The following is a 72089-nucleotide window of genomic DNA, read 5'->3' on the forward strand; positions in this document are numbered from 1 at the left end:
TGCCTCTACACTGCCTCTCACACTGGCTCTCTCTACTCTACACTGCCTCTCAACACTGGCTCTACACTGGCTCTCTACACTGCCTCTCAACACTCTCTCACTGCCTCTACACTGCTCTCTCTCCCTACCTAAATCCCCAGAGCCTCTAAGATCAAAACAACCTTCTTTAATTATATGATTGGGTTTCCCTTCTTCCTTCCTTCAACTTACTATATCCAATCCTTCCCTCCTCCTCCTCCTGCTCCTTCCTCCTCCTCCTATCTGAACTTATTATTTTCACTTTATTCTTTGGTCTCTATCTTAAGCAAACCTCTTTCTTCCATTTTCCTCCTCCTCCTTCCTTCTCCTTTCTCTCTCTGCTCTCTCTCCACCTCTCTTCTCATCTCACTTTCTCCCATCCACCCATCCTCCTGCACTTATTTCTACACCTTTCTTTGGCTCTCTCTCTCTCTTGTTTTCTGTTGACGATCTTTCACACTCTCCAACACACTCTAGCATGTCGTCTTAACCCCCCCTCCTCCCTCGAAGAAAAGAACTGTATCTCGTCGAACTTTGATTCTATCACATCGAAATTGTAGCAGAAAATAGCAGTAAGAGTGGAAGACACAGCAGTAAGAGCAGCAGCAGTAGTAGCAGTAGCAGCAGCAGGAGGAGGAGGGAACCTTCAGGAGATGACATCCTCCATCCCACCTTTGGAGCAGCTGGTCACCTGGGCTGTCATTAGCTACCTGAGACTCGCTGGACTATTTCCACTGGATGTCCTGGAGGAAGGTGTAGAAGCCTCTCAACCCGCTAGTTCTATTTCCTTCGTCTGTTTCGTCTTTCGTGTTCGTCTCTTGAAACGTTTCTTGTCCTGAATTTTTATTTATTTTTTTTGTCTGTGTATTTGTTGTTTTTTGTCTGTATTTGTTGTTATTGTTGCATTATTTTTTATATATACCAGCTCAGATTTTATTAATAATATTCGAGTGTGTGTGAACAGTTTTGTGTCACTGTAGATTAGCCCCTTATGTTTTACCTTAACATTACCGGTATCTAACCTAACCTAACCTAATCCAACTCAGCCCATAAGGATAAAACAAGAAAAACTATTCCTTAAGTGTCGGAATGGCGGGGTACGATGAAATAAGCTGGGGTGCCTAATCTTCAGGTGACCCTCTTAAATAGTAGGTCTGAAAAATGAAAGAATTCATTCCAATATACAATACAGTGGCTCTGAAAAATTGAAAAACTTTTGTCTACCGTCTCGACAATAGACTCTCAGCGTAATTATTCTTCTCTGCCGCCAAATAGTGAGAGGAGTGTTTTGTTTTTTCATCACCAGAAATTACGACCCAAATGAAAATTGTAATGTAAGAAGAGGATGAGCTCATTATAAAGTAATATTATACCTGATGAGAGTACAATGCCTACAATGTTACTTAGAATTATTGTTTAGTAAAGGTTTTATAACGTGGGATAAAAGTGTTTGTCTTCGTCTTTCAGATATTTCAAAGATCATTTTATGTTTTATTTCACATTTGCAGTAAAAATCTATTAAATATTTTCATAAAGCTGTTAAGGTTTAATGATATATAACTGCTAGGGTGCTATAGGCTATTAAGGTGTGACTATACAGATGAGTGTATGTCAGACTCACTTCTTGACCTGTCTCCCGTGTCTCATTAATACAAAACTCTCATTATACATTCAACCCTATAAATTGTAGTGAGATTCCATAGACATTTTAAGAAACTCAGAACCTTTGATACTGCAATTTAAGGGGAAGGAGGTCCCAAAGGCCTGACAGCTGACGGCTCACTATACTGAACCTCGAGGCTGACATAACACTCCACTGTCTTCATTTGTTCTGTGATGATATTAACATAATTTAAGTATATTTTCTGGTATTATACACACACACAGGTATCCTGATTCACAGTAAACACGCGACTATTAATTGTGAGAAAATTTCCGAGAAACAGAGTCTGGAGATGTTCTGAAGTAATTATGAAAGCTTAACTCTGTGATTTGTCCCTTGTGGCTTTACACACACACACACACACACACACACACACACACACACACACACACACACACCCACCCACCCACTCCTGTTCATATGGAGGTGTCATGATATCAAGGTGTTCCTTCTTATAATTTATCTCACCGTTAGTTTAATACTGTACACGGTAACTGTAAGACAATACAGTAAGCAACATAAGACTTACAGTTCGCACATTACTGGACGTCTGTGTCACTCCTCCTGAGATTCATGTAAACAAAATTGTCAACTTTTTGGTGCACGAGGGACAGAGGTGCGCGTGACGTGGACAAGCGGGGTAAACGTGTCGGGTGGGCCCTGGGGACGACAAGGTGATATATATTCCAGGTAATACCTGAGGCGGCCGTCAAGCAAACACCCTTCCCTCCTCCCTGCAGACATGACCCCGCCATGTTGCTCATGATAAAAACTTTGTACTCATAATAACAATAGGTGTATGTGCGTCCTGCCTCTAATGCACCTGACTCGTTTGTTGCCTATAGGGAGGAATCATGTTGTGTAATGGGGGCGCTATTGATTTAGGGTCTCTTCCCTGTAAGAGTTAAAGAAATCTCTCTCTCTCTCTCTCTCTCTCTCTCTCTCTCTGCCCGTCCTTGATTGGGTCTTTTGCCTCATCAAAGGGACAGTCGGAGTGTGGTCTGTGAGTGTTATCTCGTCAGGACATCAAGGAATAGCTTTCTCTCGGTAGATATGATCACAACACTTCAATTAGGTTAGGTTAGGTTTGATTAGGTTAGGTTACATTAGGTTAGGTTAGATTAGATTAGGTTAGGTTTGGTTAGATTAGGTTAGGTTTGGTTAGGTTAGATTAGGTTAGGTTAGGTTAGATTAGGTTTGGTTTGGTTAGGTTAGGTTAGGTTAGATTAGGTTTGGTTAGGTTATGTTAGGTTAAGTTAGCGTTAGGGTGTTTAGTCTTCAGGTGAGATAAGCTATAAGGCTTTGTTTATTTATAGAGGGACCAGCGAGAGGTGATTGGCAAGACGAGAGAGAGTGAAGAGTGACTAAATTTGGTAATAGAGAGGAAGGAAAGAAGGGGGAGGAGAAGACGGAGAAGAAAGAAAAGGGAAGAGAAACAGAAAATTAAGAAAAAGAAATACATCCAGTCACTCATTCTCGTCTTGGAAACAGCTGCTTCGTGGGTCCTTTTTCAATCCTCCTTGGCCTAGGCGGGGTGGGTGGGGTGTTTGGGAGAGTGTGGATGGTGTTGGGTGGGGGTGTGAGGGGGGTGGGTGGGAGGGTGTTTGGGGAGAGGTGTGAGGAGTGGGTGGTGTTGGAGTGGGGGTGTGAGGGGTAGGGTGGGGGGGGTAAGGGGTAGGAGGGTGTAACCAACTCTGTAGCAAAAACTGAATTCTTATCATTTGAAGACGTCGAGAGCAGAGTCATTGCAGATCAGGGCGAGTCTGTTGAGCTTCATGTTAAATGTGGAGAGTTAATGTCTTGGTTCACCTGATGATTAGACATCCAAGCTTATTTTACCTGATGATTACACACTCAAGCTTATTTTACCTGATTATTAGACACCCAAACTTACTAAGCCTGATGATTACACACTCAAGCTTATTTCACCTGATGATTAATACCCTAATGGTACCTGGAGGGGTTAGTAAGCTTAGGTTAGGTTACCGTTAGGGTGTTTAATCATCAGGTGAAGTAAGCTGGGGTGCCTAATCTTGATATGACCGATTCCTTTTAATATTTTAACAATTATTCTACGTTTTCCTAAATCCCACAATTTTTCGCGACTTTATTGAAGGGTGAAATTATCGATTTTTAAAAGATTTCTCTTAAGAATTTGCTGATTTTTGAGGTCATTAAAATATTGACAGTTCCCCTTGTTGATAATGACAGGATCCATGACGCAGGTGGGTGTGTGTGTGTGTGTGTGTGTGTGTGTGTGTGTGTGTGTGTAATGGGTAGGGTTAGAGTCTGACTAGATGAGCTCCCAGTCGAAATAGGGCCCTCCTTCCTTCCTTCCTTCCTTCCTTCCTTCCTTCCTTCCTCCCTCCCTCCCTTCCCTCCCCTCCCTTTAGCTGCTAGGAGGACTAGGGCCTTCCTAAGCATCCTTGTGTTATTTTCATCCTTGGGGTTCAACAGCAGAACCACAACAGGCTTCGGTGCTTTGCTCGGGGATAAGTGTAAACATAAGCTGGAAATTCCCCTGTCGACGTTTTTATTGCGAGTTAGAGATGTGTGTGTGTGTGTGTGTGTGTTTGTGTGTGTGTGTTTGTGTGTGTGTTTGTGTGTGTTGATGATACAGGCTAGGTGAATTGTTATATTCCTGCCGTTCTCTCCTAACACTGACTGATTCCACTCCTCATCTATACAGACACGAGAGCTGAAAACACACACACATACACGTGCAGATTAATAGATGATTCACACGGTAGAGACGAACACTGTGGTAAGGTAAGGGAGGCAGTGTGGCGAGGTACGATATCTTATTGTTGCAGAATATCTTGGTCCTCGTTCAGACAACATATTGCAATCACATTCACATAAAGCTTTTACTCTTACGCTCACTGGATCGGCGAATCTTTGCACTCAAACATGAGCACACACAAACACTCATACACACACACACACACACACACACACACACACACACACACACACACACACTGTCATACGCACGTACCCACACTCAGGAATATGTTACAAAATCGTACGTTCACAGTCGCTCATTTTGAATAGGTGGATTGTACTCTCTCTCTCTCTCTCTCTCTCTCTCTCTCTCTCAACTTTTAGCCTAGTTTGTGTCAACTGTTGACTCCCCTAATATATACATTTACAAAAACTGACTCTGAAACAAACTGCAAACATTTGTTCATTTGCAATAAGCAACACCAATAACAACAACAAACAACATATCTCCAATTAAAATTTAAATCCCCAAATGAAAACTGCAGGAAAATTGAGCAGATAAGACACACTCGGTGGTTTCCTTCCTGAATATTCAAATTTTCATTAATAAATAGCACAGCTAAACTAGATTACGAGAGAGTGTATGTAAACAATTCCCTTCTGTGGCGGCAAACTTTACTGAGATATTGGCCTCACTGAAACCAGCTTTATCTTCACTGCAAAAAACTATTCCAATTTAATTTACCTATTTTAGCTGTAAAACCTATTATATCGTAGGCTGTCTATTTTCAGTGTAAATCAACTATTCCACGTTATTTTTTGTTTTCCACTGTAAAAATTACTACTTTTCTAATATATTTACTATTGTCACTAAAAAAAACTCGTATACCTGCCGTTTTCACTGTAAAAGACACTTCTATCCTGCTCTACCTCAGCCTAAACATCCTTAGATAAGGCAGTTGACTATTAACCTGTTGACTCCTTTAGAGCATTGTTATATACGTAGTTTTTATTCTCTCTCTCTCTCTCTCTCTCTCTCTCTCTCTCTCTCTCTCTCTCTCTCTCTCTCTCTCTCTCTTCTCAACCATTTCCAGTTTTCGTGTGTTTTTCATAGCCGCGGCCACCTGTGTACGTCGCCCACTGGCTGCCCATACAGGCGGTGCAGCAGACAGTAAACTAAGTTAGCCAGGCGGAGCATCCTTCACAAAGGTGCAAATTTTAATCGAAATGTTGGGTATTTTTATGGCCTCGCCGCCACCAAAAAGTGCATACACTTTTCAACGTCAGTCACAGCCAAACACTATGTGAATTTGCATATATACGGCACGAGAAAATCAATGTTTCTTTTTTATTTTTAAAACTGAATTGTTATGTATTTTTTGCGTTTTATGATTTTGCAAAATATTTGTTCAAGGTTTTTGGAAAGATACACATACACACCAAAAAAATGTTTTTACTTGTCATTCTTATATCAATGTATAATATATATTTCATCTTAATACTCTCCAAACCGGCTTGTCTGTTTCTCTTTTCCATTAACATAATTGAAAAGTTGATTTTATCAGTGTCTTTTTATATTAAAATATTGCAGAAAAGTTTGAGTGATTCAGATTGATCTAAATTACACAAAAGGTATTATACAATGAAATTATTATTATTATTATTATTATTATTATTATTATTGTTATTATTATTATTATTATTATTATTATTATTGAACGTCGGGGTATATAAAGCAGGCGTTAAGTTCTGTAAGCGCCTCTGCAGTTTATGTCGTCTAATCCTCTACATAAAACGGCAAGAGTTATAAACAGGCGCCCGACTGCCCCAACCCTGAGATCTTACGTGTTTGTGGTTTGTTATTACTTATAGCGATGTGTTATTGAATATTGCGGTTTGGTGTTGTAGAATGTAGTTGTTTTAGGTGATTACAGTTTGGTATTGAGTATGACTAGTGAGGGTAAACGAACCTAAAGGAATGTAATAAAGCACGACCTCTCACTTTACCCCCTCCTTCCAGCGTCCTTTCTCTCCCTTATTCACATATTTGACCTTTGACTAATTGCAACCTGCAAGAGAAAAACTGAACTGACGGTGCCCAATAAATAGCCCCCCCTTGAGCTGTGAGGTAAATCAGTGAATCTAACAGTAAGAGAAAGGTAGGCATAAAGAGGGGGAGGAGGAAGAGGAGGTTTAGATAGAGGTAGAAGAAATGACTGAGGAAAAACAGGAGGAGCAAATGAGGAATTAGAAGCTAAAGAAGAAATAATGGAAAACGTGACAATTCAAATGAAAATAAGTGAATAAGACAAAAAAAATACAATGTGTCAGTTTACTAAAAAAGAAAAGAAAACGAAGCTGTAGAAGAAAAAACAGTCAAGAGAAATGGAAGGATAACAATAAACTGATATGACAACAAAGCCGAAGGAATCTCTGGAAGGCAGGAGGTTGGACTGGGGGGTGATGAGTAATAGGAGGGAGAGAAGGTCTGGCTATGAAAACTCGAGGCTGGGGAAGAGAAAGGAGAGAAAGAATGTGAGATAGTTCATTCATATAGTGGAAGTCTTGAGTCAACAAGCGGCAGTCCGGGAGATTTCTTGTAAGATGACTAAAACTTAAGGAATTTTTCTTGGGGCATAAGTGTAGGTCCTGTCGTATCTCCAAGCCTGTCGTATCTCCAAGCCTTAAGAGTAACGTGTTCGGGGGGGGGGGGGATTTTAGTTGTCTCTGTTTCTTCTCTTCTCTTCAGTAACTCAAAGCACACCCACCCAACAGCCGTCACCTACACACACCCACCGTCACTTACACCCACAGCGTCACACACTCACCCAAGCACCGTCACACACCACCTACCGCCGTACTGACGAGGAAGATGAAGGCAACATCTGCATCACGCCGGAGACATTTCTCATCCCGGGCTGGTCTTGCTCTCATTTTATAACCTCGAGGCCAAAAACATTTCCCAAAATCAAATGTATTTTATGCATGGAACTTCAGGCCATGTGATGGAGTTGTGAAATTCATTTACAGCGAGCGTTTAGCGATGCGCAAAATTATGCCTACAGAAACTTATTTGGATCACCTGAGGATTAGGCACCCCAGCTTATTACACCTGATGGATCTAACGCTAACGATACCTGAAGGAGGTTAGGTTAGGTTTGGTTAGGTTAGATTAGTTTGTTAAGTTAACGATAGCGTGCTTATTGATCTGGTGAAATTAGCTGGGGTGCCTTATCTTCAGGTGATTCACTTGTTACCCTGATGTTAGTAAACTGTGGAGGAATACTGAGGTAGAAGATGGTTGACTGGAGAGTTGATGGGTAAAGTTTATGTTGAAGATGGTGTCTTTATCTATGAGCAATCACTGTGACGCGTAAATTAAGGTGTACTGTGAGTAAAAGTGATGAGGAGACACCTTCACTACCTGTTGCTTCATGAGTCAAGTTGAAGTTAAACACTGACTCTCACTAACTTCATTTGAATACGAGAATGTTACTCTTTCTGTTCTCACTCACCTTTCTTCCTCTGCACACCTTTCACAATCCTTACACACACACACACACACACACACACACACACACACACACACACACACACACACACACACCTATACCATTGTCCACATCCTCCCCCTTGACCCAACACACGATAGGGCGTCATTCACATTGACTAAATCTAACAATTTCGATCTTTTGGTAATCTTGAGTTTAACTTTCCCTCCACAGTCTCCCTCGTTCTCCTCCCGCTTTGTCCATTCGTAAGATCGGTAAGTAATCACGCTGGTTATTATCCATACGGTCATTATCCATACAGTCATTATCCATACGGTTATTATCCATACGGTCATTATACACAGTCATTGTACACACCGTCATTATCGACACGGTCATTATTCATACGGTCATTATCCACACGGGCATTATCCACACGGTCATTATCCACACAATCATTATCCACACGGTCATTATTCACACGGTCATTATCCACACAGTCACTATTCACACGGTCATTATTCACACGGGCATTATCCACACAGTCACTATCCACACGGTCATTATCCACACGGTCATTATCCACACAGTCACTATTCACACGGTCATTATCCACACGGTCATTATTCACACAGTCATTATCCACACGGTCATAATCCACATAGTCATTCTCCACATCTCGGGTAGTTTCACCTTTATTGTCTTATCATTTCTTATCGTAAGTTGTTCTGAGGGTGTTGTGTATAGTTCCTTTATACAATAAGTGTTATGTGATGTATTTAACAGTTTTAAGCTGATTTACACAAGTATTTAATGAGTTAAAATGCGCACCTGAGGCCACAGAGTCAGGTACATACATACATACACAATTCACGAGGCCACAGAGTCAGGTACATACATACATACACAATTCACGAGGCCACAGAGTCAGGTACATACATAATGTCCTAGTCCCTCGGGAGTACATTTTTACCATGTACTCCATAACGCAGGGTCCAGATGATCCGAGATTCCAAAGATACTTACTCTTCACCCTCAACGCATCTAGTTACGATTATGTCCTACGAACCTTCCTACGTGTAACAACCATACCTGTCCTGACACCTGTAAAGAAAACAGAACGAGGTAGATTATGATTTAAACAGGTAGAGTAAAATAAAACATAATATAGCATACGGTAATTAAGGAGTCTTAGCTCAGGTGTACACGTTACCGACACTTGCAGTACCGTCTCGTAAGGTCACCTCCTGTTTTTATCGGCAATTAGTATGTGTCTGATCTCACCCACGTCCTCCCTCGATCGTCTTTTGCTAATGGTCGCCTCTGGCAACTTGGTACACAACACCTGCACTTGTGAACCCTCGGTCAGTCGCTTGCAGGTGATATGGACCCCAGGTTAATGGACTCTATTTCTAATAGGTTCAAATCTAATAGACCTCAGTCCTATCAGGATCCAACCTAATCTAGATTAACATAACCATTAAGATTTGGGGTCAATTAGGATTAGGTTAATATGGATGAAGAGTGTAATTAGGGTGTACGGATAATAGGGTGATAAGGGTACATGGAAATGAGGATGATGCAATTGGAATTTCTATTTGAGTACATGCAAACCCACTTGATTAGGAATGCAAGCAAAATGATGCCCACACATACATACATACATACATACATACATACATACATACATACATACACACACACATACATACATACATACATACATACATACACACATACATACATACATACATACATACATACATACATACATACATACAGTACATACATACATACATACATACATACAGTACATTCCCACATAACACACACACACACGCACACACACACAAAAGAGCGTTAATTCACAAATCCAATAAATGTGATGCAAAAAGCGATGAATTACAACAGTATAGGCTGTGCTCGTCGGGGCTCGCAACAATAAAAGCCACATTTTTTTTCTGATCGTTGCATTAAACAATCACAACATCATATGACAACTAAGTGAATTTCACTCAACTATGAAAAAAAAATAGTATTTGATTGTACACATTGGCCGCATTGTGTCCACAGCTGGGTTGGTAGGGGTTGTGTGACTGTTATGTTGTGGTGTGTGTACGGCTGTGTGACTGTGTTGTGTGTGTTCTGTATATGGCTGTGTGGGTGTGCCTTTACGAGTATACCCTTGAGTCAGTTCACATAATTCATCTGGTGAAACAAAGTTAAACTGAGACACATTTTACATGTCTCTCACAATATACTGTATGTGGACACGAATACAAAGAGGACATAGGATTGATTTAATTAATATACAGGTAAACACAGAGGCACCAGGTGATTTATGTAATATACAGGTAGCCACTAGGGAACATAAACACGGGAGTGATAGTCACCTGTTGTGTACTGGAGCCATTGTTGACCCCCTCTCTGGTGTGAAGCTGTGGCCTGAGCTGGTGACATACTGTATGTCTTGTCCTTCACGCTGAGTGGCGTCTCTCAATAATATTGGGACCAGGTGTGGAGTCGTCGGGTCATCAGGTATAACAGGTAACAGAGCCAAACACCTGTAATTAGTGAATCAGAAGCCTACACACACTCTCACAACAACATTATTTCCAACACTTATTTACCTTACACTGGAAATATATTAGTCTCATATAACATCATTATAACCCGTGTGTGGTAGACCAGAACAAAATAAATATTCACTGCTTCATTATTATTACAATCATTATAGGTAATATTCTTTCAACTTTTTTTTCTAAATTTTTAATAATACACTTTAACCTAATTGGATTTTAATAGGTAAAAAAAAAAAACCCTAAAAAAATATCGAATTAGTGTTATTTTTATTATTGGAAGGTATGTTAGTCTTTTGTCCAGGGTCTATTGTTATATTGATGTGTTGTAAAGATAATGTTGTTTAAGTATCTCTCTGGCAACAACTTCCGTAGTGCTGGGGTAGGAAAGGAAATGGTCGGGTGGGGGGTTATTTTACAGTGTGGATATTTTTGTTTATGTGTGGATATTTAGATAGGTGTGGATATTTGCTGGGATATTTGTGTATATTTTGAGCATGAAAATTTTTGAGTGTGGATAGTTTATTATATGTGGATATCATATGTCTGGATGTTTGGGTGTGAATGTGATTACTAAAGGTTTAATTAATGTATCGGTAGTGAACCTTGTGTGAGAGAATACCAAGATTACACGGAGACAATGATACAGAATACTCCCTGATAAGAAACGTGATGAATGGCAGGAAGTGGTAGAAAGATGTAGAAGAGAACATGCCAAGTAGAGAGAGACAATGAATTAAGATCTTCAATTGGATCACAAGAAAATAAAAACAAATAAAGATGTATTATCTTATTGGTAGATGACATCAGGAAATGTCAAGGAGTAGGCTCAAGACATAGACCTTCTTTTATGTGTTCAGTAATTGACCTTTCAACTGTACTGTACATGTAAGTTAGTGTAGCCCGTACCTCCAGTTGACCTTTAATTAAGGTACTGCGGAATGACTTAACGAGGAGGTCATCTCGTGGAGGTAGAGGTCGCTACAAGGGGTCAGGAGGCCATTTTTTTTCCCTCCCGAAGGTGTGAACTCCGTCAGGTAATTACCTACACCTGTACTGTATGTTTCTCACCATCCTGACGACGATTCACACCAACATAGTTATGGTTGGGAATCAGGTGTAATCAACCAATCTCTCACAGTGATTAGATACAAGATTTGACTTGTGGATGTTTCGACTGGGTATAATTAGCTAATCACCACTTAGTAACTGATTGATAACTAGAAGTGATTATTTGGCGATTGTATGGTTGATTAGGTCCACGAAGCAATTTTTAATATAAGCGTAAATGACAATCAGTAGCTGCCTATCATTGGCCTAATCCACTCGAGGGAGGGATTAATAACACAATCCCCAGGTCACGACAACATAAACACTGAGACGTGAGGAATGGGTTTAACGCAACATTTGACTGGCGAATCACACTTCACTGACTCGACGATTGGCAACGTTGTATTTAGTATCACCGAGTGGGGTGTGATTAGCTAATTTAATGCGGTTGTTGATTCGTAAAGTACTCCCGATGAGCTACTGATCACACAAGAAAGCCTGAGGGTGTCTTACCTGATCAAACAAATCTAATTTTAACACAGGTGGAAAATAATTACCCTTTCAAAACGTAATAAGGCGTCATTATCCTTGCGTAGTGATTAGAGAGAATTCTGATGCTATGGTTCTCAGAGTCGACTACTCATATACCTGGAATATAGATTACACAGGTGTAATTCTCTGACTGTGATTGTAAGTGGTTTTAGAGTTAACAGTCATAAGATTTTGGTGTCAACAGTCAGATGGTGGTTGTCATTTAATCAAGTAGTGTCGGATGAGTCAGAGATTGTCACTGAGTGTTTAATTAATACTGACAAAAGATTACACTGTGTAGTAACTGTAGGTCGGGGAATTACGTGCAGTCATTCGTGATTGGTTTTGGGCAAGAGTTAAACTTTGCGCTAATTTGTTGGTGTGGAGGTTAGTGACACACACACACACACACACACACACACACACACACACACACACACACACACACACACACACACACACACACACACACAGCCACACACACACACACACACACACGCACGCATACATACATAAGAGTCCCATGATTTGCACACACACACATATATATATACGCCAGTACACATACATACACCCAGCACACACACACACACACACACACACACACACACACGAGAAATGCTGAGCTCACATGGGAAACGAACTCAAATTTTTCCGACTCCAGGTTGAATTAGGAGCCAGATTCCTCACCACTCAGCTTGGAATTCGATTTAGTCCGGAGTGTAACTTAAAATCTGGCAAATTATGGGCTTTCAAGTGTATCGTTTTAGTGCAATATACCTCGGAAAATAGCTTAGAGCAGGAGTTTTACAACACGCCATTGAAATAGTCCTCTTCGAAATACTGTGTTGTTGTTAAGCTTCATTACCTAACTCTCTCGTGGATGGTGAGAGAGAGAGAGAGAGAGAGAGAGAGAGAGAGAGAGAGAGAGAGAGAGAGAGAGAGAGAGAGAGAGAGAGAGTCTTCACCTGTGCGTGTGTGCGTGTGGGCGTGATCATTAATCTGCCCATTTGTACGTGTGTGGGCGTGAACACTAACCCCCGGAGCGTAGCCCACGGCCCTCTCCCTCACTCCTTCTCCTTCCCTCACGCCCCACCTCCCCCCACCCCTACTCTCCCTCATTCCACCTTCCGCTGCCCTACATCTTATCCAATGTCTCCTCTTCCTCGCCTCCTTCTTCCTTATCTTCCTCCCCTCTTCCCAGTCCTATGTTTCTCTCCTCCCTTCACCCCCCCTTCATATCCCTCCGTTCTCCCTACTCCACATCCCTGACTTACTCCCACTCCCTCTTTCCCCTTGCCCTCTCATTCCACTTTCTCTCCCTTTTCCCCTCCTGTTCCTCCTACTCCATCACTTAACCCCTTCTTCTCTCTCCTTCACACTCTCCCTCCCTCATTCCCTCTTCTCTCTTTTACCCTCATATATCCCTCATCTCTCTCCCCCTTCTCTCTCTCCCTCCCTCCTACACAAACATACATTCCTCCTCTTTCTCCCCTACCCCTGCAGACAGGAGGCCCCTCCTTCCCATCCACCCTCCTCCCTCCTTCCCATCCTCCTCCCCCCATCCTCCCTCCCTCCTCCTCCCTCCCTCCTCCTCCCTCCCTCCCTCAGGCCACTTGCGGTTTCCTTCCCTAGTTATCTTGCACCACCAAGCTCCTCTTCCTCCTTCATTTATTCCTGTTACGCCATTATAAATTGTCCCCTTTTCACTAGACGTCTTTGTTTTACTCCTTCATTTATTCCTGTTACGCCATTATAAATTGTCCCCTTTTCACTAGACGTCTTTGTTTTACCTCCTTCCCCTCGTTCTGACCAAAAGAAGGAGAAGGAAAAGGGGAGGAGGAGGAGATGTAACTAAGAGAGAGAGAGAGAGAGACAGAGAGAGAGAGAGAGAGAGAGAGGGAGAGAATGACAAACATAATAATAATAAGCTATGATTTCTTGAGTTGTCCTTGACTCACTCGCCTCACTGTTCACTCTTGTCTGTGTACCTGCTCGCCTTATACACCTGTTGAGCCATTGTGACCCCGTACCATTATATTACTGCACCAATGTCTAGTTACATCCATCTATCTATCTATCTATCTATCTATCTATCTATCTAATCTATCTATCTATTAGAATGTTGTCCCCAAGTGTCAGACGGGGTTGCCTGGGGGCCCTTGTGGTCAGGGTTTCCTTGGAGGGGGGGGTGGTTCTTCAGGGTGGTCGCTTAAAGATTCCGTTAAGTCCCTGGAGGTTAATAAGGGGTAGGGGTGAGGGAAGGTGGGTTTGGTATGGGGGAGGGCGAGGTGCAAACCATGGGTGGTAAGTATGGGTGGGAGGGGCCATGGGTGGTAAGGATGGGGTGGGAGGGGTGAAGTGGGATGGGGTGGGAGGGCCATGGGTGGTAAGGATGGGGTGGGAGGGGCCATGGGTGGTAAGGATGGGGGTGGGAGGGGCCATGGGTGGATAAGGGAGTAAAAACAATGAGTAAAAAATAAATAAAAAATAAAAAATTAATATATATGAACCTAGATAATAAGGAGAGAGAGAGGCGAACTAACTAGACATGGAAAGAGGAAAATCGAAAAAATAATAATGAAAAATAGATGAGATAGAGAGAGGCATAATGGTAATTAAAGAAACAACCAAGAAGGTGTGATGATGATGAGGAGGAAGAGGAGGTGGAGAAGGAGGAAGAATGTATGTATGTATGTATGTATGTATGTATGAATGTATGTATATGTATGTATGAATGTATGTTTGTATGTATGTATGTATGTATGTATGTATGTACAGTACGTACGTATGTATGTACTTTTCCTCGTAAGGTTCATCTGTCATTTTTTCTGCCATACTTCTTCCTCCCCATTCCTCTAACCTCTCCCTTATTCCCTCCTATTCTTCCTTCCACCTCCTCCTTCCCACTACTCCTTTTTCTCATCTTCCCCTTACTCCTCCTCCCCCTTCCTGCTTATTCCTTCTTCTCCTTCGTCTTCATCCTTATTGCTTCTCCCTTCCTCCTTACTCTTCCTCCTTCCTCATTACTCCTCCTCCTCCCTACTCCTTCTCCTCCTTAATCCTCCTTCCTCCTCACTCCTTCTCCTCCACCGCCTTACTCCCACACTTCCATCAGTCGGGCCAGGATATACGCGGGTTACATCACTCTGGGTCATAGCGCGACAAAATTATCCAGAAAATCCGTGAACTGCCTCCCATTAAGCAAACTCACCCAAAAATGTCAGACTCCCCGCCGTTTACTTATGAGATACGGCCGCCCTCGTCTTGCCGGGTCCTCTGCCTTCAACTTCTCTAAACACTGGAGAGAATCCTTGGAGAGTATGCAGATTTGTGTGTGTGTGTGTGTGTGTGTGTGTGTGTGTGTGTGTGTGTGTGTGTGTGTGTGTGTGTGTGTGTGTGTGTGTGTGTGTGTGTGTGTGTGTGTGTGTGTGTGTGTGTGTGTGTGTGTGTGTGTGTGTGTGTGTGTGTGTGTGTGTGTGTGTGTGTGTGTGTGTGTGTGTTGTTTTATGACGGGAGGAGACGAGGGGGAGGGGAGAGGGAGGTCTGTCTGCGCATTGGACAGAGGACAGGGGACAGTTGTACCGTCATTCTGTTGTGTTAGGTAAGAAGTACTTGATCTTTGATATATGATACTTTTCATTTGATTGTAGTGTCATTGAGATAAACAAATAAAACCTTGTTGCATCCTGTTTGCTGTAGTGTGTGGACATAAGTCATGCTCTTCATGTGGGCCAAACCTGAGTCACGACGAGATGTGCCGGTGTATGAAGAAAATGGTATTTATATGTGTTGTTATATGTTACCACAATGTACTATACCATGTTAATAGTGTATAAATATGTGTGTAATAATCAGAGGTGATGCTTTTCCCGCCACGTGAGGGATATTTGGTAAACAGGGAGTAAATTCGGTGATTGGTTAGAAATGCGGCTGGCCAGACTATTAACTTTGTCTTAGAAACAGAGACACCACACCACACCACACCACACTCCACTCCATAAAGCCCAGCACTATACTATACTCTTACACTTTGTTGAGGATAAATAAAGTGGTAGATATATATTGTGTAACCAACTGCTTCAGCCTTACATTGTCCACTGCAGGACAGGTATTATTCACTCCTCGTTAAAGGCGTCCATAACTATCTGTGTAAACGTTGCCGGACCAGGTACAGTAATGAGTCACATTACATCATTGTGGTCCCCGGCTACTGTGTGCACCTCACGTCTCACCCAGTAACTCAGAGGCTTCGATACTCTCGGGGTTCACACCTCGCGGAGACGACACCCAGTGAGGGTACTAGTCGGGAATGTCGCCAAGTGTACATGATACCCCGAGCCTTACTATGGTTTCGTGTACCATGTTTGAGAGAGGCCTATTCTCCCCACCCCCGCCCCCCCTCCAATCCCCCGACTCCCCCTTTCCTCCGCCCCCCCCTCCAATCCCCCTTTCCCCCGACCCCCCCAGTCCCCCCCACCACCATTCCTTGGGTTACATGGTCTAGTTTATACGACCTATGCAAATATAGAAGCGTGTTGTTGTATGAATAGGAATGTTGCTCTTGTTGTGATAATGTGCTGAGGAGGATTCAACTACCGGTGTTATTTGTTTTTTTATTCTAGTCAACAACTTATAAGACTTAAGGGAGATATTCTCACGTGTGATGGTGATGTTGTATCTTGTTGTTTATCCGTGTAAATATGTCATGATTCGACGGACTTACCTTGATGTCTTACTACTCCAGAGACCACATCACGTTAAGTACATGCTGTTCTCATGACAAACTTCACCTGCAGCTGTAAATAACTTCCGTAACTACGAACAGAATTCCTCTTAAGTATTAGTTCTGTCTGTTAATATGTCATTACCGCATCTCTGTGGTTTAAGAATTACCTCAAAGTTGATCGTAAGTCTGGAATGTAAACCCATCCTGTATTATCAAAGGCATTAATATGTGGTGAGTAATCTTACGGTAATTGTATGTGTTATGATGAGTGTGTGTGTGTGTGTGTGTGTGTGTGTGTGTGTAGGAGCTGAGATTATCGATGGTAAATACCTTCCTGAATGTGAGTGTTGAATGTATTTTCGATTCAGAGGCATTTCTAGTCCACCATGGTATTATTGACATCCTCACTATAGTTGGGGAAGTGAGAGCGGTCGACTGATATTGGGAGTCAAAAAGTGTAAGGTAAGGTGTTAGGTAGTGAGGTGTTAGGTGTTAGGTAGTGAGGTGTAAGGTGTTAGGATATTAACATTAATCTACATTCAGGTGTTGGGATCTGACCTCTTAACAAACATTATTCACAGGAGCTACATGTATCTCTGGAAGTTACAATAAGTTTACTCTGATGAGTGTATTTATGATGTATTAGTGTGTCTGGTAAGTGGCTCCACATATACTTACGTGTGTTGGATAAGTACAACTCGGTGCATTTCTAAATTGATAATTCACCCAGTTATTTTCTCCAAATCGTAGGTATATTTCTGAGGTGATTCGGACCATTCAATTTCTCCTAATGTCAGGTAAGAAGATGCAATAGTCGGACCGGTCTTTAGATATTAAGAGAGAAATTATTGGTTATGTGACCGAGATGTTAACTTGTGGTGACCGAATCTGTCTCTGAGGGGATGTGGTGGGGGGGGGGGGTTAAGTGAAGTCGACGCTGCAGCAGTTAACAACACAGGGAAAATCACTTATTGAGGTTTACCTGCAATTTACCTGGTGGCAATTACAGGGGTTCGTTTAACCCTTAATGTGAAGTCAGACACAAGTCCCTATTTACTGTTGATGCTTTGTAAGACAAGTTTAATTCAGCTAGTGAGTTACTTCGTTATTATTTTGTCTTACTGATGTACTGGTTAGGTTACGTTAGGGTCAGGGTAGTTAAGGGGTTAATTTACTTTAGTTTTGGTCGGGTTAGGTTAGGTTAGGTTAGGTGAAATAACCTGGGGTGCCTAATCCTCAGGTGATCCGAGAACCTTTATGAGTTATTCTCTCTATATATAAAGGTAGGTGGAGTGAGGGTGGTAGAGGTCAGTGATCGGTAAGACAACCTAACACGCCTCTTGGTCAACGTGACAAGTGTTGGTGTTGTGTCTCGAGTGTTTGGCTCCCACCTTCACTTCTGTTGTACCTGAGTCTTGTAGGATAGGTGGGACACACACACACACACACACACACACACACACACACACACACGTCGTTTGCAATACACACAGGGAGTTTAAAATACACATAGGGAGATTAATACTTGCACAGGGAGTTAAATCTATCTCCCTGTAATGAGATCAATTCGACTTAACACATCAGAGATTGAACTTGATTTGTGACGCTTAAACTGTTTTATATTACTATCCTATGTCTGTCTTTGTGTATATCTGTCTGTCTGTATATCTGTCTGTCTGTTTGTCTGTCTGTCTGTCTGTCTGTCTGTTTCCTCCTCTCTCTCCCGTTCCAATCTTAAGTTAATTCAGCCATTCTGTTGTCCATATTATCATTTATTAGCACAAACAACAATTAGGGCGGTAATTGCTTATTTCCCTCGTTTAAAACTCTTCGCTAATTACTAGAGACCATAAATGTGCTCCACTTGTGACTGCCTGAGGCGATTCGTCCCTTGAGAGTACGACCTTCAGGGCGGGTGGTCGTAATTGTGGTGGTTGTGGTGGTTGGGGGTTGAAGGTTGGCGTTGGTGGGTGGGGAGTAGTGGTTGTAGTTGGGGGTTGTTGGGGGCTGTTGTGGTGGTGGTTGGAGGTTGTTGTTGTTGTAGGTGGTGGTTGGAGGTTTGAAGTTATTGATTTTTCGGGGTTACGGGTTGTGGTGGTTGGTTATTATGATTGTTGTTGTACAGTTGTAGTTGGTATGGTTGTGGTTATATCTGGACACTTGATACAGGTTGTGAATATAACAACTGCATGTGTCGCTTCACCGCCAGTCTCTCCTCAGTGGTGACGTAACCTACCTGCCTGGAACTGTGGGTTTTATTACAGGTGAAGAAGAAATTAACTTACCTGTACAATGAGAGCAATTAGCAGAACCAATCATATTTGGAGGTGAAAGAAGGGTAGTACACACACACACACACACACACACACACACACACTCACTCTTACTTTCCCTCATAATAAAACACACATCGTCCTAAGCATAAAACAAAAATACATACATACACTTGGTCAATGTTAAGTGAATATAATATGAAAGCACTTATGTGTCCTCGCGATTAATGACAATATGCATAAATTATACATAATGATTAGTATCTCAATTATGTGATTTAGAATAATTAGCATATGAATGAATTATGTAAAAAAAGGTAGATTGTGTAATAGATATACTTTTATGAGTGTAATAGTTTTAATTGGTAAACAGGAATAATTTGTGAGTTTTAGTGTAATACGTGTACGGTGTTTTTGTCTCAGCTATAATTTATAAAAAAAAAAATAAAATAGTATACTTTTTGTAATAGTTTTTTCATAATTTGTGAGTTTTAGTGTAATACGTGTACGGTGTTTTTGTCTCAGCTATAATTTATAAAAAAATAAAATAAAACGTATATTTTTTCATAATTGTTGGTTGTTGTTATAAATTGTATATATTGTGAGTTTTATTTTTTTCAGTGTAATATTTTGTATACCTCTGGGTTTTTTTTTTATCTATGGTATTATATAAAACATCCTCACATATAATAATTTTACGCAATTGTTGGCCGCTGTTATAAATTTTAGTTTTTTTTTTTTTAATTTTCTGATAATGTTTTACATACTTTTATTTACTCTCTTCCTTTTATTATTTTTCTTTAGCGTACTGCTCTTTCACGCTGTTTCCTGCATGTGTAGTAATAATAATGATGATAATAATAATAATAATAATAATAATAATAATAATAATAATAATAATAGATCTTAGTGTATATATCATTGACGTCAGATATTCTATTCTTTATATAATTTTTTTGTTTTTTTGTTTTTTTGATTGGTGGTCCAGTTGTGTTGTATGTTATTGTAGGTGTATTATTAGTTGTGGTTGTTGGTTGTTTAGGTGTGGTTGTGACATGCTTCAATTGTGATAGGTTGTTGTTTTGGTTATCGTTACCGTAGTGAATGTATGGTGATTGATGTAGTTACTTTTAGGGTTGTGGTTGTAATTGAATGTTGTTATAGGAATAGTTTTAGCAGTGGTTGTAAGTTATGATTGTGGTAGATGATTTTAGGTTTGGGGTTGTGATTGGGACTGGTGTTGAGGTTGTGTTGTTGGAAGTTATGGTTGACGTAGTGGTTGTAGGTTGTGGCTGTGGTGGCTTAGGATTGCGAGAATGGGATGTTTGGCCACAAGTGAGGTATTTGGCCACAAGTGAGGAGGTGTTTGGCCACAAGAGAAGTATGTGGCCATTACTCAACATAGGTCACATTTGAGCACGCCTAATACACCTGGCTATAATTATAATCTTATATAACGCCGTCGATTGAGTCGTTGAATACCATGGTGTAGTGGGTAACTCTCTCTCTCTCTCTCTCTAATACTTCTCTCCCCCACTCATCACCTTTATCCCTCTCCTTACCCACTCCTCTCCACCTTCCATTCTCCCTCTCTTATCCTTCAATACCTCCCACACCTCTAATAATCCCTCCCTTCCATTTCCCCGTCCTGTTATGCTTCCTCCTTCACCCAGTCCCCCCTTCCCATCCTCCACATCACTCTCCCCCTTACCCAATGCTTCCTCCCCCCACCCCTCCCCCACTCCCGACTCCCCCTCACCCAATCCCTCCCCTAAGCCGCCCTATACGTCATCAGCCCAGGAACTTGTCCCATTGGAGTCTTGGCTGTTGTTCCCCTTCAGGGCACTAGTTAAGGGTCCTCATCTGCATAATTACTAGTGTGTGGTATTGTGTGTGTTCAGGTCAGCTGACTGTGAAAGGACTTACGTGGTTATTGTCTTTGGTTAATTTGCCAGGTTTTGGATGTTGTGGGAAATGTAAAGTATTTATTTTTATTATTTTTTTATGATGGTTCTTAAAATGGAAGAGTTTATGATGGATGCTGAACGTTTTGTATTATTATTATTATTATTATTATTATTATTATTATTATTATCTGAAGCCTTCAGACTGAAGGTAGTAGGTAGGAGGCAGCTACCAAACAAGGAGGTACTACCGCCTGGGAAGATTTTGGAAGCATAATGCGTTCTCTAATGGTAGACCCTGCTGTCATATGGCATCACAAAAATTGTGACCAAGTCCCAGGTTGCTGATCTAACTTTCTGTCTCATTTACACACAATTGCAGGGTCTCAATTGTTTCTCCTATTTTGGCAACACAACATATATATATATATATATATATATATATATATATATATATATATATATATATATATATATATATATATATATATATATATATATATATATATATATATATATATATATATATATATATATATATATATATATATATATATCGTTTCTCTTTTGATCTGTATTTTTTAGTTCCATTTCCGCATTTATTTATGGTTCATTTTCCCCAGGCGCCGATGTGGGTCGGTGACCTGTGGTCTAATCCCATTAAATAATCCCTTTAAGAGTGGAGATCTGTGGTCTTTAATACCCCAAACATGACGATGATGCATTACTGTGATTGATTGGTTACGTTATTGTTATTACCGGTAAAAATAATATTGTTTTTGGTCTTGTTAACGTTGATGTTTGTGTTTGTCATTGCTGTTATTTTTTGCTAAATTTTATGAACATATCTTTTATATGAATGGTGAATATAAATTTATTTCGAATAATTTACAAATGAATCCATTATCTGTCTGTGTTCACAACAATCACAATGTTGTTCACTGATATGCTACAAAGTCAGGGACCGTTAAGTCACACAAAGTGTTCAGTCAATTTACCTCTTTGTTCAAAAACGCCAAAATTTAGTCTTTGGGGATTTTAACTGACAACTGTCTTTGGCCAGGTACAAGTTCCCGCGAAAAATAAATACTTCAAAGTTATCGTTATTAGGCAATTATCCCTATTTAGTGTAACACACATACGCGGTATATATATATATATATATATATATATATATATATATATATATATATATATATATATATATATATATATATATATATATATATATATATATATAATGATAATTTAGTTTTCTCGCTTCCGTGTTTGTGATAATAATGTTTTTGTGGTTTTAAAGTAAAAATAATGATTGTGTGCGGTGGAGTGTTGTGTCCATACACCAGCAAATAACAAAACACAGGTTTTATGCAGGATGCTGTTTGCTCAGGCAGCTTTAGTTCGGCTCTCATCAAGTCTGTTTGATAGTTTCAATGTTTTATTGAATATACAATATATACAGAATGAATTGATATCGCTGAAGCTATTCAAATTTATTTTTATGGATATCAAATATTGGGGAGATTTTTGAAATATCGGGGCCCGCTTTCATTAACACACACACACACACACACACACACACACACACACACACACACACACACACACACACACACACACACACTAACAAGATCATTCATGTGAGGGAAGTTCGTGAACTGTTCAGACTTAATTTCAGTAATATGTTTTAGAATAAGTAGTTGTTAAGCACACTGCCAGGTACAGCCTCCCGCTACTAAAGCATCTCAAGAAATTCATCGCCTCAACACACACCATGTACCTGTGATAAAGAGGATGAAGAGGATTTGCAAAATATTAGCCCGCAGTTTACTTCATTTTAATACTAGCTAACCTAACACTAACCAACCAGAACCTAACCTAACCTAATACTAACCAATCAGAACCTAACCTAACCTAATACTAACCTACCAGAACCTAACCTAACCTAATTCCCCAGGTAATGTTAGGGTGTTTAAAAATCAGGTGAAGTAAACTGATTGGGGGGGGGGATGACTAATCATGAGGTGACCCAAATGAACATCACAAACTTCACTTCTAAGCAGAAAGGTTAGGTTAGGTTAGTCCAGGGGAGAGATAGGTGGGGGAGGGAGTGTTGGATAGCAGAGATAATGAGTAAAAGAGACCTGGAGAATGGTGAAGAAGACGAGAACGAAGAAGGTAAACAACAGAATAATAAAAAGATTAACGTAAGGAGATGAAATATGAGGAAGAAATAAAGATAATGAGGAATTAGGAGAATTATCAAAAAGATAGTGAAGAAAATATACAGTTGATACGCTATTAAAAAAAGAGGGGAAGAGGAAAAGAGAAAGGCTAGAAATTCCTGAATTCTGAAAAAAAAAGGAAGAAAGAAAATGACAAAGACAGATAATAAAGTTTCATCCTTCACATTATGTAAAGTTTACTCGTTAAAATGTCACAGGTGCCTTATGATGGATGGGTGAAATCTCTCCAAGTTTCTGTGTGTTTTCTTCCTTATGACCAGCCACGTTTATAGCACTTTCTGTGAACTCTTCTTGATTAATATTCTTTTTAAACCCGACCCTCTTATTCCCTCTTCCTCCTCCCCCTCCCCACTTACCCGCCTCACTACCTTTCCTTTTCACCACCCCTTCCCTTCTTCCCCTCACCTCCCCCTTCCCTTTCCCTCTCTCACTACCTTCCCCCTCACCATCCTTCCCCTTCACCATCCTTCCCCCCTCACCATCCTTCCCCCCTCACCACCTCCCCACTCCTCACCTCCCCTTCTTCCTCCTCACCACCCCCTCACCTTCCCACCAAATGGGCCCTTAAGCACAGTCAAGAGCTGATTAAGTCCTCGAGGTATTTGGAATATTTTAATTGTCAACTGAAGCTGATTACCTGTCTTAAGGGGCGACGTATATGTGGTTAGGTTAGGTTAGGTTAGGTTAGGTTAGATTAGATTTGAGTGGTTAATCTCCAGGTGAAGTAATGTGGGGTGTTTAATCTTCAGGTGATCCCTAGGGTAGTAAATATATTAGTCGTCATCTTATAAGAATCAAGACCCATCACCGCGTCGTTACCTGTAGGTGGCAGCTCCGTCAGGTGTCCGCCGGGGTGTGGGTGTATGTGTGTGTGTGCCAGGGCGCCTCGTGTTTGTTGTTTGGTGCACACTGCTCACTTGTTTGGTGTACACTTGTTGTTTGGTGCACACTGCTCACTTGTTTGGTGCACACTTGTTGTTTGGTGCACACTGCTCACTTTTGTTTGTTGTTCACGTCACCTGGTCTCCTGGTTCTAGTGCTTGAGAATGAACCTCAACGAGCTCCACATAGCGAACTACCCAAGTGAACGTGTGTCCCATAGGCCTGACTGCCCTTTGGAACAGTGTGGGTATATAAACTACTGATAAAAATGCGTTTATCTCGCAGCTCGACGCAAAAAGAGAAATTAAATTACCTCTGAAATTCTCACCATGAAACATTTTCACTGTTGAAATGGTTGTTAACTACATATGCAAAATTTAATACGAAAGGCTAGCGATTAATTTGGGTAGTTGTGGTATTTCGACGATGGTAGTATAAATTAATTAATATTTTGTATGTATCCTGTTAACAAGTCATTCCCTAAACAAATTAAAACTTTCATAAAGAGAATAAATTTATAGTTTACATCTGTGCCTTATTTAATTCATAGCCAGTTTAATATTTACCGTCAACCCAATGATATATATATATGTGTGTATAATATTTATCTGTATGAAACTCTTTGTTGGGATTCATATATAATTGATATTAAAGTTAAGTTTACAATTTTTGTTTAGTTTGGCCAATCAGGTATATTTTTTCCCGTACTGTACCTGTGTATTAATTAGTAAATAAACTAGATATTTATAAAAGGTTCACAAATGTTTACCACATAGGCGTAAACATAATGGGAAAGAAGATAATAGATTAATATTCGTTTTGTATAACGTGAATAACTGATACACTCATGACTTGTCTTTTATATAATAAATTAACCGTATCTTAGAATCTAGTAAGTGTCTCTTCTCACCTGTGTCTCCTCACTCTTACACCCAGCTTCTACAACAACAACAACAACAGTGAGAATCCTGACAGTAAGCTGGTGAGAGAACTGCCAAAACATCACCTTGTTAGAATAATTTACCCAGATGAAGACGAGAATGAACACAAATCTCTCTCTCTCTCTCTCTCTCTCTCTCTCTAATACCTTCGTTTGCATAATAGTAGAGCTACTCAGAGTCAATCATACTTGAGATGTTGTGGATCTCTGTGTTAGGATGCAGGGTGACTGTTGTGCTGAGGGAGACAGCGAGGGAGGGTGTCTTGTTACCTTGTCTTGGCGGGCCGAGTAGTATAATGGTAGTCAATTTATATAGATGATATACACCTGTTCCAAACAACCCACACCTGCTCTAGTCCACACTTACTCCTTCCATCTACACACCTGTTCTTCAATTTGTTCAGTCTACATCCCTCCCTTTACATTCATATCCTCCACCTCCACCTTCCCTCCTCCATCACCACCTCCTTCTCCCTCTCTCCACCTCCTTCTCCCCCTCTCCACCTCCCCTCTTACTCTCTCTCTCTCTCTCTCTCTCTTTTTTCTTCCTCTGCACAGCCAAAACAGAGAAGCAGCTCGTCATGCATTTTTCGTGCATAAACAACATCTATTTTTTTTTACCTTTCATGCATAAATCATTAGCTCACGTAATTAACTGCAATTCACGAAGTTGCACCCAAGCCTGAGGAGGAATTTTAAGCATGGTAATGTAATGAACAAACTGAACCCGAGACATGTCTTGAAAAATTGATTAAATAATTTTTTTCTGTGTTCATCTCAGGAAATATACAGTCTCTTTGTGTTTGTTTGTTTACCGTCATCAGCTTACGGGGAATACGGTAACTAATGTCTCTGAATAAACGTGGAAGAAATGTTTTGTAAATTTAAGGGGGATAGCGTTGCTTTTTTTTTTTTTTTTTGCTGCACTTGTTATGTTATATTTTCACTCTTATGTGTGTTAAGTAGGTGTTAATGAATTATTGACTATAGATAAAGGTTACGGTTAAGGACAATGGTTTTTAACCTTTTGAGGAGGATATTTTAACACTTTAAGGGCGATGTTTAAAATTTTGACGACGATGATTTAATCCATTTGACGACAATGGTTTAACCCTTTAAGGAATAAGGACGGCTATTTAACCTTTTGAGGACGATGGTTTAACCCTATAGGACACAAAGGGGTAAGGACTGGTTCAATAACAATACATGAAAGGAACGACTATTACCACACACACACACACGTACACACACACACACACACATACACACACACACATACACACACACACACATACACACACACACACTCAAGTAAAAATAACATTTAGGCGGCAGATAGAAGGAGAATCCAGGCAAAATCCATTGTATCAGTTGTAATGACAAAAAATCTTTCCAATTACAGCACAAACGTAAATATAACGCAAGAACAGTTGTAACGTTAGACACAATCACAGCAAGAACAGCAACCACCACCTAATAACTTCAATAACAACAAAAGCACCAGAAGAATTTTATAAACAAAAGATTGATTGTAATAACAGTTGTGACGAAAATCGGTGGAATATCTCTGGAATTAATTACATTAATAACATCACATACTGGATTAGAGGTTAAAAAAAATATTCATAACATTACAAGATACACCATTAACAGCATGATATACACCATAACAGCACAATATACACCATAACAGCACAATATACACCATAAGAGCAACACCGGCAGTAACAGCAGCATTGAGTGACTTTCCATGTTGTACCATAAGGCCAGACCACCGTCGCCAGGAGCCAGCCGCCCTTACAAAGTAGTTCCTGCCTCATACACGAGTCCAGGTTCCCCTATACCTACCCTGGGGCGCCACCAACCCTCCCCCCCCACCACCTTCACCACCACCACCACCACCCCACCACCACCACCACCACCACCACCACCACCACCACCACCACTACTACCACCACCACCACCACCACACACACCACCACCACCACTACCACTACCACCACCACCACCACCACCACCACCACACCACTACTACCACCACCACCACCACTACTACCACCACCAGTACTACCACTTCCACCACTACCACTAACACAATCACCACCACTTCCCCTCACCTAACCTAAACCACCTCCCCTACAATATCACTCAACACTGCCACCCTACACCACCTCCCTTAGCCACCCTTTATGGCCTCACCTAAGTTACCCCTCACCACTTCCTCCAACACACTATGTAGCTTTTAGAAAACCTAACCTAACCTCACCTAACCATATCGAAATCTATCCAAACCTATCCTAATTTTATCAGCAACTGAAGACCGTCTATATTACACACACACACACACACACTTACACACATACATGCATGCATACATACATACATACATACATACATACATACATACATACATGTTAAGAAAAAATAAGAAATACGCAATTAATCTTCCTTCAGTCCTAATTATTTAAGTTTATTTTTCTTTTCTACATCATTCATGTTTTACAATATGTCACACGAAGGAATTTTTTAAAAGCATTGAACAGAAGAAGGAAATCATGTCAGGTGATTTTTCAAGCAAGCAGTGTTCGCCTCCATAAAAATGTCTAATAAAATATAACATACGATGGTTTATGAGAGATTATGGTCCTCGTGTGTGTGTGTGTGTGTGTGTGTGTGTGTGTGTGTGTGTGTGTGTGTGTTTTACGTCCAACAACACAAGGTTAATGAGAGATGAATGAGTGCCGGCAGAAATAACATTGACCATACTACTTCTCCCTACTCCTCACTGCTCCTCCTTACTCCTCACTATTCCTCAACTACTCCTTCTTCGCCTTCTTCTTCTTCCCGTCTCGTCATCAAGGCTGTCGCACTCTACAAACGTCTCCACCTCTCGAGTGCTCTCCGCAGGACTTTCCGCTTGGTGGGTCGCTTTCACACCTCCACCTAAGTCCCTTACACCTCCGCACGCTTCCCAGCTCACCCACCTCTCCTCGCTCTCTAAAGCTCATTATTAATTTTGTCACCTGCTAAGCAAAGGTATTCCTGCCACAGCTGCTGCCACTTCATAACTCCGGGTTCTACTGATATTCCCTTACGTTATATTTCAATATTTCTCTAATATGTAGGAAATGTGAGGTAAAGAGAGGGAGATATATATCGTTCGTGTTTACTCAGAGATGCCGAGCGACAAATAGGATTATCTGGGTGTTAATGGATCCGCCGTTGTTAGGAGCAGCGGTAAGGAAGGTAAGGGTTGAAGAGGTCTGCTTACCTTAACCGCCGGAAACACTGAGTGGTGAGGGACAAGACGTCAGGAAACTCTTTACTAAACTCATGGAAAATTTTATCTTTTTCCAGCGTTAGAGGTAATTTTTCTTTCTTTGACACTGTATCACTGTGTTTTTACGATGAGATGACAGGGTAGATACATAGATCGGTGTCCTGTACTGTGTGTCGTCGCTGGCTCAGACCCATAACACACTCCTTATCCCCAGTGTTTTTATCTGTGAAGTGGTACCTAATTTTACAGTGTGGTAAATGAAGTCAAACGAGTGCAGTGTCCGCCACACAGTCTTCTTGTGTACAGAATGTAAGTACTCAGTGTTTGGCCTTCGAACTGCTTCTAGTGTTTTGTCTGCTCTACAGGTACCAGCGTTTACTGACTTCCCTGATACAGTTTATCTTTTTATACGCTGGAGGGTGTTTCAACAAGCTTCACTTTAACGTCATCACTCTTGTTTATGCAGTAGAATCCCTGAGCTTGAACTACTAAAGTCCCTAAAGGTGTATAGTAGAGAGATTATTATCAATAAACGAGTGAACAGAGGGAACACCTGAACACTCTGGCCGAAGAAGAGCATCATCATCCTCGCTCAGTTTGTCCCGACGTGAGGAATACAAGACCTCAACTCGTACAGTATCTTCAACCCCAGTGATGTCAACCCACACAAATAACATTACACTAAATCATCATCATCATCATCATCACCATCATCACCATCATCACCATCATCATCATCATCACCATCATCATCATCATCATCATCATCATCATCCCTTCACCATCCCCCTTCATCCCCATCTCTATGTTGTTTTCTCCCCCTCTTCCTCTCCCCATCTCCCCAAGTATCTCTCCCATCACCCCCCCCCTCCCTTCCCTTCTCATCGTCTTCATCTCAGAAGGTAATATTTACACGTTGTCTTCTGGCGTCTATTCATTTACCACCTATTTACACTTCCATACGTGTCTTCATCTCAGAAGGTAATATTTACACGTTGTCTTCTGGCGTCTATTCATTTACCACCTATTTACACTTCCATACGTGTTATATTAACCCAGTCACTACGGGAGCGATACTTTTAATATTTCCATTACCTCCCACCAGACGATTTTATTCATTAGAGAGAGGGACCCCCGTACACAATGGGTTAGTATATCTACTAAATCTACCTGTATGGTATATCTTATCTACTTCACCGTGATTGTTTGGGATGGTTACGTCACTAGTGTTTTTCGTCATTCAGTAATCAGTCGACGTGTTTCCTTCGAGTTACCAGTAATTTTCCCAGGGGTTTTGTCATGTATTTTCATGTCTATATATTTTTGCAACAGCTTAATCGTGCTGTTGCAGTGTCTTTTCTGTCACCGGTACAGTATATAACACTGATCTATTTAGCAGCGTCTTCTATTTATCTTTGCAGCATCTTGCCGTACCATCCTAGATGTGCGGACTCTCTCTCTCTTATGCTTGCCCTCACCCTCCTCTCCCCCATTTTCTCTCTTGTTTCGATTTAACTATCTGTCTATTTGTCTCTTCTCCATCTCTCCTTTTTGCACTTGTACTCTTACCCCTGCATTTCCTATCATATCCTCCCCCTCCTCCTCCTCCCAACCCACTTCCCCTCATATCTTCCACCTCATTCCTCCCCACTCTCCCCTTCTTCTCCTCCCCTCACCCACTGCACCTCTTCCTCCACAAACCACCCTAGTCCCGCCTTCGCCACCCCCATAGACCTTCCCTCTCTTACCTAAATATTGACCTACGCCTACAGGCCAGCCTCTCCGCCTATTTGCTCAATGAGTAATTAGTTGATACAGAGTCTAGGAGCCAGAGAGTTCGTCAACACGTAGTTTTTATCTCACTTTGTGTTTGGGGAAAAGTGGGAGGGAATTTATTGATGTCTCGTGGATAATTTCCCGAGGCCGATTATTGGGTCGAGCTGGTGTGTAAATTATTAGTGAGGAGGTGAGGCTTTGATGGTTCGGGCAAGTGGTTAGGTAAACGTTGATGGTAGAAAAAAGTATATTAATGGTTTGTAAGTATTTATCGTGTGTGTGTATGCTAGCTGACACGGCTGAGTACATACATGCGTAAATATACAGATATACACTTATACATAAAGATACATGCGGGTATATATTCATGTATACATATTCATGTGTATAGAGAAACGTAAAGCCCACTCACACACTCACACACACACACACACACACACACTTGGATAAACAGCTTCATTTATTAATATCTTACTAAGTTCCTCCATCATCAAAGACTTTAATTAATTAAGACAAAATAAATACCGTATATTTTTGTTTTATTTTACAAAACAGAATATAAAAGATTAACCATTAACCCCAAGTAAAATAAACAGACAAAAAGTGACTCGAATTAAGTAAATATAAAGTTGAGAGTAAAGGACCTGAAGAATGTGAGATATATTTGACACAAATTTTAACACACTTATAATGGGTTGACCTTTGACCCCCTGATATGACCTCATGAGTGAATAGATGTTAAAAAAATACGGAAAAAGATGGTTTGATGCCTGAGTGTCCAGTGTAGATTTATTGGTCGCGACGCTGCTGCTGCCTTGCTGTTGATGCTGTCAAGTTATGCTATTCTGGGATGGAATCTCTTAAATGTTGAATTATTTTGGATGGAAATTTAGATTCTGGAAAAACAATTTTTTTGGGGTATATTAGATGGAAATACAATTATGTTTTTTTTTTAAAGTTTGTCCTTCACTGAGAATAACACCATTACGATTTTTTTTAAATTTCACTTGGTTCACCATTTATATTTTCTTTCCTTTTTTTTATCTGAAGTTAAGTGTTTGTATTTAGTTTATTAATACAGGATTTTAAAAATTATATATTATATTTTTGGGTCATATTTTCATACATTATTGTTCAAGTTACTTTAGATTCGAGTTTCCATAGTGTGGGATATAAAAATACGACAAATAATTTAATTTAAAGTGTTTTTGGATCACATGAAGATTAACTACCCCACTATTTCACTTGACGTTATCCGAGGTAAGGTTGAGTTAGGTTAGGTTGTTCAGGTTAGGTTAAATTAGGTTAGGTTAGGTTAGGTTAGGTTAGGTAGAGGACTGTACTGAAATATATGTAAGTGTGACAGACTTACACATACACTGGTGTTACTCTTCTCGTGAAACAGTGAGGTCTATGTAACAAACAGAGAGGAACAGACAGACACAGACAGACAAACAGACAGACAGACAGATAAAGAGACAGACAGACATAAATAAAAAGAAAGACAGACAGAGGCATAGAATGAGAGAGAGACACAAACGGATAAAGACACGGAGAGGGAGAGAGAGAGAAAGAGAGAGACAAAACAAAATTCCTCCCTGAATATCACAGTACTTGAGGCAGAGTTAATATTACACCTTGCCCAATGCCGATACTTCTGTGAGTGTGTATGTTGAGTGGTATAAACCCTTCTTTACTATTTTACATAAAGTTAAAATTTTACCGTATGAGAGAGAGTTCTTACATTATATCAGAGTGAGATTAATTAAACCTATAACCTAACGTCATCAACACATTCTGCCCCCGACCACCCCTGACTCCTCCCCTTTCACACACACACACACACTCACTGAGACGTTTTAAAACTCACTGTAACTCATTATCTAATACGTATAATTACTCTCATGATTATACACATGAGCTCCGACCATGTGATAGTGATGATGTTAATATAATCTGTTTCATATATTATTTTTATTGTTATCTTTCTTTATTGTCGCATTTTATTACATTTTCTAGTTTGGCTTCTTTTATTGGTTTGTATTTGGGTTTATTTCTTATTTTTCCTCTCTTTATCACCTTATTTTGTTATTATCTCCTTTATTATCCTATGTTATTATCTTCTCTATTCTGTATCAACGTGAGAGTTTAGTTTAGCCTTAATGGGTATTTAATAAGACGGAAGACACTTGGTTACTGTGGTCTCTGAGTGTGTTTCTGTCTCTCTGTTCTGCTTGGTTGTGAGTAGATGTTACTCCTTGTTCTCTTCCTTGTTCTCTTCCTTCTTCTCTTCCTCTCATCCATTCCTCCTCCTCTTCCTCCTCCTCCTCCTCCTCTTCCCTCCTTGCTTCAGTACTGCTCAGTAAGAAGGTCGTGAGGAGGTCAGTAACAGGTATTGCTGCCATTCCTCTGCCACTCATTAGCCTTAGTGAGGAGTGCCACGGTCTCTCTCTCTCTCTCTCTCTCTCTCTCTCTCTCTCTCTCTCTCTCGTGTCAAATAGTTTGGAGTGTCTCGTATGATTGTTTCACAGCCTCAAGTGCCTCATAGAATATATATATCTCTCTCATACTTGTCTCACAGTGTCTCTCAATTTGAAATGTTATCTCAATTTGACCTCAGGTAATGGATTATTTATCAAACACAACCGCACTCATCCTGTGTTAGGTTTAGGCCAAAAGGTCACACAGGGTCAATACACAGCAGAGGTCACACAGGGTCAGTACACAAGAGGTCACACAGGGTCAGTACACAACAGAGGTCACACAGGGTCAGTACACAACAGAGGTCACACAGGGTCAGTACACAAGAGGTCACACAGGGTCAATACACAAGAGGTCACACAGGGTCAGTACACAAGAGATCACACAGGTCAATACACAACAGGTCATACAGGGTCGATATACAACAGAGGTCATACAGGGTCAATACACATCAGAGATCATACAGGGTCAATATACACAAGATGTCACACAGGGTCATTACACAGCAGAGGTCACAGGATCAGTAAATAATAGAGGTCACACGGGGTCAATACACAGCAGAGGTCACACGGGGTCAATACACAGCAGAGGTCACACAGGGTCATTGTCATACCTTACAGTGGTCAGGTTATTGTAGCATTGAATAATATACAAAGTGCCTCAAATTTCGCACCTTTAGGAAAATTAATAAAAAAATTTCCAGGTGAAAGAATCATAACAAATCAACGAAGATTGTAGGTTAATTAACACCATGAGGATTGAGTCAGTTTAATATTCACGTACAGACAGACAGACAGACAGACAGACAGACAGACAAATTAGTTGCAAAGTAATTTATTCATCAACACACACAGGTCCATGAACCACCGAAGCTTAACATTACAATTTTAATACAAGAAGATCACCAAAGGCATGTTATTGAGAGTTTAAGGCTTCATATTTTGAAGCCTTTGTACAACATGTGGATGCATCGTACTCAAGGGGTTAAAGTCATCGTACTCAAGGGGTTAAAGACAAAACTCGTGTTAATTATCTTAGTGTTAATATTGTCAACTTGTGTCGACATGTGGTGAAGCTAACATACTGTAGGGTGGGGTCAACCTGTAATTGGGCCAACCTGTAATTGAGCCATCCTGTAATTGGGTCAACCTGTAATTGGGGCAATCTGTAATTGGGCTAATCCTCAACCTGTAATTGGGTCAACCTGTAATTGGGTTAACATACTCGGGCGAGATAGAGTAAACGTGGAGGTTAATGTCCGAGATGGAGTGATGCTGGAGGTCAATGTCCGAGATGGAGTGATGCTGGAGGTCAATGTCCGAGATGGAGTGATGCTGGAGGTTAATGTCCGAGATGGAGTGATGCTGGAGGTCAATGTCCGAGATGAAGTGATGCTGGAGGTCACTGTCCGAGATGAAGTGATGGTGGAGGTTAATGAAAGCTTATACTCAACAAACAAACACTTCAGGAAATTAGACCCAGTTACACGTAGCACTCACCATTAGTTGTTACATAATAGTGAGCACTTTGTTGTTGTTATTTAAAGTGTAGGAAGAACTCAACGTAGCTTATAGGCCTGGATGGAACACTCTTCTACATTAAACAACAATGTGTATATTTTTCAGTGTACTTTTATTAATGTATATTGGGTCGATTTTCGTATATGTATTAAATATTACCGTATCTTTTGTTCGGTGTTAAAATAGTTTTTTATTGTTAATGAATGTGACTTTTTATTATTATCAAACATCACCATCATCATCATCATAATCATCAAGGTTAACTAAGGACATAAACAGTATTTATCATCAAATAACTTGTGTTCTAACTCTCATCTATACCGACTTGTCGAAAATATTTTTACCAATATTTTTTTTATCTTGTATATTTTCATAGCATGCATAACAAAAGTAAATATAAAAACACCAAGGTAAAAAAAAAACATACGTGTATAGATTGGATTATTGAGGGCTGCAATGTGTGTGTGTGTGTGTGTGTGTTCATCGTACTTGTGTTATTTTATTTAGTAATTTCAACAGTTTTAACCCCTTGTGTACGGGCGTCCTGTCTAGTTAAGTGGGGACGCTGCATGGTACTTTTTATAACTGATTACTGTCTATAACTGGTACTGTCTATAAATGGTACTGACTATAACTGGTACTGTCCATAAAATACTTCCGGCTTTTGTTTGTTGCACAACTTCTCTCTGCCTCGGCAACATTTCAATACCTCCACACAACCTCTCAATACCTCCACACAACCTCTCGCCGCTGGTTTCATCTTGGCGTTTTACAAGTTTTCCTCTTAAATTACCAAGAAAAGAATGGACCGAGATCAAAGAATTGTTCCATATACCTTTGTTGCTCTGGATGCTTGACATAAACAGCACAGAAAATCAAGTCACTCGTATTATATATCGCCATCATAAATTTATTCGGGAATAAAACACGTATGGTACAGGATTTGTGGCGGGGAGGGAGATGGAACCTTTTCAATGTTATTAATACTTTATATCGAGTATCCCGATTATTTTTTTTTTTTTGGGGGGGGGGGTCTTTCTGTGGCTATTGTGGAAACGTCTTTTGGGTGTTTTCCTGAACCAGTCACCTCCCACAAGCCTTTTAAACCTCGGGACTCTGCTTACTTGCTTCTCATAGGACATTCAGAACACAAATATCATGTACTGTAGGTCTGGTATAAACACGGGGTCACAGGACTGGTGGGGTGAGGTACGTGTATATCCATTCTTTTATTTTTTTCATCATACAATAAATCAGAGGGTAGGGGAGAGAGAGAGAGAGAGAGAGAGAGAGAGAGAGAGACTCGTCCACACAAGCTCACACACTATACTCGTCTCTAGTTCTCCACTTGTGTCCTAACTCACTATACTATACTTCTGATCTTTTTCTCTCTCTGTCTTTTTCTCTTCCTGTGAGTCTTTCTCCCTTTATTGTGATATATCTTGTATACACTATGAGACAGAAGAACTAGGCAAGATTATGAATTTTACTTGAAGGTACAGTATTCATATGAGATGTGCCAGATATTATTTTCCACAAACACTAAAGCTTCCTCACCCTTTCATATATTTTTGATAATTATAACAGTATATAAAAACATGTCTTAAAGAGGTATGTTATATTTCAAGAATTTACCTTGGTGAAAAGATAAGAATATACTCACACAGAATGCACAGGTAGTGGGTGTGGATGGAACGTCTTTTGCTAATATGAGCGAGTGATCCATCAGGCCACGTAGACGCCTATATAATGAGGCAAAATGTAGCGCTAATGTAACACGCTTATTGCTAGATTAGTGTCAGCTGGGACAAGATGGAGGACTGAGAGGAAAAGAAGTTGGTAAGAGGGAGGAGAGAGGGTGGGTGAGGAGTGTCTGGTGTAGGAGGAGTATCTGACGAAGGAAGAGTAACATGAAGGAGGTAGACGAAGGGAAGATGAATATGAGGTGAAGGTGGGTAAGAGAGAAGGGACTTAATGGAGGAGTAACACTAAGGAGAGGAGATAATGGTGCTTGGAGAACGAGGGCGAAGAGTGGACAAAGAGAGAGATTGACTGGCAGGTGGAAATGAGGTGGACAAAACATTAATTCCTCCTTCCTTCTTCCCTCCCTCCTTCCTTCCTTCCTTCCTTCTCCCCTCCCTTCTCCCCTCCCTCCCTCCCCATAGCAAACTTCTTCAAAAGCCAATAACTCCCCACAACAATTAAATAAAAAGCTATATATTGGACTGAACCGAGATAGTGCCATGACGCAGCCACATGCCAAGTTTAGTTAAAATCCGACGCTGTTTAAACGAGTTATGGTCTTTACAACTTCTTAACGGATGGATGACAGGCGGGGAAAGATTTGTATAGAAAATGGGAACTGGTTTGACGTGGGGAGAGAAAACGGGGGATTGGGTAGCCGTTAAGATTTTGTAAACAAGAGACACAGGTAAAAATCATCAAACAGAAATACGAAAACACAGAGACAAGGAAACGCGAAGGAGAGGGAGACAGGGAGAGAAAGAGATGAAAGGAGAACAGTGTTTTGAGAGCGAGAAAGAGAAAGGAAGTGTCAAGGGGAGGTGAAACAAAGAGGGAGACCAAAAAAACTAACTGAGAAAGAGAAAGTAGTGAAGTAAGATAAAAAGAGACAGAGGCGTAGGAGAAACATTGACGCAAGAGAGATAGAGAGAGACAGACTGATAGAGAAAGAGAAGAATGAGAAAGTGAGGGACACAGGAGGTGGGAGAAACAACGAGGTAAGAGAAGGAGAGAGAGATAGAGATAAAGAAAGGCGGAGAAAAAACCATAGAGAGAGAGAGAGAGAGAGAGAGAGAGAGAGAGAGAGGGGGGGGGTGTCTCCAGTAGGGAAGAGCCTCAGTGGTTAATTTATCGGTCGTAAATAAACCTACTTATGTGTAGCTCTCCTTGTCCACCTGTCCCGATGACTCTCTTTCTCCTTATCCTCTTCCTCTTATTCCTCCTCCTCCTCCTCCTCCTCTTCCTCTTCGTCTTATTCCTACACCCAACTCCTCTTCCTCCTTCTCTTACTCATATTAATCCTTCTTCTCCTTCCTCTTACTCTCCTTCCTCCTCCTCTTTACGCTTCTTACTCTTACTGCTCCTCTTCTCCCTCAGTACCACCCACTTGTTAGCTCCTTTATCAACCACTTACCTCTGGGGTCAACACCTCCTGGGGGTCAGCACCTCCCGGGGTCAGCACTTCCAGGGGTCATTTTCTAAATTTAGTTGCCGGATCATTATTATCTTGTGGTATCTCCTTCAGTGCCTCTAAGTCACTCTTGGGGTAAGTTTCTGTGGTCACCTTCAGCGTGTTTTTATTTTATTGTATTTCTTTAATCACCCGCTGAGTTCGGTTAGGTTAGGTTGGGTTAATTTTGGTTAGGATAGATTAGGTTAAGCTGGGTTAAGTTAGGCTAGGATATGTTGGTTAGGGTAGGTAGAAGTTGGCTGGGATAGGTTGGTTTGGTTAGGGTAGGTTATATTTGGTTAGGATAGATTAACATGGAACAGGTTAGGTTAGGTTTGCTAGGGAGAAAAAAATACTTTATACGAATATAAGCGATTGAACGAATTCATTATATTTGGACGGAAATTTTAGCTACTATTTAAAAAAACTTTTACATTTTGTTCATGTTTAATTTTGTTTTTAACGATAACTAATGACGAAAAACACCATAATGACTACCGGTGATTGCCATTTGCATAATTCATGTTCGTATCATGTTTTTTTTTTGTACCCACATGTTTAATAAATGTACACAGTGAATAAACATGAATTATTATAAGTGACCAAAATATATGCATTTCCTACATCGTCGTTGTTGTAGTTTGAGTCTCTGTTTGCTAGTTTGCCTGTGTGCTTGTCTGTATGTATTTTTATCTCCCTGTTTGGTTGTGTGTCTCTATATGCTTGTTTGTCTTTCTGCTTGTATGTACAGTATGCTTGTTTGTTCATCCCCTGTTTGTTTGTATGTCTATGATTGTATGTCCTTGTATGCTTGTTTGTTTCTCTGTTTACTTGTCTGTCTCTATCTGTTTATTTGTCTGCTTGTGTCTCCCTGTCTGCATTTCTGTCTGTCTGTCTGTCTGTCTGTCTGTCTGTCTGTCTGTCTGTCTGTCTCGGTCTTAATGTCTTCTTGTACATCTGTGTGTTTGTTTTGTGTGTGTTTGCCTCAGTGTTTATATCTTCCTCTGTGTTTATTTGCCTTTGTTTTATGTGTTTGTTTGTTTTTATTTGTTTGTATTTCTGTGTGTGTTATCTCCTATGTTTTTGTCCGTCTATCTCTCTTCTTGTTCCCTCTAAGTGACATCTCGCTCCTGCTGTCTCGCGTTAAGCAGGAGGTTGGGAGAGACGGGCTATGTACCCTACTGCTTTTTTCGGGGGGCGGGGGAGAGACGGGGGAGGAGGAGGAGGAGGAGGAGGAGGAGGAAGGAGATAGAGTGAGGAAAGAGAGGGAGAGAGAGTGTGTGAGAGGGAAGGAAAGAGAGTGTTTGTGAGAGGGAAGGAGAGAAGGAGTGTGTGAGAGGAGAGAGAGAGATATTTAATCCGGATGAATGTAGTGTGGAATAAAAACATTATTTAGTAACTTGCCGTGAGACACAAAATGTAAGTGTAATGTTTCAACACCACAAGCTTCTCTCAGCGGTAAAACCCTTAAGACTATTGTGGCAGAGATAACAGTTGAGATTTTAAGAGGTAAGACTGAGAACATTAAAAGCTGTGGTCCCCGGAGAGGTATAAAATCTAGGAGAATTGGTAAAGACGACCTGAAAACTTTTATAGGGTGGAGGAACGTGGTCGCCGTCCCTCAGATGTTTAGATCTATCATACAGTTTAGTTGTTGACAAGAATGAGTCGAGTTCTAATTTGGTTTCTCTTGACTTTTCATGAATAATATTGTTACAGTGACTTTATTTTTTTAAGGTAAAGTTAAAAACACAGTTGCGCACACACACACACACACACACACACACACACACCGTAACAAGCAAGTGGGATCATTTAATACTCTTTTATTCTCTGTGGACAAGAGACTCGGCCGATGCCTGAGGCCATGACAAGATTTTTGTTTATACACACACCCGCCATTGTACCCAAGTGGTGTCTATATAACGCAGGTGGATCTTGTGGACAGGAAGGCTTTAACAAGTTCAAAGGTTCCCAGGCAACATATTGTTTACAAGCACATCCCCCTGGTGACCAAGTGGCCTCTGTAAGCACTCCCAGGCACCCGGGCTGAGGGGGGCGGGCGTCCATGAACAAGAATATTGCACGTCAGGTGGCGCCTTACCCCGGGTACAACGTCTACATTCATGGTCTATATATATTCATGTGTGTCGCCGCACCATGTGACTTCCGGCTGGGGGTCACTCAGCTCACAAGGGGGTCAGAAACATTTTAGTGTCTGGTATGTTGGTGTTTACTGAGCTGCTCTCTCTCCTGGCTCGTCCCTTCTCGTTTTTCTCTTTAAATAAAACAGAGATGAAAAAAAAAAACCATTGCAATAATAAACCAAGCGAAATCTTCACACCAGAATTCACACATGGGAATTTTTCAGATAACAAATTCTTTTGGGTGAAAATGCTTTGAAGTCAGAGATGCCAAAAGCAAATACACAAGAGAGAGAAGAGATGGCACAACAAAGGATCACTCAGCCAAGATGAAAGAAAAACGCATACCGGGACTCTGCCAGGGTGAGAAAAATGATTTTTGGTGTGAACGCTGACACAAATTGAATCCCAATCCAACAATACACCAACACGACAATACCGACCACATTCCCTGACACCTAAAATTCGCGACTGTGGTGGGCTGCTGCTGCTACTACTGGTGCTACTGGTGCTACTGGTGCTACTGGTGCTACTGGTGCTGCTGCTGCTACTGCTACTGGTGCTACTGGTGCTACTTTAGGCGCGTAGATGATACGAATATCTCTGTGGTTGTCTGTCTGTCTATTGTTGTTTGTTGTTGTTTTATCTCATGTATTTATCATTGTCTCTACGGATGAGGTTTATCTGAGTTTAATCTGTCTCTCGTTCTCTACACACACACACACACACGCACACACACACGCACACACACACACACACACACACACACACACACACACACACACACACACACACACACTCATTCATATATAAATAGAATATAAAAATCATATCATTTACACCCCCCAAAACTATTAGAAGGACCAAATAGAATGTTATTGTAAGCAGAGCTGTGTGTAGTGTTGTTGATATCGGCCACCGACAGCCTGGACCTTGTTGGTTCTGGGTCACTGTGGACTGTGAGGCTGAAATTGAGACTTAACACCACTGCGTCAACAACACAACACTACATCAACTACACAACACTACATCAATAACACAACACATACATCAACAGCACAGCACTACATTAACACAACACTACATCAATAACACAACACTACATCAATAACACAACACTACATCAATAACACAACACTACATCAATAACACAACACTACATCAATAACACAACACTACATCAATAACACAACACTACATCAATAACACAACACTACATCAATAACACAACACTACATCAATAACACAACACTACATCAATAACACAACACTACATCAATAACACAACACTACATCAATAACACAACACTACATCAATAACACAACACTACATCAATAACACAACACTACATCAATAACACAACACTACATCAATAACACAACACTACATCAATAACACAACACTACATCAATAACACAACACTACTCACAGAAACGCTCAATCACGTCGTTATAAAGTAGAGTCGTCATCTTTTCCTTAGGTGAGAGAGAGAGAGAAACAATTATCTTCGACTTGTTGAGAATAACGTGAGAATATTTTGTTATATAGAGTCTTAATGAGAAGAATTACTCAGAGGCTGCCTGAAGCTACACCCAGGCTGGCTCTACCATTGACAGGTGTACAGAGACTCGTGGCAACAACAACAAAAACAATCTAAACAACAACAAAAAACAACATCAGCAACAAAAACAATTACTTATATTACTAAAACAACCACAAGAACAACAACAATAATAACACACTATCACAATAAACAGCTGGAACACAACGCAACACAAATATTACCTAATCAGACACAGGGTTAAAGAGGTCTCAGATGTGATAAAGAAGGTGGATTATCATTACCATAAACCACACACTACTAACTACCAATAGGGTATGACGTAAACCTCAGTGCCAGCGTAACAAACATTCCTTATCCCAATAACCCGCCATCAGTGCCAAGGATATTGCTCCATAACCCACAATGTTGCGACAATCTTCACTATGGCACTGTCGGGGTGGCTGGAGGATGTGTGGCACTGTCGGGGAGGGTGCGGGATGTGTGGTGCTGTTTGGGAGGGTGGGGGATGAGTGGCACTGTCGGGGAGGGGAATGTGTGGCACTGTTGGGGTGGGTGGGGGATGTTGTATGGCACTGTCGGGATGTGTGGTACTGTCGGGGAGGGGAGATGTATGGCACTGTCGGGGGAGGGGAATGTGGGTTCTGTTGGTGGGTGGGGGATGTTGTATGGCACTGTCGGGGAGGGGGATGTTGTGTGGCACTGTGGGGTGTGTGCACTTTTTGGCACTGTCGGGGGTGATACTTTGAAACGCTGCCTATGGAACAACTTGTGGCCCTGTTAAGTGGGTGGGGCGAGGTAGTGAAGATACGATAGTCATCTGGCATTGTGGAGTGGATAACACACACACACACACACACACACACACACTTACACACACACACACACACACTTACACACACACACACACACACTTACACACACACGCACACATGTCTTCGAGCCAAAAGAGGAAGAAAAAAGACCTAACCAACACATGTGTAGAAAATATAGTAAATCCTACAGACACGACAAGAGATGACGACTTAGTTATCTCTGTTAATGAAAACAAATCACCTGAACCTTAGGCATCCCACCTTATTTCACCTGATGGTTAAACACCCAAACCTAACCTAACCTCCAGGTAGGGTTAAGGTGCTTAATCATCAGGTGAAACAAGTTACTCTGTCTGATCTTCAGTTTAGGTTAGGTTAAGTTAGATTAGGTCGGGTTAGGTTAGTGTTAGGTTAGGTTGGGTTAGGTTAGGTTAGGTTAAGTTAGATTAGGTAGGGTTAGGTTAGTGTTAGGTTAGGTTAGGTTAGGTTAGGTTAGGTTAGGGTGTTTGAGCATCAGGTGAAATAAGGTGGTGTGGTTAATCTACAGGTGATCCGTGACAACACTGTTAAGTTACCAAGTGATTCCCTTTAATGTTACCTGTACACCTCCTCTGTGACCTTTACCTTCCTCCCTCCCACCTCCACCTTTAATGGTTAAAAAAGGAAAGAAAACTCATATTGGCCTTAGTTAACAGTGACCTTTCTTAACTAATCTTGACCTTAACCAAATAGTTTATAAGAAACAAGGTTTTTAAATGACGTTATACATTAAATATTTTCTCGACCAAACTATCTACTATGTTATTCAAAGCGAAGATTATTAACTGTACTTCCTTATTGTTTTCTTGTTAGTAACTGTAGTTGTTCTCATGATGTTTATGTTAATGGATATTAGTTGTCGAGGAAGAGAGGAGGAGTGGGAGGAAGAGTAGAAGAAGCAGGGGTAGCAGGAGGAGAAAGAAGAAGAGGAGGAGAAGGAAGGGTAGGAAGAGAAGGGCGAGGGGAAGGAAGAGTAGGAGGGTCAGTAGGAGGAGGAAGGCGAGAAGGAGAGGAAGGAGGAGGAGGAGGAGGGGGGGGGGTGAACATGCGGTAATACACACCCAACTCCTCTTCCACATATCAGCAGGCAGACCAGACCAACTTGGGTGAATTTCGATATTTCACGCGTGACCTGGCTCCGTCCCCACGCAATCAAAGATCTTCAAGGCGTGGCAGAATACCAGATGGTCTCTCATACAAGAAGTCACCACAGCACACGAGGCCACAACATCACACGACGCCACCACAGCACACGAGGCCACCACAGCACACGAGGCCACAACATCATACGAGGCCACAACATCACACGAGGCCACCGATGCTAATGAGGCCACCACAACACACGAGGTCACCACAGCAGAAGAGGCCACAGCTGGTATTGGCAGTCCCTGGAGGGTAGAGGAAATGAAACACGATAAAAGGGAGAATTCACACACACACACACACACTCACACTCACACACTCACACACACACACACGCACACTATCTCCCTATTGTATTCACTTCATTATTCTCCACATAATTACGTCTAACTAACAATAACTAACAAATACAATTACAAGGTATTAACATTTCAAGATTATAAATGCACCTAAAAATTTCTCATGAGCATTTTAGCAACAGGAAGTAAACACCTACATATACGGTATATATTACCCTCGTGTGGAGATATTAAACACAGGTGTGCATTCTTCAGATTGTTAGGAATTCATTACCTGTTCTCCTAAGACAACTCTCTCCCTGGGCCTGTCTGTACCACCCTAGCGACTGCCTCGTATCAGGTGACATAAAATGTAGAGTATGTTGAGACCTTCCACCACAAGTTAATTAATTACGAGACCATATCGAGAATGAAATATCTAGCATAGATGAAATACTCCCGTAATGAGAAACTACATTACGGCTCCTTGGTACAGTGGCAGGCAGGTGACAGTCGATGTGGTCTCTCTCGTATCATGTCGTACAGTATATATCATCTGTGTAGGTATTCCCTGTTCTAGCCCCAGTGAGTTTTTTATACGTGTTTTAGGTGTCGTAATGCTGAAGTGCATTTATTATTATCATACACCAAGAGCTGAGAACCTGTATTATTACCTGAGTGATACATTAACCGGTCTTTAATTTATCCTGAAGGAGGAATGTCGGTGGTATATGAAACAGTTGCTTAATTAAGGAACATTTCTCAACACCTGAAGATGCCTCGCCGAATTTCCTGGGTTGGCCTTCAGACAACATGACAGAGACTTGAAATTTAAGTTCTGTATCACTATTTTTCTTATCATTATTATTCTGATGGGACACCTACTTGTCCAGCCCTTGTAAGAGACTGCAACAGACCCAAGACCTGACCTTCGAAGACTGGAGATTAAATGTTCTTTGCTAGACTGTCAGGTGTTGGTTGTGCTGTTGGGGGAAATTCTGCCGTGTTTGTGTTAAGTATTCTCTGCTAGTTGACAAAAAGAGGTAGAAGGAGGATGGAATGAAGAGAGAAGGGTGAAGTAAACGGAGAAAGGAAACGAAGAAAGAATAAGAGCAAGAAAAGGAGGCGCTGAAGGTGTAAGAAAATTTTGGAATTACTAGAAGTTATCAAATGGGGAAAAGGTGCCAAGTACTAGTAGTGTAAGGAGCTCTTATGATGCCAGGTACTAGTTGTACAGGGTGCCAGGGACTGCTAGTTCCGGGCGATAGTGATACTAAGCATCAATAGTGGCAGGTGTTGATGAGAAGGAGTGATGAAGAAGGAAACCGGACCAGCTGTAAGGTAAAGCTTGACCTATATAATGCTGGGGTGATTAATATTCAAGTGATCCGGAAGTCGAAGGTGATAAACAGGCAAACGGGAATACTAGTTTATGGGTCCCAAAGGCGTGACTTTGAGGTGAGACACTGTAATAAAACTGTGTGTCTGGCGGGAAGCGTCAACATTTTGTGAGGCGCTGTTTGGGAGGGAGGTAATGCGGGCGTTGAACACGGCTGAGTTATCGGTCTTCTAGGAAGGAGTAAATTGAATAAAATGTGTAAATTCCCAGCGTCTGCAGAAGTAATGGCGTTTTTAACACTTAAATGTGACATAATCGCTGACGCTGTAATGTTAAAACTGTCTTGGGCAGGTCAAGTGATGTTAGCTGTGTGGGACGGGCTCAGGTCAGTTTGTAGAGACTGCCTACCTTTTGTTCACCCTATGATTAAACAGCCGTAACACAAACCTAACTCCCCCAGGTAGCTTAAGCGTGTTTAATTATTAGGTGAAATAATCAGAGGTGCCTAATCTTCATGTAGTCCTCATAACTCTTCAGCAAAAACAAAAATATGACGAACCTCTGTTTTCTTTCCTCACTATTCCCAGCCGGACTCTTGGGACGCTTGTAGTTTGAGTGTCTATTTTGACCCGGAGCTCTTTGACTCCAGTATTTTAAGCCATCGACTGTCCCAGGTGGAAATATGTCTAACAAGAACTGGAACAGCGACGAGTTTGGAATTATTTTCTAACTGAAGGCTGTTTTAATGTTGATGGAAAATAGTTTATATAAATATTACGAATGATAGAAGAGAGAGAGAGAGAGAGAGAGAGAGAGAGAGAGAGAGAGAGACTAAATATCCATTCTTGTCGACAGCGAAGGAAAACAATTGACGTATATAGTTTAAAAATCCATTAAAATTCTCGAGTTTTTTTCCCTTTTTCAACTGTACAAATTAAATTTTCAAAATCACGAGACTTACCACATAACATTATAACCATCTCAAGTATTTTCTTTTTGGTATATTATCTTTTTAGAGTCACAAAGAGAAAAGAAAGAGAGGTAAGAGTTTTTTTTTTAGCTCGTCACCGAAGTTTTTTTTTGGGGAAGGGGAGTTAAGGGAGGGTGCAGCTCCCCCCCCCCTTTCCAGGTGAGTGTATTCCTTGGAGAGACAGACCAATAGATGACTCGATGAAATGTTGGGGGGGAAAGTTAAGGGAGATGCTGATATATGGCGGAATGGACGGATTTCACGAAAGTTTGGTCTATTGAGGTAGAAGAAGGAGTGGCAATGAGGGGAGGGGTGTGTGGACTGGTTTTTGTATACGGAAGGAGCTGAGAGAGAGAGAGAGAGAGAGAGAGAGAGGTCTTTTTTGTGTAACATATAATTCTTTCTGTGGATTTTTTTTTAGTATTGTTAGTGAAAATATGATTATAAGTTTATTTATTATTACTTAAAGGAACATTTAAACAGTTAAGTGCTTAGTGTAAAGTTTTAGGGTTTTGTTAAGTATTCAAACTATACTTAAGTAAAATATTAGATTACGGATCACCTGAAGATTAACCACCCAAACGCTTACCTAATTTAACCTATCCTCACTTAACCTAACCTAACCTAATCTAACCTATCTTTTCTTTGCACAATGTGTTTATTTATCGCTGCTGAACACACACACACACACACACACACACACACACACACACACACACACACACACACACACACACACACATACACACCTCACTGTGCACCATTCGCAGGTGAAAAGAAATGCTGCGAAACTTTTGGTCATCTAAAAGTTGTGAAAAATGTAAAATGTTGTGATACGCGAGTGGAATTGAAAAAGTTTTTGCGAATAAAAAGTTTCGCTTTGTTTATTACGATGGAAAAAATAGGGTAATTACTTTTAAAACGGGAGGACGTGAATGTTCCCTTATAAAAACAAACTTTTCTATGTTCTGTGGCAAATATTAATAATCAGGTTTTATATTTTAATGAATACGTATATAGTGTGACTTGTGTTTACTGCTACTATTACTAACACACACACACACACACACACACACACACACACACACACACACACGTGCAGTACATAGTCGTTCCGGGTCATTTTTGTGTGTGTGCATTTTTCCGGGTTACCTGTATTGTTTGACTTTACTTGTACGTACATACATACATTACATACATACATACATTACATACATACATACATACATACATACATACATACATACATACATACGTACATACGCCGTAGGATACAAGATGGAATTGCATTAACCACACAAGGCAAGCTATTTTTTTTTTTTCATAAAATAATTCCCTTCATTTCACAACAAACGAAAAAAAAATGTCCCTAAAACTGTGAAACGTAAAATTCAATAGGTGGAGAGCATAGGAGGGTGTGTGGAGAGTAGCAGGGTGGAGGGAGGGAGACTCACCTTGTTAATGCAGATTGCCAGTGATGTCACCTTGGCCTGACCATTTGATGTCAGTTATACTTCCCTCAGAGTATACACGCACGTCACGGGTATAGTAGAGGTAAATAATGATACTGTGATCAATTAAGTTAGTTAGGTTGGGATTGGAGTTAGATTAGGTTAGAGTTAAGTTGGAATTAGGATTAAGTTAGGTTAAGTTATAGATATATGAGATGGGTGTTGTTGAGATTTGTCTTTCTTGAGAAACTTTTTAACTTTCTTTATTCACGCAACAGAAAAATATCACATATTTCATTATCAGAACCGTTTTACTGTATACATGCATGTATGTGTGTGTGTGTGTGTGTGTGTGTGTGTGTGTGTGTGTGTGTGTGTGTGTGTGTGTGTGTGTGTTCCCTATACAGTCAACATGTGGTATTGCAATGTTATTAATGTTATTAACTCTCATTCCGTCTCCCTGCTGGTGTTATATTGATTGGCATATTATACCGGAAATACCCAAAAGCACACCTGTTGAAATCACACCTGTTGAAAGCACACCTGTTGAAACTACACCTGAAGAACAAAAATTTTCCACCTGGTATATTTCTGTCGACTCCGGAGAAGGAAAACACTTGAAAGTTCCACTCCCCTCATTCTCCCACCGTCACTCACCACTCCTTTCACTCTCACATGTCACTCACCACTCCTCTCACTCATACACCGTCACTCACTATTTCTGTCACTCACCATTCCTCTCACACGTTACTCACCATTCTTCTCGCTTGTCACACACACTCGCAATAACCCGGATATAGAACATATTTTTGATCTTGAAACATCCTGAGCTGTTGCCCTTCTTCATATCCCCTATTTTCTTTTCCCACTCAAGTCGTGCTCTGGTGATGGTGGTAGGAATGGTGTGGTAGTGGTGGTAGTAGTGGTAACAGTAGGAGTGGTGTGTTGGTGGAGGCGATGACGTGGTTGTGGTCTCCCTGGTTACCAACTCCTGGAAGCACAGAAGGAGGAGGAGGAGGACGAGGGAGGCATTACCCCGGCAGGAGGAAACTGTGGCTACCAACACACGGGGACGTCATCCTTACCTCAGCCATTTCCTCACACCATTATATATGACGCTGGAGATATTTGACGAAGCGTGCGTGTATGTATGTATGTATGTATGTATGTATGTATGTATTGAAACGAATTACGAAAAAGAATGTTAAACGTATGGAAGAATAACTTTTTCTTCAATAAAATTTTCAGTTCAGCTTGTCAATGGATGAATAAAGGTGTATAATTATCATTTAAGTAACAAGAAATAAACATGTTTCTCACCTTAGCTCAGTGCTTGATGAGTGGGCTCGACTTACACTGGGCAGACTTGAAATTAATCCCAGTGATAAAATAAGACCACAGGAAGTAGTCTTTGACCCTTATTTCATTACGTAAACGGAAGCCATGAAGGTCGAGTTATCTCAGAGCGGGTCTTTGTGTGATCAAATTATACTTGTACTTTAAGTGTGTGTGTGTGTGTGTGTGTGTGTGTGTGTGTGTGTGTGTGTGTGTGTGTGTGTGTGATTAACCTCCAAGGCTGAATTAGTAATGTTTCAAGGACGGACACCTCACGCCACACCCTGGATTGTGGTGACGAGGGGTGTGACGCTGACGCAGGTAAATTAACCCATCGTCTTGTGTCACCCTCCCTGTAGCTCTTGTTGTAGGGCGCCTCATGTTGTTCCTCATAATGTCATCTCTTTTATTATTCATTGTAGTCATTGTCGTTGTGTTAAGACAATGACAATGACTATAAAAATATACCAAAATATGGACGCTATGTTATTCGACTACCAAAACTTCCACACAATCTCACAATTACTGGATGATAACTTTACCGACAAACATATCATAACTTTGTCACTCCCTCGGGTCAAAATAACCTTCAAGAACACACAAACCTGATCAGTCTTGTACAAACACTCAACTTCTTCAACTTATCGTAAACTAATACAACATAAACCGGATATATAAACCTTTTACAATTAATATTAGACATCGTTACCGATTTTTAAAACAATCGCTTAAAAAAAACAAAAACACTTATCTCCGAATTGTGTTAATGAACTTCCTTTGTTATTCAGAAAATCTTAAAATTCAATAGAAAACGTTAAAATTTTCTTCGAGTTTCGTATCCTATATATCAAAGCAAATCTATCTATATCTATCTATCTATCTATCTATCTATCTCTGAGGCTAAGGTTCTCTCTCCTGAACACAATTATACTGTATATGTGTGTGTGCTATGCCAGGGAAGGTTAGATTAGGTTAGGTTAGGTCACGTCCATTAGAGAGAGAGAGAGAGAGAGAGAGAGAGAGAGTAGTGTGCTGGAGGGGTTGGTGGGTGTGAACGGCGGAAGTGGTGGCGGGCGGCGGCAGGTGGCGGCGGCGTCTCAGGTGTGAGAGTTGTGGTGGTGTTATGCCGCGCTCCTACACCTTCACGCTACACCCTCCACGCTACACCCTCCACGCTACACCCTCTGCGGTACATCTTCACGCTACACCCGCTGTGGTACATCTTTCACGCTACACCCTCCACGCTACACCCTCTGCGGTACATCTTCACGCTACACCCGCTGTGGTACATCCTTCACGCTACACCCTCCACGTTACACCCTCTGCGGTACATCTTCACGCTACACCCGCTGTGGTACATCCTCCACGCTACACCTCCACGCTACACCTCCACGCTACAAATTCACACTACACCCTCTGCTCTACACCTTCGCTACACCAGTCATGTTATGCTTTCACGCTGGAGTGTTTATGATGTGCTTCTTTTTGTACAACACACACACACACACACACACACACACACACAGCGGGAGACTAAGACAACGGATGCTGGTGTACCTAAGATGACCGTGCCGCTCTCACCTGTACAGTTATCCCTACCTGGCCTCACCTGGCTCCCACTATTACAACAATAACGAGGACTTGTGGGTTTATTTGTCGCTATATAACACAAAGACGCTGTTTTGTTTGTTAGTTTGGCCCTGTGTTATACTCTGGAGAAGTTATCACAAGAGTAGAGGCAAAGTTATCATGAAGAACTCTGGTGTTGTCAGTGTGGATGTTAGTTAGGTTCATCTGTTGCTTTGGTAGTGGTAGGAGTGGTGGTAGTGGTGGTAGAAGTGGTGATGGTGGTAGTAGTGGTAGAAGTGGTGATGGTGGTAGCGGTAGTAGTATAGGAGTGGTGTGGTGGTAGTGGTGGTAGGAGTGGTGATGGTGGTAGTGGTGGTAGTGGTATAGAAGTGGTGTGGTGGTGTTTTGCTAAATTAAAGATGATCATCGTTGATTTATTTAATTATTATTTTTTTTTTTATATGGGAATCGAAACTTTTCTCTGTCATACACGGTCGAGGAGGGTGGAAGACAAGTGAAGGCTCAGTCGTATTATGTATCCTAACCTAACCTAACCTAACCTAACCTAACCTAGACAGATAGACATTTGTTTTAAGTCGAGTGTCCTTCTTCTCTTCTCGGTTTATGTCTCTTTGATCGTGTCTGTTTTCTGCTGTCTGTTGTCTCTCAGCCCTGGAACACAGACAAAGTGAGTCAGGCTTCACAAACTACTTCGTCTTGCATCAACATCCACAAGACAAACACAGACAAACATATTTTTCTTCGGCCAAACTTTCCACTCCAAGTCACCAAAGTCTTGACACCATTCTTCATTGTGTGTTCAAAAATATTGCCGACTCAGTATGAACACGGTATTATTATTATTCAGGTGAACTTTTGCCGCAGTGTACTAGCTGGTGGTAAAGTTTCTCTTGAATATTAACACCAAAGAACAGCGATAATTCAAACGTGTGGAGGTGAAAATAGGTTTGGTAGTATTCATGAATTAATTATCAACTGAAGTTTCTCCCCCCACGTTAAGTTAGGTTAGATAAGGTCAGGTCAGATCAGATTAGGTTAGATTAGGTTAGGTTAGGTTAGGTTAGGTTAGGTTAGATTAGGTCACCTTAGGTCAGGTTAGGTCAACGTTAGAATAGTTATCCTAGAGGGACTATTCTTCATGAGATCCTTAATAAATCTCAATGCTTACTACACGACTTACATTAATACGAACAATGATCTCTCAAGTTACTAAACATTATTGAACACATTGGTAAGGATAATACTAGTGACTGAGTTATATAAATTTGAATATATTTCTTTTTATCAGTCTTAAGTCGCTGTTGGGTGTTTCAGTGAATGGCGTTACACCCTCGTCATAAAAAGTGATGAGGAATTCAACTTGGGTATGTAGAAATTCGTGTTTCCGGTGCAGCACTTGAAGTAAACTGATCAGTCCTTCCGCTCGACGAACCTCCGTATCCTTTATCATTAAAACCAACACACACACACACACACACACACACACACACACACACACACACACACTAGCCTCTACTTCTTCTCTGTGGTGATTTAATTATATTTCAAATTAAAGCCATGCCCTTGTTATCCGCTGAGGTAAACAACATTGATTGCGTTTTAACATTCCCCGCTGTTATTCACTCATAGTTTAAAAAAAAATATATATATATTCATGTAATTAATCCAGTAATTGACTCGTCATGTGAAATCTGTGAAATCTATCTCCATTGATTATGAATTTATAATAACTTTGCTCTCTGATCTGTTGAAGATTAGTCGTCCCACAAAAGTGTCTCTTGTCGTAAAACATCTAAACGAGTCCTCTTTTTTATTTAACCTTTTTTTATCTTTTTTTCTGTGGAAAGCTTTTATTCTGATGACGTATCAAGCACCTCCCTGCTTTCTTCGGCTTCCCCAATTAAGCAAATGGGTCTGGATGGCACTGGGCGGACAGAAGTGTTCCTCAGGAGACTTGGCTTCACTGAGACGATTATCCAGGTCATGCCTTGCTGAGCTGATATATATTTTTACCTGGTGTGTTGTGGTAGCGGCGGCAGGGTGGTGGTACTGCATTGTCTCATGGCAGCACGGAAGCCTAGAGGGATGGTGAAGCACTATTGGTGTTGGTGTGGGGGGGGGGGCGTTTGTGTACCTTTACATTCATTGATATGCAGAAGAGTCTCGCTAAAAACAATAGCATTTAACCGGCAACCAACCTAACCTAACCTAACCTAACTTAACCTAAGTACATTTCCAACAAGCAAACTAGCTCCGACTTGTAATGGGGACGAGAGAGAGAGAGAGACGTACTGTAGTAGCTCACTCGAAATGCTGGATTATAAAACGGAGAGGTTTAGTTCCTCACAAAAGAGGGACATTCTACTTCGCTCACCACTCTTTATCGTAAACTGGGAGAACGACCAGAAAGAACGACCAGAGAGAATGACTTGAGAGATAAACAGGTAAAACGACGAGAAAGAACGATCAGAGGGACGACCAGATATGACGACTTGGGGGAATGAACGGGGAAAACGACCAGGAAAAAGGACCAGAGAGAACGACCAGGGTAGGGAAGGAAGTCGTCGGGAGGAACGACCTCATAGAAGAAAGTTGTTGAAGTCTGCAGTAGCCATAGAAGTTTCATCTTCATCAGCTCAACGTTTTAAGCTGTGGTGCGTTTATACTGCGGTAGTAACCTTGGGAAGCCGGAGGTGGGAGGGGGAGGGAGGTGGGGGGAGGGGGTGAGGAGGGGGGAACGGAGATTGGGGAGGAAGTGGAGGAGGGAGAGAGGAGAAAGAGGTGGGGTAAAGTGAGGAAGGGTTGGCGTCTGTGTGTGTCGACGCTCCATAAACGTGGCTTTGGCTCGCGTGTTGGTGTGTAGATCTCCGTATTTGCGTGTGATACAATGTGAGCCGTGTGTGTGTGTGTGTGTGTGTGTGTGTGTGTGTGTGTGTGTGTGTGTGTGTGTCAGAAAGAAAATCGTCAAGGTGAATCGTATGAAATATTACCTTCTACAAAATACCACAAAATAAATGGATTAATAACGTTTCTAACACTCTCAATGACTGTTTATAGATTCCAACCCCGAACCTTGTAATAGATATAAGGGATCAAGGGCACGAGAACCCACCAATCCACCTCTTACATCACTTCATCATCACCTTCAACATCTCACACCAGCAGAGTAGTTGTCCTCCCTTCACCTTCACGGCTCTACAGTTCCTTTCCTCACTCACTGGAATAGCCGTCAGTGTCCTCCCAACCCTCCCTCATCACCTCTTGTCCACATAGCTGGCTCAGGTTAGTGTCATGGGTGTCAAAGGTTATCTCATGCTTAGCCTCACTGGGGTTCACAAACTGGCTGCTGACGTGGATAAAGTATTCATTCGTGGAATCCTGGGAGAGAGAGACTACAGTATTCCTCTCTCTCTCTCTCTCTCTCTCTCTCTCTCTCTCTCTCTCTCTCTCTCTCCTCTCTCTCTCTCTCTCTCTCTCTCTCTCTCTCTCTCTCTCTCTCTCTCTCTCTCTCTCTCTCTCTCTCTCTCTCTCCACTACTCTCGCTTTCACAATTTTGTCTCCTTGCCATTCCTCCTTCACTGACATTCTCACCCCTCTTTCACCCCTCCTATCTTTCTTCATAATCTTCTCTGTCTCACTCTCTCTCTCTCTTCTTTTTGCCACCCTTTTCCCTGCCTTCATTCCCTATCCTACCCTCCAGTCACTATCTTCCTTACCATCCTAACCCTTACCACCCTTCCCCTGCTTTCTTTCCCCCTCCCCTCCTCTTATCCCCTCTCACCCTCCCCCTGCCTCTTATTCCTACCCTCTCTACCTCTTTCCTCCTCTACTCTACTTACCACCCTCTCCCTACCCTTCTCACCCGCTCACCCTCCCTCCCCCTCTCTGCCTCCCCTAACCCCCTTCCTTCGTCAGGCACCACCGGAAGTGAGTCTCCCGCATGGTTAGCTTCAGGCGCTATAATAATAATGACAAGAACAGCATCTGTAATGTCGCATATAGTGGCGCTGGTGCTGAACGACGCTTCCCCTGAGAGACATGAGAAGCCATATTTAGAGACACGACAACCACGAGAGACTATAACAGTGAGTGAGAGACTGTGAGAGATAGACAAAGAAGAGACAGGAAGGTAGAGAGAATGACTGACAGAAAGATGATTCGCCCCCAAAGGCAAAAATTAAAATGGTATGAATGATGTACTTTGATGTTGATGGGAGGAGAGTATAGAGTAACATGATAGAAAATTGGTGTTAGTATTGAGTGGCGTGATAGAGCAATGATATAAATAGAGAATAGATTGGCGTGATAGAACCGTGGTGGCAGGATAGAGTGGAGTGATAGAGCCGTGGTGACAGGATACAGTGGCGTGATAGAACCGTGGTGGCAGGATAGAGTGGAGTGATAGAACCGTGGTGGCAAGATAAAGTGGCGTGATAGAACCGTGGTGGCAGGATAGAGTGGAGTGATAAAGGAGTAAAATGGAGATATGACTAAGGGCGATAAAAGTAATCAAGAGGGAAGTACGACGTAAAGTAATAAACCAGAAAGTTAGAAAAGCTGAGAGAGAGAGAGAGAGAGAGAGACGAGCCCACTCTCTTGATCATGATAAAGTTATCCTATAAACTGTGAAAGTAGGTCCCATAGGCTTAGAGAGAGAGAGAGAGATAGAGAGAGAAAAATCTTTTCTCTACATTGAAAGCGAGCCTCATAGTCCAGACGGCTCCAACACTAATCCATCAGACGCTCACTCCATTGCCTTCACTTCCCCAGGTATAAAAAAAAACACATAAACGCACCTACGCACAACTGTATCGACTGTGGGTCCCTCGAATACAAACCAGGAGGTGAGCGCTTTATCCACTCAACCATCGCATCCCTATACACAATTTAGGACTAATATATGAATCAGATAACCATAACACTTGAGAATAATTATTACCAAAGAAGGAAAATCGATAAAAACATCAACAAGATTTCATGATGCATTAAAAGTGAATCATTAATTAACATAGGGGGAGGGTAGCCTTGGTGAAGCGTAATGTTGAGGAGTGTTTGAGGTAAGAGAGGAACAAGCAGGGGGTTAAAACAGACTACAAGGCATATATGGTCTTTAAGGTCTTGGTCTTCAGGATCCTTTTGAATACTATCTGAAGGTGTTTTAAGAGATGAGGCTAGGTATACAGGGCGGTTACAACTAGGTGTGAAGAGGGTGTAGAAGAAAGTGTTGGAGGTGTAGTGTAAACAGTTAACAGGTGGAGAAGACAAGACAGGGTTGGAGGTGTAAACAGTTAACAGGTGGAGAAGACAAGACATGGTTGGAGGTGTAAACAGTTAACAGGTGGAGAAGACAAGACATGGTTGGAGGTGTAAACAGTTAACAGGTGGAGAAGACAAGACAGGGTTGGAGGTGTAAACAGTTAACGGGTGGAGAAGACAAGACATGGTTGGAGGTGTAAACAGTTAACAGGTGGAGAAGACAAGACAGGGTTGGAGGTGTAAACAGTTAACGGGTGGAGAAGACAAGACATGGTTGGAGGTGTAAACAGTTAACAGGTGGAGAAGACAGAAGTTCATCATGGGGTGGTGGAGCGGCTCTCACAACTACCAAGTGGAATGGATGACAGCCTGAAGTGAAGGTGGTGGAGCTGGGCATAAACAGGAGTAGGTGTTATGGAAGAGTGGCGAGGAGAGGGAGAGCGAATAAGAGTGTCAGTTTAGGAATAAAGGGGAAATTTATATCAGGGTTGAGTAACGTAGTCATTAAAAGAGGTATTGTAAATATTTCTACATGGTTTTCTTTATCTTGGATGATGGAAAAAGATACGTCTGTTTCTGATAATAAACTGATATTCTTGAAGTATGTTTTAATATACACAAAAGCTTCCCCCTTCTAGCGAACTTGTATTCATGCCAAGATATTTGCATATATATACTGTGAAATATCATCAATTGTGTGTACCTCGTAATGGACTTGATATCTCCCCTCATAGTGCACAAGTTAACATCACAGGGGGCAACAGAGTGATTATGATTGTTTTTATTACTGATTAGTTTACATTGTACTGCTATAAGCTTCTCTACTTGTCTTTGTTACTTACTCGCCTTTAACCATCTATCAAAGGCGCCTCTCCTCCTCCTCCTCCTGCGCCATACAGCCAGAGGACCTCCTTTGGATACAACTCCCTGTGGGTCGTGCCGCTCTGGACCGACCTGTTTGCTCAGAGCCGCACAGCTCCCAACCAGCCCTGAGGGAACTAAATTATTACGTCCTGCTGGAATCGTCCTAATGACCACGTCCCTCCGCCCTTTGGCCCCTCCCTCTTCCCCTAGCTGTTCCCACCACCCTGCCGTTCTCTTTCCCCATCCTCCATCTCCTTTCCCACCACCCTTCTGCTCCCTTCCTCATCCGTCTTCCCATCGTCCCCTTTCCTTTCACCCTTTTGCCCAATTTCCTTCACCCTTCGGCCCCTTTCCCATCCATCAACCCCCCTTCCCTTCACCCTTCTACTCTCTTCCCCACCCGTTATCCCCCTTCCCTTCACCCTTTTGCCCCTTCCCCTACCCGTCATCCCCCTTCCCTTCACACATCAACCTAACTCCCCTACCCACTCACGACTTCAAAATAATACTCATATACAACCTTCCGTTTACCCAGTATCATTTGTGTGCCTGTACCGCCGTCGTGTCCTCAGGCAGGGAGCGAGTTGTAGGGGTGAACAAGATTCCTGGCTCATCACTTGTCGTTTTTTCTCTATACATTTTCACCGATTATTACGTTATATCCTCTCACGTTTAAGCTCGTGTATATTAATCATTCTATTCGTTTTTGTTTTTACCACACACACACACACACACACACACACACACATTACTACTACTACCTACTAAGTCACCCCTACTGCCGCTGCCCCACGCCCCTTAGGTGTACTTCCCTCACTTGTCTCACCTCCCCTAGGACATTTATCCGCTTGATCGCCTCTGGAGAAAAGCTGATAGTGACGACTGAGGGTGGGAGTCGATTATCATCCTGTACCCTGTATTTACCTCCGATTCGTTTACACCAGATCAACCTTCCGACCCTTCTCTTACTCCTACTCCTCCTCCCTTTCTTTATCCCTTCCCGCTCCTCCTCCTTCATCCCCCCCCCACTCCTCCATCTCCTCCTCTTGCTTTCCCTCCTCTTCATCCCTGCTCCTCCTCTTGATCCTCCTGGGGCAGAACACCTGGTCAGGGGCTTCCCGGCAGGTGCTCAAGGACCAGGTGGTGTGGAGCGGGCAGGTATATTTGCTCAGATCCACCTGTTGGGCGCACACACCGTGCATCCACAAGAAAGGAAAGTGATGTCGGGGGAAGGAGGGGTCCAGTGGGTTGGGTGTCCATAGGGGAGGGGTGTTGGAGGTCCAGAGGGAGGGGGTTCCAGGGAGGGGGGGGAGTGTTTACTTTACTGGGTTTGTGTTCTCTCGTCTACACCTCCTTTGTGTCGTCCTCCACACATAACAGATCTCACTCTGTATCTGTGTTGTGTCTACGTATTTCTCTTCGTTTTCAATACATTCTGTTTCTATTTATGTGTGTTTATAGCTGTGTAACATGAAGAACTAGCTCTCTGTCTACCTCTCAGTCTCTTTGTAATAGAGAGAGAGAGAGAGAGAGAGAGAGAGAGAGAGAGAGAGAGAGAGAGAGAGAGATTAATCCAATAATCTTAATATCATCTAAAATATCCTGCCTCATAGCCAATTACACTTTTATTTCCATTAAACTCTCCTCTTATCTTCTTTGTCTCTATCTCCCGCGTCTCTTTTATCTCTCCTTTGCCCCTCCTCCTCATAGATCAATTCTCTTTTCCGTCTATTTCTCTTATCCTTCATCTATTTACTTATTTATATTCTATCCCACACCTCGACCTTCTGTCAATACTAAGCTCTTCTCTTCTGTCTGTTTTCACTTCTTTCGTCCTTTTCTCCTCTTCTTTATTTATCTCTCATTTATCATCAATTGTAGTTTGTTTATTGTTCCTTCTTTATTTTCTCTTTATCGTCTTCCCTCTCTCTCTCTCTCTCTCTCTCTCTCTCTCTCTCTCTCTCTCTCTCTCTCTCTCTCTCTCTCTCTCTCTCTCTCTCTCTCTCTCTCTCAGCCCCCCTCCCGCCTCTTCTCTTCCCCTCCCACATCAACAACTCAGCTCTCGGTCGCTGGGAGAGTACAGGAAAGTGGTCCCATCATAGAACTTTATCGTAATTGCGTTTTTTTCTCGTTACTGACTGTGTACATCCTGGTCCACCCCCACTGATGTAGCCGGGCGGACGATCAGGTGCATGGGGTGGCGGGGAGAGAAAGGGGTGAAGAGAAAGGAAAGGGGTGACAGAGAGGGGGGGATGGGTGAAGAGAAAGGGAGGGGATGGAGGGGAGAGAAAGAGGGAGAAAGGAAATGGGTAAGGAGGAGGAGAAAGGGAGGGGATGGCGGAGAGTGAGAGAGTGGGAAGGGGAGGTGGGTAAGGAGGAGGAGAATGAGAGGGAGTGGAGGAAGGGGAAAGGGATTAATAGAGGAAGGGAAGGAGAGAGATGGGGAGGAAGAGACGGGTGAGGAGGATGAGAGAGAGAGTGAGGTCAGGACGAAGAGAAAAGGACAAAAGGAAAGAAGAAGGGAAGAGAGAGAGAGAGAGAGAGAGAGAGAGAGAGAGAGAGAGAGAGAGAGAGAGAGAGAGAGAGAGAGAGCAAAAAAGACTCACCCGACAGGAAAAAAAAATGCGAGTGCTTCCAACATCCACATAAAAAAATATTTCTGATGAACAAAAACACACACACGAACACCTCAATTTCCTCCAGTTTATACCGATATTTACACCAACGTAAAGATCGTACAAGATAATATGAATTAACCGCACATCATGAGAATAGCATCTAGGTACAGTACAGTAAGTGTCGAGGGTTTGAAATGTGTCCGAGAGTGTACAGTAAAGTTGTAATACAAATAGTCAGTCAGGTGTACAGGTGTCATTAGCGCGTGCAGTGAGACGTGGAGTGGCGAGTCACCTGTTGTCTCTTCACCAGGTGTCACGTCTCTCAGCTCACACTTAGCGTTAACATGTCACAGCAACTCGTAATCTAAGAGGTAAAGAGGGAGATCACAGCTAAACTTGAGGTACGAGAGATATCAAAGAGGGGCAACTCTCTGAACTTATTTTTAGATGTGATATGACTTGTGGCCTGGAACACACACACACACAGTCTCCCTCTCTCTCTTTCTCTTTTCTGTCCACCCCTCTCTCTCCTCCCCCCTCTCTCTGTCTTCTCTCCACCCCTTTCTCTCCCCTCCCCCTTCGGAATCACAAGCGAAAATTGTCCGGAAACTTATCGAAAAAAACGTCATTTCCAGAGAGTGAACGTGAATGTTGTGTACTGACCGTGATCTGACGTAATGGAGGTATAAACAGGGAATTAGGTCGGACAGTGCCACTTTCGTCCTGGCACCGTGTGTACTAGTGCCCTAATTTCTATGTGATGATGGGGGGGTGGTAGTATATATATGTCTGGTTACTATGGCTATGTGTATGTCTGTTATGTATAGAATTGGTGTAGTGATGACTGTATAGTGTATATGCGTGTATTATATGAAGCGTATGAATGTACGTCTGGTGTTTATGGCTATACGTATCTTATTATATACTTGATGGGGTGTTGATATTTTGTGTAGTTTATATAGTTATAATGTATATGTATAATGTATATATCCCCTCTCTCTCTCTCTCTCTCTCCACTTTTTAATCCACTAACATTTCCCGAGTGAAAAAACTAATTTGCATGAAGTTTCTTTTTTTTCACCGTGTTAGCGTCGAGGCTCACTAGTATTGCCCTTTTCTTTTACTCTATTTCTCTTTGTCAATTTTTCTTTGATCTTTACTTTTTTTCTGGTTTCTTTATATTTTTTTTTACTTTTTTTTAACTATCATATATTTTCAACTTTTGTTACTTTATTTTTCTTCGTCGGTTTTTTTTTGTTTTACTTTTTATTTTTATTTATATTTACTTTTATCATATTTTCACCTTTTTATTATTTACTTTAACTCATATCTTCAACTTACCTTTGTTTACTCTATCATACATTTACTTTAATTTACTTTACATCAACGTATCTTTACTTTACTACACAAGGCCTCTCTTCACCTTACTGAACTATTTCTGTTCTATATCTTACTTTAATTCTACTTTCTTTAAATTTCTCGTTACTTCATCCCATATCTCTATAAATTTATGATGTACTGGTCAGTGATGAGAAGTGAGGCTTGGCTAGTGTTGGAGAGGTTAAGGCTGACGAGTGAGGCTTGGCTAGTGTTGGAGAGGTTAAGGCTGACGAGTGAGGCTTGGCTAGTGTTGGAGAGACTTAACTTGCCTAGTGTTGGAGAGGTTAAGGCTGACGAGTGAGGCTTGGCTAGTGTTGGAGAGACTTAACCTGCCTAGTGTTGGAGAGGTTAAGGTTGACGAGTGAGGCTTGGCTAGTGTTGGAGAGACTATAGACTTGGATGGTGTTGGCGAGTTTAAGGCTGGCGAGTGCCGGACGGGCGAGGCATGACTAACACCTCAAAATGCCTCGCCCTCAGTGATTTGGGCGAGTCAGGCGTCGATGATGGTAGGTAGTGGTGGTGGTGGTGGTGGTGGTGGTCACTTCCGGCCATCACAGACTAAAAATTACAGGTCGGGTCATCTGCGTGAACTACCTAGCCCCTGGCGGATAGTCGGATAGGCAGAGTCGAGACTCATTATGGATGATTGACGTCGTTGCTCTGGTTTATGGATGTCTTAGAGATAGAAATGGATGATTTGTGTGGATTTATGAGTGGCTGATGGATGTAGGTGTGTATGGTATATTGATAGGGCGTGCGTGTGGATGCTAAGAGAAGCGTGATTGGATGATGGATGTGTGTGTGTGTGTGTGTGTGAGGAGAATTTCCTTCGATTCTTGGGCAAGTTAGATTGGCGGCGTGTTGAGTCGATCACAAGGAAGTTATGCGTGAATGCTGATGTGTCGGGGAGCGGGAAGAAGGAGTTACTCCCTCCGAGGACTTGTGGACAACTCCTCCTACCACGAGATGCATCAGGAATTATGTTTGAATATTGGAATAAATGCTTGAATGTTTCCTAGAGTTCGGTGTGTGTGTGTGTGTGTGTGTGTGTGTGTGTGTGTGTGTGTGACTATAGAAGCCGCAGCAACGCACTTGGCAAGACCTAACAGGAAGGGCGTGAGTTAAATTACAACGGATTATCCTGTAGTAGTATCCAGGGTAAAGTGAGGGGAGGAGGAGGAGGGACAGAGGGGAATGATAATCACGGCAGGCATGAAGAGGAAGGGCGTGGGCAGGGCGTGGGCAAAGCGTGGGAAGGCGTGCCACCTCTGTGAAGTGATCACTCCTGCGCGGTGTGGCGTGTACTGATGGTTCCAACTGGCAATCGGAGGAGGAAGTGGGGGAGGGAGGCAAGAGGAAGGAAAGGAAACCAGGCGGGAGGGAGGGAGAGGATAGAGAAGAAAAAGACGGTTAGGAGAGGGAGATAGAGACAGAGACGAGAGGAAGAAATAAGAGTGACTTAGAGAAGAGAGAGAGAGAGGGGGGTAGAAGAGTGTGTAATATGGAACAAGGGGGAGAGACGGTAGAGGAGGGTAGGAAAAGAATGTGAATGATAGAAGGAGGAATAGAAGATGGATAAGAGGAAGAGACAGAGGGGAGAAGATATATAGGTTAGGGAGATGAGAGAGAGAGAGCGGAGAAGAAAGTTGAGGTAGAAGGTAAAAGAGAGAGAAAGCGCTAAGAAGAAAGTAGGAGAGAAAACAAGAAAGAAAGATAGAAAGTAGAAGGGATATCAGGGAGTAAAAAGGGAGGGAGAAGAAAAAAAAAGAGAGGATGTTAGAGAGAGAGTGAGAGAGAGGATGAGGGATGGCGACAGGAAAGATAACCACGAAGAGGAAGATTCAATCATAAACGGGAAAACAGTTATTATAGAGGAAGTCTCTGGTGGGCACAAACCCCCGACCCTCTAACACGTCACATTATGCGTGTAATTAATGGTGTGGGATTTGTGTCCAGGGGATCAAGTAGGTATTTTATAAGTGTCACGAGAATAACAGCATCATAGAAGATTAATCCCCGCTCGATCAATGTTGTGGATACAGTGATTGTGATGACGTTGGGAAGGGTAGTGTTTGTTCTCTCTCTCTCTCTCTCTCTCTCTCTCTCTCTCTCTCTCTCTCTCTCTCTCTCTCTCTCTCTCTCTCTCTCTCAGCGGGTTGTGTGTCGGTCTCTCTTCCTTTCAACTCGGGATTACTGTAATATACTGAGGCGGAGAGGATGACGGATTTCTTTTTGTGTTCTTCGTTTTGACGTAGCGGATATGAGGAAATGTGTGTGTGTGTGTGTGTGTGTGTGTGTGTGTGTGTGTGTGTGTACATGGGGGTTAAGTGGGTTCCGTGCAGGCTGGTGTGATGCATCTAGTGCAGTAGTTTAATGTTAGTGCTGCGGCTCTTGCTTGCATGCAACATCTCGCTTTCAGCTACTGTCGCTGGCCAGTCCTTGTGGTGAAAAGGGAAGCCGAGTGTGTAAGGTTTGCTCTACCACCACACAGCCTCTCCACCACCAAGACTCCTGCTGTGCCTTCTGCCTTTGGGCTTGGCAACCCTTGGATACTGGGTGTCTTGCGACTCCTTGCTAGACCGAAATTTTGGGGTAGCAGTGGGCCCAGGTAAGGCGTGCAAGTCCACCAGCGTGCCCTCACCCCTCCACTGCATTGTGGGTCAGTCCCAGAATGGGTAAAGGCTTGGGTAGCAAACCCCCAGGATAGCATCGTGCCGGGAATAAACATAAAGCAGACTTCGACAAATCGAAGGTCTCTGGCATCACCCTGCAACCCCAGTCCGGGTGAAGGTCGTCTGGAGTTAACTCTTACTACCGGAGCGTACCCCTGGGGTAAGGTATGTGGAGTGAGGGAACTGTTCACTCCCTTTTTCACTAAAATACATTTCTACTCGCAGAATAATTCTCCTTATTAATACCGAACTTCGTCGTCGAACCCGACGGAGGGCCTAAACAAACAAGTGTGTGTGTGTGTGTGTGAGTGTGATATTTTTACCTGATCTTCTTAGTATCTTTCCTGTTGCCCTTCTTTCCCGACCCTAGACAGTACCTCCTCCTTAAAATATCTGTACCCCCTTAACTCCCCCCTACATTAATGAGCGGAGAGAGGAGGCAAAAATAATAGAGATAAGACAGAAAAAGACTCTACCCCCCCATATTGTGAGCCATAACTACCACGAGTTTTGGGCATCATCGCCTCATTAAGCGTCAGAGCACACCTGACTGTTAGTTTCGTGGTGTGTGTGTGTGTGTGTGTGTGTGTGTGTGTGACTGTAATTTCCTGAACTTCATTATATGACTGATCAAATTTATTATCGTATATTAGACGTCCTTCGGTTTCTTAACATAGCCAATCTTTCCCCGAACAGCTTTTTACAGCAGTTGTAGTTCATGGTAATTACCTTTAAGTGTTGACTACCTGTTTACCGTCGTCGCTTAGCTGGTATATGGCGTGACCTTTCTAAGTGACTCATATTGCGGCCACTTCTATTGTCAGTCACCTGTTAGAACACTGTACCTTTATTGTGACCACCTACCTTTATTAGTTCATCCGCCTAGAGTACAGCACTGCCTTTACGGTCCACCTCTAAATAACAATGTACCTTTTATACAGACTATTTCTTGTCTTCTAGATTCCATTGATTGTTTTCACAGACACACTGGGCTTCCCACTTCCACACCACACACTAGATCTAACTTCTTTTATTTCCCTTAAAAAGTATATTTAACTTATTAGCCACCAAAGAAAACAGTAGAAGCTAATTTCTTTTTATCGAGAGAGAGAGAGAGAGAGAGAGAAAGAGAGAGAGAGAGAGAGAGAGAGAGAGAGAGAGAGAGAGAGAGAGAGAGCTCTAAGCGTGTAGTGGTGTTGTATTTATATTCAGTGTTCACAGCGCCGAGCTAAACGGGTTGGTGCTCTAATTAGTGCTGTCAACAGAGGTCGCTTGCAAAGAGTGGCCCTCGTGTCAGGTCAAAGGTCACGAAGAACGAGCCCACCACACCCCTTTTTTTTTTCCTGTGTAGTCGCGTTGTTTATACTGGTACTAATGTTGTCTCGCTTGTGTACCCATGACGCAGATGTGTACTGTACGTTATCAAGTTATACTCGAACTCTTAGTCCTCCAGTTGCAGTTGTTATTTCCTGTTGGTCTTCAGGTATTGGCTCGTATTAATGCCGTTTAGGTGCTTAATCATCAGGTGATATAATCTGAAGCGGGGTTCAATTTTCACGTGATCCCAAATTGAACTAAACAGCGAGTAAGGCGGGGGTGAGTGGGTGGCCTGGTTAGCTGGGTTGGGTGGTGATGGCACTGGGCGCGGTAGAGCTCAAGAAATTAACACTTACATCAAGGGATCATCATGTACGGCCTATCTTATTGTTCTTTCGTTATTATTTTCACAATTGTTTCGCTTCCATTCATCTTAAATACAGATTGTGTGTTTTTAATTTGTTTTTCAGGTTCATATAACGTGATTTATTTAATGTATTGGTAGGAGAAGATAGATATTATCACACACACACACACACACACACACACACACACACACACACACACACATTATCGAACAGAGCTTATGAAATGTGAGAGAGAGAGAGAGAGAGAGAGAGAGAGAGAGAGAGAGAGAGAGAGAGAGAGAGAGAGATAAAAGATAGTATATATATTTTCTATACTTTATATTTATTACCGAGTTCAGTTCTCACTTAAATGCGGCCAAAGTTTACAATAACGCCTGGAACCACAAGAGGAGGTGGTGGTGATGTATGTGGGTCGTTATGAAGGCCGGAGCCGTGGCGAGAATTTGTGTTTATGTTGTAAACCAGAATGATGATCATGAAGTAGTGTAATAACAGATTAAAAACACACTATGTAACCTTTATTTATCACCTCCTCTGTGAGTGTGTGTGTGTGTGTGTGTAGACGTAGGGAGGTCTTTAAGTGAAGTTGACAAATATGAAGATGTCGAGATAAACAGACATAGATGAGAGAGAGAGAGAGAGAGAGAGAGAGAGAGAGAGAGAGAGAGAGAGAGAGAGAGAGAGAGAGAGAGAGAGAGATTAAAAAACAGAAATTGAGAAAGAAAAGACAATGAATTGGAAAATAAACAAAACAAGAACAGTAAATAAACAAACTCTGGCGGCATATTTTTTTTTGCAACTTCTGCCGGAATTAAACTTGTTGCATGCCGAGTTTTATATATTATTTCTTTTTATTTTAGTGAATATTTTTATTTTTTTATTTTTTCGTTGTTGTGGTGTTACTTATGAAAATTAGAGTATCATTGAGACAAAATTCTACCCGAGTAACGCTTGAATTAAAGGGTGCCTAATCTTCACGTGATCCACATAGCCTATTTAAAAGACGCTTGAAACTTGTATTAAATTTTGTAGTGGTAATCTACGTCTCGGTAAGCCCCATAGCCACCCTTACTGACCACACCATTGATTATTATTATTGTATGTTTTTTTATGATTTTTTTTAGAAAGTTTGAATCATTGTTGTTTTAAAGCTTGAGTGTGTTTTTTTTCATAAGTGTGACATGGTTTTATCTTCTAAATATCTATGGTGTTTTTTTCCGAGTGTGACTTTTTTTTCCAACCAGTGTGAAGATTTTTATTTGAAGCGTCATTGGTATTTTTTCATTCATTAAAACGTCAGTCAGTCAGTTATTTAGTTACTTATTTAGTCAGTCAGTCAGTCAGTCAATCAATCAATCAGTCAAGTCAATCAGTCATTTAGTTATTTAGCAGTCAGTCAATCAATCAATCAGTCAGTCAGTCAGTCAATCAGTCATTTAGTTATTTAGCAGTCAGTCAATCAGTTAGTCAGTCAGGATTTGTATTCATAGAGCTGATGACGCAGGCAATAAAACCCGAGCCACAGTTGGCCTGGCGCAAGGACCATCAATAAACGTCACGTATTTTTTTTTGTTTGTCAGCGACCAAATGAAATCCGACCAACACACACACACACACACACACACACACACACACACACACACACACACACACACACACACACCATTCAGCCGGAGCTCTTTAGTCACATTCGGATATGGAGTACGGATAAAATTAATTCCCACCGGCCGTATAAGGTCACAAAAAATTACTGACATCCGGTGTTTCTCCTGCCAGTGTAATTATGAACCGTGAGTCAGGTGTTGCGAGAATAGGACACAATATTCTTCCTGTGGTGTGTTGCGGTGGTGGTAGTTGTGGTTGGTGGTGATGGTAGTGAGTGGTGGTGGTGGTAGTGAGTTGTGGTTGGTGGTGGTTGGGGTAATAGGTAGTTGTAGGGAGGTTAATTGTTGGTGGTGATAATTCTTCGTTGCTTATGGTGGTGGTAAGAAGGGTGGTTGTAGATGGTAGTGGTAGAGTAGGTGGTAGGTGACTGTGTTAATACTTCTTGATTATGTTGGTGGTAGTGGTTGTGGTAGGTTTAAATAGTGATGTTAGTTGTAATTGTTAATGGTGGTTAGTGGTTGTGGTAGTTTTAAATAGTGGTGGTGGTATTTGTTAGTGGTGATGGTGGTGGTAGCTGTTAGTGGTGATGGTAGTGGTAGTTAGTGGTGATGGTAGTAACGACGTGTGGTGGAAAGACAACACAGTACTAGTTGTCTTGGGTGGGGCGGGTGGGGGTAGACAGAAATGACTGCACCGGAGGGGGGGCAATACTGGTGTTTTGGTATGATGATAATGGTGGAGCTGGTGGTAGTTATGGTGGTAGTAGTAGTGATAAGAAAAGAACCCTTGAATAACTTACTAGTCATTCCGTTCTGCGTGGTGTGGGAGGAAAGATGTAACCAAACAAAAACAAGTACACAGGCCAGTGGCGTACACTACAGCTCTCAAATATTTCCACAATGTGTACAAAACGTTGAGCTTTGTTTGTTACCAGGGAAACATTCTCCCAACATTCAACTTTTCATTTTTTTTTACTATTTGCATAAAAATATATTTCATGATAATTGTAACATCAATTTTATCGTATTTTTTGGTATTTTTGTCGAATTGCGTAATATATATTTGCAACATTCATTTTTATCCGTTTTGTCTATTGATTTTGTCGTTTTGTATAAATAATTATAATATACACAACTTTTTATCCATTTCTTTATCTATTCTTTATATTTGCTTAAAATTTATTATTCGTGGCGTCTGCAACATCTACAACCATTAGGGCAAAAAGTGTTCAATAACTGCATCAAAAACTGAAGGAGGAACAAAACAGGTGATCGTGTTCCTGGACATCTGCCTCGGGTGAGACGGGAGGTAGGAGCTTCAGGCATTACGTCGGGATGAAGGTGACTATTAATGACAAGTCTTGGCCAGTACCTGCAGGCAACTGTGTTTCCCAGACAGCTGTTTGGCCACTTGTTATGAATAATTGTCCAAAACAAACTGTCTTCAGAACCTGTTTTGGCCAACGGTTAGAGCCAGATGTTTGGATAATCTCTATTGAATATTATTCCGAGGTAACTGACCCAGGCAGCTGTCAAAAACACCTTAACTGATCAACTAACTGTTTCAGGCAGCTGTCTTGAACGCCTGTACTAATCGTCTGTCGTAGGCAGCTGTCTTGAACATCTGTATTAATCATGTCTCAGGCAGCTGTCTTGAACACCTGTATTAATCATCTGTCTCAGGCAGCTGTCTTGAACACCTATACTAACCATCTAACTGTCTCAGGCAGCTGTATCAAAGAGAGGGCCTTGGTCCACCTCTTGCAATCAGTCAGATCAGATAGTTACTTCAGGAACTTGATAGTAAGAAGTATTCAAGAGCAGTGTTGTTGTTTTGTTTTCATCGACCTGTTGAAGGGACCTGAACAACCCTGTGTGTGTGTTGTCTCGGGTAATGGTGTCACATATTACCACCAGGGAAGAGTCCTCAACAAGTTATATTTCGTTATTCAAGAAGATGCCAGGGACCCTCTCGTCTCCTGCTGCATCACGACAACACCAAAATCAAAACGGGAACCATAATTTTTCTGGGTTATTTTTTATCCGTTTCCATTAGTAGTTAAGGGGAGCCGAGGTCACATCAAGCCGCTAATAGGTCGAAAGGTCATAATTATGTTATCATAAGTCACCTTCCCGGATGTGAAAGTTGTTTCTGAATGACAAAATGTTAATGAGATAACTACCCTCACCCGCATTGAAGTCTCCGAGTAAACTTGGCATGGAAAACTGTTTACATACGAGGACACTGCTACCTGCTTTCTGCTTCCTACTTCTTGTTACCTGCTGCCTGCTGTACTTGAGGACCTCAGGGGAAGCTTTGATATATACCTGTATATTATATCGTTCCAGGGGTTGACCTTCTATAGCATGAGGTGGGACTATCGACCGTAATGGAGTATAGATGGTGTTTCTGTCCCATTGTTTATGCTTCAACCAAACAGTGTTCTATCAGCTATCCATGAGTCACACTTACAACACCCCCCCCCTCTTGATGTCTGTCTGTGTGTTTGTCTTTCTTGTGTTTTTGTCTTTGTGTGTGTTTGTCTTTCTTGTGTTTTTATCTGTCTTGTGTGTTGGTCTATGTGTGTCTTTGTGTTTCTCTGCCTCTGGGTGTTTCTCTATGTGTCTTTCCGAGTATGTCTGTCTGGGTATCTTTCTTTCTGTGTGTGTTATCGGAGTACAAGCGACCCCTAAATGTAAACAAAGCGTGATTTTAAGTTAACCTAATGTGTTATTTGTATTTTTCAAGATGTTTGTTTTCTTCTCCGTTTCATTATTATTTCATGGTACTGACTGTGTCCGCTGTGTGTGTGTGTGTGTGTGTGTGTGTGTGTGTGTGTGTGTGTGTGTGTGTGTGTGTGTGTGTGTGTGTGTGTGTGAAAATCACCCTATATATATGCATTCATATTTACATACTCATGCATACGTGTAATTGTATGAATATGACTCTCTCATTCTCCTTCACTCTACTTCACTCTCCTATCACAGATGATTCACTGAGGGTCACCAATCACTATTTTTTGAGCTACAGGTCTCTCTCTCTCTCTCTCTCTCTCTCTCTCTCTCTCTCTCTCTCTCTCTCTCTCTCTCTCTCTCTCTCTCTCTCTCTCTCTCTCTCTCTCTCTCTCTCTCTCTCTCTCTCTCTCTCCAACTATTTCACCATCATCTCTTATCTCCCTCATCTCTATTATACATCTTTCATCCTTCCCCTATATCTCTCTCTGCTCTTCTTAAACGGCACGACGGTAATATTATAGTTACTCATATTATCTACCTATGGCCTTTTGACCTATTGTAAACAAGACGGATAAAAAATAAAAATAAATAAATAAAAAAGTAATAGCTCAGAGGATTGTCATTTTTTTTTAGTCTGGGAACTCACTGTGAAGCACCAGGAAATGATTCAATCCTCCGTGTTATTGTGAAAGAAACAAGATAGACGAATCATAGTTGTTGCTTTTGTCATCTTTTTTTTATTGGGTTTGTTTTATTGTGGGGTCTCTTGATGTCAATGAAACTACAGGTTGAAGAGTTATGTACCATTTAGTATCGTAGTTTTAAACAGAATTGATACGATACTTCTGTGTTAGAGAGACAGACAGACAGGCACATAGGGGGAGAGAAAGGACAGAGCAGGAGACAGACAGACAGACACAGCAAAAGAATGGATTTGAAAACGACCGAGAGAAAGGAATCAGAGAGAGAGAGAGAGAGAGAGAGAATGATGTGAAAAAGAAATATTCAATGATATCTGTTCCTTGTCTGGCCAGGTGAGCTCATCCTGTGGACAAGGCACGTGGCGATGACAGATGGTTGGCAGCTGACTGACTGACTGACTGTGCTGTGTTACGTCACCTCCTGCATGCTGTTAACGCTGCACCTGGCGTCTTGTGTTTTTATTCCTGTACTGTTTGTCCTTGTGCTGTTATTGCTGTATCTCGACTCCAAGTATCAGTGCTGCACAGTACTCCTCCGGGTATAAATGTTGCAAGTGATTACCATGGCACTGTGCAGCCTTTAAAGCCTCTTATATCGCACAGTTCAGCAACTCTGGGTGACACACCTTATCAAATATTTATTTTTATTTAATTTTTTTATTTATTTTTATTTTTTTTCTTCCTTTGTATTTCGTTTTTATTTGTTATTCATTAATATCACGTTTGTTTCATTCAGTATTCATATGATATTTTATGTTTATTTATTTACGCCTTAGTGTAACTAAAGAAATCTGCAACTGGTGTTAAAATATAGTAATTAATTCTTCAGTATATTTAACCCAAGGTGAGGGTGAGAGGGAATGGAGGCGAGGGGTAGAGGGAGTGGAGGAGAAAGGGAGAGAGGGGTGAGAGGGGGTTAAGATAATGAGTGGAGGATAAAGAGAGAAAGACGAGAGCAAATGAATTAAAGGCTGGAGATAAGGAATAGTACTCTCTCTCTCTCTCTCTCTCTCTCTCTCTCTCTCTCTCTCTCTCTCTCTCTCTCTCTCTCTCTCACTGCCTGGTCCTGGTAGTAAATCTCTCACCTCCAGGTCTGTGGGACTTTTACATGTTGTTCGACGATGCGATAAATCATTCCCAGGAACTTTCAGCTGGAATGGACAAGTTTGATTCATTGAATGGCCGGGCGAGGCGGACTTCTCTGTACTTCCATATCACTGGTACAAAATATTTTCCCAACTTATGTACCTGAATATATTTTTCTGTTTGGGTCATATGAAGATTAGGCCCTTGTTTATTTCACCTTAAGATTGACCACCCTAACGTTACTCTAACCTAACCTAACGTAATTTAACTTATTGGTAACTTAACCTAATCTAAATTCAAGCCAACTTAACCTATCCTAACCAAACCTGTTCACCGACTCAAAAAAATCATTCATTGACTCACTCATAACGCCCAATATTACCGAAAATTCTGGAATAAAGTATTACAGTATTACTATTGTCCTGTAACCCCAGCAGTAACGAATAAATAATGAGAATTAGTTTAATGTATTGTTCTTTAACACAAAACTCTGAATTGGCTTTTTCTATGGAACAGTTGTAAAAATGTTCCCAGTTTTTTTTTATGATATGGAATTAATTATGACAAGTTAAAGGTGAGAACAACCTGAATACTGTTATCCCCTTGGCTGTGTAGGGGGAGAGGGGGGTATAAGGGGGTGGGAGGGAGGGTATAAGGGGGGTGGGAGGGAGGAAGAAGAGGAGTAGGAGAAAGGAGGTGTCTTGACTTATATCCCGGACATAGTATTAATCGCCCATCACCAACCTCCTCACTCGCTGGTTTCACTTGGTTAATCATGTGTTCAGCTCGCCCTCCGACTCCTCCACCCACACTCCCGCCCGGGCCAATTTAACAGCGCCTTTTTTCGTCGTTTTTATTTACAAGTTTGATGTCATTATTTTATTATGCGTCCATACGGGATTTTGTTATTGTTTACGGTTTATGTACGACGTTACACTGTTTGGGTTTAAGAGCGTGAGTTATGGTTTAAGGTGGAAGGGTTTAATGAGCGGTGTGTGTGGGGTTTTGGGGTTTTGTTTTATTATTATTTTTACGCTTGAGGGTAATGTTGGTTGTTGGGATTTTAAGCGTTAAGTTTTACAGTTGAGGGATTCTGGTTCCTTCCTCCTTACTTCTGCCACTTTCCCTCTCACTTCCTCTCTCTCTCTCTCTCTCTCTTTCTCACTTATTCTCACTCCCCCCTTGTCCTCTCTTTTACTCACTTTAACCCCTGACTCAACCCCCTCTCACCATCTCCCTCCCTCCCTCCCTCCCTCCCTCCCTCCCTCCCTTGTTCTGCCTTTGTGTGTAGTGGATATAATTTGTCCCTGTGTCGTCTTGTTGGTAACTGTGACTCGATCTAATTAACGACAAACTTCTGGTCTTGGGGGAAGGAGGGAGGGGGGGGTCCTCCTCTTCTTCTTCCTCTTCTTCTTCCTCCTTCTCTTTCTTTTGCCAATTGGTGACGTTTCTCTTCTCTTCTCGCCACTGTCATTTCTTCGTGTCCTGTTTCTTCATCTTTTTCTTCTCCTCATTCTCTTTTTTACTCTTACTGTTTTTAC

The sequence above is a fragment of the Homarus americanus genome, unplaced genomic scaffold (assembly GCF_018991925.1).
Source record: "Homarus americanus isolate GMGI-L3 unplaced genomic scaffold, GMGI_Hamer_2.0 scaffold6164, whole genome shotgun sequence".
Lineage (NCBI taxonomy): Eukaryota > Metazoa > Arthropoda > Malacostraca > Decapoda > Nephropidae > Homarus > Homarus americanus.